This window comes from Bufo bufo, chromosome 6 (genome assembly GCF_905171765.1).
Source record: "Bufo bufo chromosome 6, aBufBuf1.1, whole genome shotgun sequence".
NCBI classification, from domain to species: Eukaryota; Metazoa; Chordata; class Amphibia; order Anura; family Bufonidae; genus Bufo; species Bufo bufo.
Window position 1 is genome coordinate 372,194,132 of NC_053394.1, and position 72,089 is coordinate 372,266,220.

Consider the following 72,089-nt stretch of genomic DNA (forward strand, 5'->3'; position numbering starts at 1 on the left):
GACCCCTGACCTGAGGGCGGGAAAAAAAGAGGGTGGGAAAATACTCGCCTCCTGTCATTATTAAAATTAAGATTATAAGTACACTAACGCTAGCATAATCTTCAATTTTACCACATGACAGGAGGCTTCCTATTTTGCATTTTTAACGCTGATTCAGAAGACACATAGCCGCACCCGAGCTCGGGCGGAAGTAGAATGTCCGGAAAGTAGATTCTCTTGACCAGTCCGCCGAGCGAAGGATGTCCGTAAGAGAAGCGCCCGCCAAGAAGGCCGACGAGGCAGCTGCCCCGTGTACCGAATGTGCCCCAAAAGTGGGGTCCACTCCCGCCAGAGATAGGATCCATCGTATCCATCTGGCGAGCGTGGTAGTCGAGACGGGAACGTGAGGTCTAACATAGGACACTAGTAGCTGTCCCGATGCAGAGACCCGAAGTGCGGACGTGATCTCTACGTACCGATGTAGAGTAGAAACGACACACAGTTGTGGTTCAGAGGCAAAGAAAGGATAAAAAACTGACGAAGAGTCAGATTTGGTACGTCGTGACACTCTAAAGGTAACTCCCTCCGGAGAAACAGAAAAAGCGTCGATGTCAAAAGCTCGTACATCTGAAACACGTCGGAAAGAGACCAGGCAAAGCAATAGAGTCAATTTGGCCGATAGTTGTCTGAGGGACAGCTTGTCATTTGTCGGCCAATCCCTTAGGAACTGCAGGACCAACTCTACGTCCCACAGGTAAGAGTATTTAGGTCCCGAGGGCCTCTGTAATCGTATACCCCTTAGTAGACGGCATACCAAAGGGTCCCTCCAACCGGGATCCCCGAGGAGGGGACGTGCGCCGCCGAAATCGCGGAACGAACTACATTGAGTGAACGATAGGAGCGACCCATAGAGAAAAGGTGCGAAAGAAAATTAAGGATGGCAGTCACAGGTGCAGTAAATGGATCGAAGTCCCGTTCACAGCACCAAGAGGACCAGGAATCCCAAGTTGATAGGTAACATCTTCTGGTTCCGGGTGCCCAGGAGTCCCATATGAGGTCTCTAGCTGTCTGCGATAAGTCGCTGGTCTGCCAGGCTCCCCTGAAAGAGTCCAAGCCACCAGGATGAGACGGTCCTCGAGTACCAGGGGATGGGGATTCCCTTTCGGATCTGTGAGGAGCATCGGATAAGATGGCAGGAGCAGTGGATCAGTGTAGGACAGCGCCAGGAGGTCCGGGAACCATGGTTGACTCTGCCATAGGGGAGTGATGAGCAGAAGAGAAACACGTTGATTCCTCAGGTAGTGAATTGTCCTCGCTATCATGGTGAATGGGGGAAAAGCGTACGCCCCTTCGGTTGGCCATTGTTGGAGAAACGCGTCCACTGCCATGCTCTCCGGGTCCGGAAGCCAGCTGAAATAGTCGTGTGTCTGTCTGTTGTTGCGGGAAGCAAACAGATCCAGTCGGAAGGGGCCCCTCCTGGTTGAGAGCCTTTGGAAGATCCGAGGATCCAGTCTCCAGTCGCTGTTGTCCCGCTAGTGACGTGAAAACCAGTCTGCTGTCAGGTTTGTTTCCCCGGGAGGTATTCCGCCTTGAGCGAGATATTGCGGGGAAGGCAGAAATCGAAGATCTCCTTCGTTATTTCGGATAGGAGTCGAGACCGGGCTCCGCCCAGGTGGTTGATGTAGCGAACAGCCGAGATGTTGTCCATCCGGAGAAGAATACAACAGTTCGATCTGTCCTTTGCCAGACTGCGGATTGCAAATGACCCCGCGAGGAGTTCCAAGCAATTGATGTGGAGAACGATCTCTTGAGAGGTCCAGGCGCCTCCTGTCGACTTGCCTTCGCCCGTCGCGCCCCAGCCCCAAAGGCTGGCGTCCGATTCCAGAACGATGTCGGGTGAGTTCCCAAAGATGGCCCGGCCGTTCCATGCCTCCATGCTGTCGAGCCACCATCTGAATTCCTCCCTGACCTCTTCCGTTATTGGGATCGTTTGATCGTAGGAAGGATTCCGGTGGAGAAAGGAGGTCTTCAGACGTTGCATCACCCTGTAGTGGAGCGGTCCTGGGAATATGGCCTGGATGGAAGCGGATAGTAGTCCTACAATCCGAGCCAGAATACGAAGTGGGATGGAGTGGCAGCGAATGACTCTGCGTAGCTCCTTTTTGATAGCCGCGATCTTTGACGCTGGCAAACTTAACGTGCTGGACTTGGAGTCTATCACGAAGCCCAAGAATTGCACCGTCTGAGTTGGGTATAACTCTGACTTCAGGAAGTTCCCCACGAAGCCTAGAGATGTCAGGAAGTCTACGGTAAAGCGTGTGTGTTGAGTCAGTCTGGATTTGTCGGAGCAAAACAGAAGCAGGTCGTCCAGGTAAATAATGCACCAAATTCCTTGTGCGCGTAGATGTGCGACCACTGGCTTCAGCAACTTGGTGAAACACCACGGGGCTGAACTGAGGCCGAATAGGAGGCATGTGAACTGCCAGGGAAGGTCTTGCCACAGGAATCTGAGGAAGCGTCGGCAGGCCATGTGGACAGGCACTGACAGGTACGCGTCCTTGAGGTCCAGTCTTGTGAACCAGTCTCCGTCTTGGAGAAGGTCCCTCAGGAGGTGAATGCCCTCCATTTTGAAGTGCCTGTACAGAACGAAAGCGTTGAGCCTCCTTAAATTTATGACTGGCCTGAAATCCCCGGTCTTCTTCTTTACCAGGAAGATATTGCTGAAAAACCCCCCCTGGTCGTGAGCGGGTTCTATTGCTCCTTTCGAGCGGAGCTCTTGCAACTTGTACTCGATGAGCTGGTCGTCTTCCGTGGAGCAGTTCAAAGGACGCGGCGGGACCGTCTGTTCCGGGAGGCCCACGAAGTCTATGACGTAGCCGTGCACCGTCTGAAGGATCCAAGCGTCTGTCGAGATAGCCGCCCAGTTCTGAAAATAAAGGGTAATACGACCTGCAGTAAGATTGGAAAGGGGTACCTGAGACAAATGACTTACCTGTGGGGCTGAAACGTGCTCTGCCACGGGTACGTGATCCACGACCTCTGTCGGCTCCTCTGGTGAAGGAGAAAGGCTGTCTGTAGCCCACTTCTGGGTAAAACGGTTGAGGTCTCTGTGACCGGGGGCCTGAAGGCCAGAAGCGGCTGGCTGCACGGCCCCTGTAGCGGCCAGCCCTGCCAAAAACACCCCTCTGGGGGTTGCCCCTGAAGACCCGTTTCATAGAGGTCTGTGCTTTGTTGAGTGACGTGAAAACATTCACGTGTCTGTTGAGTTCCTTCAAAAAAGCGTCACCGAAGAGTTTGCCCTGTGCCAGTGGCCCTAGTTCCTTGGTGCCCAATTCCACCAGCTTTCCGTCCAAATGGAGCAATGCTGCTTTCCTCCTCTCAGCGGAGAGGGATACGTTGGCGTTGCCCACAAAACAGAAGCATCGTTGTGCCCATTCTCGAATATCGTGCGCCCATTCACAAACCATATTGGCATCGAACTGGTCAGCTCGCGTGAGGGCGTCATCCGCCAAGTATAAGATGCGGGAAAGTGGGCCGATGGAGTCCAGCAATTTGCCCTGCCGAAACCCAGTGTGTGAACCGTCATCCGAGCCCCAAACGTCTTCAGGAGAGTCGGAGTCCGCGGCTTGCCACGAATCCACAATATTCATGGAGGGTGAAAGCTTATCCTCCTCGTCCGAGGAGTAGTGGTGTCTTGGAGAGGGGGCGGAGGGAGTGGGTTTGCTATGTTTGGGGGCCTTGCCCCTGTCTGGGTTGGTGGTCCCCTTATCGCCTTTCCAGTGGCGTTTAGGTGGTCGGATTTCGGCACGAGCCTGTGATTCTGAAGCCTCGGAATCGTAGTCCTAGTGTTGGACTCCCGTGGGGTTCTTCTGCTGATCGGCAGAGGCCGTCATAACCCTGGAGAGAGCCTTCTCCATCGAGGCCGCAATGGCCTGAAAATTTGCAGCGGTCTGATCCATGGTAGCTATGGCGTTTACCAATAATACACTTGGCACAGGGCAGGGTGGGCTAGGGGTCAGTCTGTATGGAGCTGGTACCAGCAGTACCTATAACCCCAGCAGGGTATAATTGGGCTTTACTCTCTGGGCTACACCCAGGTAAATAGTGGATGTGTAAAGCACACCACGGTAGCAGCAGGAAATCAGGGCCTCACCCCGAAGCACAGGGTAGTGAGCCCTATAGTGCTGGAATACAGACTCCGGTAGCTGGCCTGGCGACCCCCGCCTTGTCCACACTTGGGTAGGAGCCTGAGGAGCTGTAGAGGTAACCGGGTACTTGCCGTAGCCGAGCGCCGTACGAGCGGAGCACAGGGGTACCTAAGATGGCGGCCTCAGATCTTGCGATGCGAGAGCCAAGATGGCCGCCGAAGACGTCGGGAGGAAAAAACCCCGCGAGCGCCGGGCAGAACGAGTGGTGAGGTAGGGATTGGTAAATGGGGTGAGCGTTACCCCAGGGGAGAGAGGGGTGAGCGATCCGCCGAAGGTTTGGACGGCGGACCGGCCGGGAAAAACCGCCGACGCGCGGGAGAAGAAAACGAGTATGCAGGGATAGGGAAAACCTGCCGAACCAAAATAAAAATCACACAGGAAAAAAACCCCTCTAGTAACATAGAAAGCCAATACTATGCGATAACAAAGTAGCTGAAAACTTTAGATAAAACATATACTCAAATAAGTAGCAATAAATGGAAGAGCTGAAAACTCTGACCTGTCTGCTGATGGAGCAGTAAAGAAAGAGGAGGAGGAGTTTCACCGCTGTGCATTATATACCTCCTATTGCATTTTGATTGGTCATCGTTTTTCTCTTTTCTTTACTGCTATGTGGAGTTAGTAAAGAGAGTTATATGCAAAATAGGAAGCCTCCTGTCATGTGGTAAAATTATCCCATTATCTTATTGGCCTTGGCAGCAGCTGCCTGACACTGGTTTTCTGTTTATTAAAATTCCTAGATCCTTTTCCATGTCAGTGTTACACCATTTAGTATGTACTGGTGACTTGCATTATCCCTTCCCATGTGCATAACCTTACATTTGTCAGTGTTAAACCTCATCTGCCACTTATCTGCCCAAGCCTCCAACCTATCCAGATCCCTCTGTAGTAGTATACTGTCCTCTGTAGTATATATATATATACACAGTATACTGTCCTCTGTAGTATATATATAAATACACATTATACTGTCCTCTTCAGTGTTAATTACTTTACACAGTTTAGTGTCATCTGCAGAAAATTGATACTTTACTGTGCAAGCCTTCTACGAGATCATTAATAAATATATTGAAGAGAATAGGGCCCAATACTGACCCCTGAGGTACTCCACTAGTGACAGTGACCCAATCTGAGTGTGTACCGTTAATAACCACCCTCTGTTTTCTATCCCTCAGCCAGTTACTTACCCACTTACAGATGTTTTCTCCCGGTCCGAGCATTCTCATTTTATATACTAACCTTTTATGTGGTACAGTGTCGAATGCTTTGGAGAAGTCCAGATATACGACATCCTTTGATTCACCCCGGGCAAGTCTAGAACTTACCTCCTCATAGAAACTGATTAAATTCGTTTGCCATGACCGATCCCTCACGAAGCCATGCTGATTTGGCGTTATTTGCTTATTTCAGTTGAGATGCTCTAAGATAGCATCTCTCAGAAAACCTTCAAACAATTTACCCACAACAGATGTTAAACTTACCGGCCTATAGTTTCCAGGCTCTGTTTTTGGACCCTTTTTGAATATTGGCACCACATTTGCCATGCGCCAATCCTGTGGGACATTCCCTGTCAGTATAGAGTCCGCAAATATTAGAAATAAGGATCTGGCTATGACATTACTTAATTCCCTTAGGATACGGGGGTGTATGCCATCCTTTTACCATACTAAATAGTAAAACACTGGGTAACACTGACATGGAAAAGGACCTAGGAATTTTAATAAACAGCAAACTAAGCTGCAAAAAAACAGTGTCAGGCAGCTGCTGCCAAGGCCAATAAGATAATGAGTTGCATCAGAAGGGGCATAGATGCCCGTGATAAGAACATAGTCCTACCACTTTACAAATCGCTAGTCAGACCACACATGGAGTACTGTGTACAGTTCTGGGCTCCTGTGAACAAGGCAGACATAGCAGAGCTGGAGAGGGTCCAGAGGAGGGCAACTATAGTAATAACTGGAATGGGGCAACTACAGTACCCTGAAAGATTATCAAAATTAGGGTTATTCACTTTAGAAAAAAGACGACTGAGGGGAGATCTAATTACTATGTATAAATATATCAGGGGTCAGTACAGAGATCTATCCCATCATCTATTTATCCCCAGGACTGTGACTGTGACGAGGGGACATCCTCTGCGTCTGGAGGAAAGAAGGTTTGTACACAAACATAGAAGAGGATTCTTTATGGTAAGAGCAGTGAGACTATGGAACTCTCTGCCTGAGGAGGTGGTGATGGTGAGTACAATAAAGGAATTCAGGAGGGGCCTGGATGTGTTTCTGGAGTATAATAATATTACAGGCTATAGCTACTAGAGAGGGATCATTGATCCAGGAAGTTATTCTGATTGGAGTCAGGAAGGAATTTTTTATTCCCCTAAAATGAGGAAAATTGTTTTCTACCTCACAGGGTTGTTTTTTTTTCCTTCCTCTGAATCAACTTGCAGGATAACAGGCCGAACTGGATGGACAAATGTCTTTTTTCGGCCTTATGTACTATGTTACTATGTTATGTACATACACACACAGATATATACACATACATATATACACTCACCTAAAGAATTATTAGGAACACCATACTAATACGGTGTTAGACCCCCTTTTGCCTTCAGAACTGCCTCAATTCTATGTGGCATTGATTCAACAAGGTGCTGATAGCATTCTTTAGAAATGTTGGCCCATATTGATAGGATAGCATCTTGCAGTTGATGGAGATTTGAGGGATGCACAGCCAGGGCACGAAGCTCCCGTTCCACCACATCCCAAAGATGCTCTATTGGGTTGAGATCTGGTGACTGTGGGGGCCATTTTAGTACAGTGAACTCATTGTCATGTTCAAGAAACCAATTTGAAATGATTCGAGCTTTGTGAAATGGTGCATTATCCTGCTGGAAGTAGCCATCAGAGGATGGATACATGTTCTCATTCTGTTTACGCCAAATTCGGACTCTACCATTTGAATATCTCAACAGAAATCGAGACTCATCAGACCAGGCAACATTTTTCCAGTCTTCAACAGTCCAATTTTGGTGAGCTCGTGCAAATTGTAGCCTCTTTTTCCTATTTGTAGTGGAGATGAGTGGTACCCGGTGGGGTCTTCTGCTGTTGTAGCCCATCCGCCTCAAGGTTGTGCGTGTTGTGGCTTCACAAATGCTTTGCTGCATACCTCGGTTGTAACGAGTGGTTATTTCAGTCAACGTTGCTCTTCTATTAGCTTCAATCAGTCGGCCCATTCTCCTCTGACCTCTAGCATCCACAAGGCATTTATGCCCACAGGACTGGCGCATACTGGATGTTTTTCCCTTTTCACACCATTCTTTGTAAACCCTAGAAATGGTTGTGCGTGAAAATCCCAGTAACTGAGCAGATTGTGAAATACTCAGACCGGCCCGTCTGGCACCAACAACCATGTCACCCTCAAAATTGCTTAAATCACCTTTCTTTCCCATTCTGACATTCAGTTTGGAGTTCAGGAGATTGTCTTGACCAGGACCACACCTCTAAATGCATTGAAGCAACTGCCATGTGATTGGTTGACTAGATAATTGCATTAATGAGAAATAGAACAGGTGTTCCTAATAATTCTTTAGGTGAGTGTATATACACAAATACATAAACACACACAGATAAACACAGATAAACACACACATATACACACAGATAAACACATACACACAGGTAAACATATACACATACATATGCACATACACAGATAAACACACACTGTACATATATATATATATATATATATATATATATATATATACAGTCATGGCCAAAAGTTTTGAGAATTACATAAATATTGGAAATTGGAAAAGTTGCTGCTTAAGTTTTTATAATAGCAATTTGCTTATACTCCAGAATGTTATGAAGAGTGATCAGATGAATTGCATAGTCCTTCTTTGCCATGAAAATTAACTTAATCCCAAAAAAACCTTTCCACTGCATTTCATTGCTGTCATTAAAGGACCTGCTGAGATCATTTCAGTAATCGTCTTGTTAACTCAGGTGAGAATGCTGACGAGCACAAGGCTGGAGATCATTATGTCAGGCTGATTGGGTTAAAATGGCAGACTTGACATGTTAAAAGGAGGGTGATGCTTGAAATCATTGTTCTTCCATTGTTAACCATGGTGACCTGCAAAGAAACGCGTGCAGCCATCATTGCGTTGCATAAAAATGGCTTCACAGGCAAGGATATTGTGGCTACTAAGATTGCACCTCAATCAACAATTTATAGGATCATCAAGAACTTCAAGGAAAGAGGTTCAATTCTTGTTAAGAAGGCTTCAGGGCGTCCAAGAAAGTCCAGCAAGCGCCAGGATCGTCTCCTAAAGAGGATTCAGCTGCGGGATCGGAGTGCCACCAGTGCAGAGCTTGTTCAGGAATGGCAGCAGGCAGGTGTGAAGCCACTTCTCTCCAAAAAAAACATCACAGAAAGATTGATCTTCAGCAGAAAGTTTGGTGAATGGACTGCTGAGGACTGGGGCAAAGTCATATTCTCTGATGAAGCCTCTTTCCGATTGTTTGGGGCATCTGGAAAAAGGCTTGTCCGGAGAAGAAAAGGTGAGCGCTAGCATCAGTCCTGTGTCATTCCAACAGTAAAGCATCCTGAGACCATTCATGTGTGGGGTTGCTTCTCATCCAAGGGAGTGGGCTCACTCACAATTTTGCCCAATGCATTTTCCAGCACGATGGAGCACATGGAGCACCGTGCCATAAGGCAAAAGTGATAACTAAGCGGCTCGGGGACCAAAACGTTGACATTTTAGGTCCATGGCCTGGAAACTCTCCAGACCTTAATCCCATTGAGAACTTGTGGTCAATCCTCAAGAGGCGGGTGGACAAACAAAAACCCACTAATTCTGACAAACTCCAAGAAGTGATTATGAAAGAATGGGTTGCTATCAGTCAGGAATTGACCCAGAAGTTGATTGAGAGCATGCCCAGTCGAATTGCAGAGGTCCTGAAAAAGAAGGGCCAACACTGCAAATACTGACTCTTTGCATAAATGTCATGTAATTGTCGATAAAAGCCTTTGAAACGTATGAAGTGTTTGTAATTATATTTCACTACATCACAGAAACAACTGAAACAAAGATCTAAAAGCAGTTTAGCAGCAAACTTTGTGAAAACTAATATTTGTGTCATTCTCAAAACTTTTGGCCACGACTGTATATATATGTATATATGTGTATCTCCTCTTTCACCCCTCATATCATCAAAGGTCCTTTAGCCTACCATTACTGCATTCTAAAGGTCCTTTATACTAGTATGTACACTTTTTCTAGTAAATTTCAGGCCGGGCCCCTTCAGATACAGTCACACTAGGGGCCCGGCCTGGCCTGAATTGTATTAGAAAAGACACTGCTCCCGGGCCCCTTCTCCACTCGCCCCAAAGCAGCTGCTTCACCTGTAGCTACTCCGCTGGAACTGAGCATGTGCTTCCATCTCAGTGAGCAGGACAGAGCAATTAGATAAAAGAGCAAACAGCAGGTGGCGCTATACAGAGAGATTTCATTGAATAGCTCAGTGGCTATAGAAAGTTTTTAATTACATGCAATAAGAAAAGTATTCAGATCCAGGTGCTAGTTTCAAAATGGTAGAATATTATTTGTGGGACAACCTTAAAGCTGCGGCCCTCCGTTCTCCTGGAGAGCATAGGCGGGAGGCGCAGGCTGCGCCTGGTTTCTGGCAGTATCCTAGATAGTTCATGGTACATCGTCTTGTTTAGAGTAAAAGGTCATTTTGGCCTCGGGTCCATAGGACAAATTGCTCTACTGAAAAAAAAAAACTGATTCTTTACCAAGATATTCTTCTTAGGACTGACAAATCGAGCCAGTGAGTTATTGTTTGTTAATGTAAGCAGCGGTAAATATTTAGGCTGGCACCATCCCCTTCCCTTCTTCCATGCCAGCGGACTCTTGCCTGGGTACTTCAGAAGATATCGCTGGCCTCATGCCCTTGCTTCACTCCTGCACAAGCTGGTTCCTTCTAGAACTCATACACTGGGGTGAGAACTGAGGTGTATGTGGCATTTATAGCAAAGATGGCCCCCGTACACCTTCCTGCGGGCAGCATCACCCACTAAACACATGGACAAGGGGGTGCCCTTTTGGGGTGTCTATCATACGTAGACCAGACTTGGAGGTTGGCATTCGATTTGTCTGGAGGCACGCCACCTGTTATTGGTATAAACATGAGGATTAGGTGTTCGTGATTTGCTCAGACTACGGTGCGATGAAATGACAGGAGTCACCTTGTTCTTACAACACTGCAGACATGACTCAGTCACATACCTGGCCGAAAACCGAGATGGGCAAGGTTTAGAAGAGCTCGTATAAATGATGATGGAAAAGCGGGCATGGGTGTGCAAACCCAGCCAAGAACGAGTGTGATTCCATGGCATTTAAATATGGAGTCACCCCTTGTAATCATTCTGACTCACTTCTTAGCGCAGCCATCTTTGTACCTATGACACTGTCTAACCTGTTACATGTGCGCTTGGCAGCTGAAGGCATCTGTGTTGGTCCCATGTTCATATGTGCCCGCATTGCTGAGAAAAATGATGTTTTACTAAATGCAAATGCAGTAAGCCGGATTGGGACAGATGCACACTGGCGCAATATTAATAGTTTTTAGTTCGTGACGCCAATTGCAGCTTGCGCAGGTACTGTAACAGGGCCCTTTAAGATGTTATAACTCACGTACCAGGTGAGGAATGCCAGAGTGGTATAATGTCTCTAGTTTAGTAGGTATTGTGTCAACGGTGTCTCCTACCTTGGTACGGCTGGACTCCTGGATCCTGGCTCACATGCAATAAAGTGAGTGCGGTTAGTAGGAGTAATTGAGGAATGAATGAGATCCAGACAGGAAATATAATCCAACTTGTCTTTACTTAATGATTGGCAGCTTGAATCCATACGGGTACAGCAATAGTCTTGGGTCCCAGCAGGTATTGGCAATATGTGGCAGGAATCAATATGTATTCTGCTTCTATTCATATGCCTAGTAGATCTAGCAGGTATCTATCTTCTGCTCTGTCTTCTTCTGCTTGGTGTGGGCCTGAGTAGCTGAGGAGGTATTTGGTTTCTCCTGGACTCTGGATAAGTAACTCACAGTTCTGCTCGCAGGGAATAGCTTCCTGGAGATCTGTAGATCTGGAGGTGGCTGCTTGCTTGTCCACCAGCACTGAGGTTGATGGCTCAGTCTGGGAAGGATGATCCTTGGCCTCAGCCGAGGCTGGATCCTAGGTTGGGATCCCTGTTTCTGGGAGCTCCTACCAACACAGCCTTCCCCTAGCAGGGGGCTGGTACACACTACATCTAACTTCCTCTCCTCCCCATGAGGTAGGATGTGGGAACATTCCACTCCTCCTCAAAGAGGGGGGAGCTAGACTGGAATGTACTATTCCAGTCTAGATATACTAAACTGGCTATGGTCTGCTGAACATATTGCTGCCACCTGTTGGTGTACATGGAAATTACAGCAAATACATTATACAGGCCTGGAAAATATACATAATGGCAAATGCATTGTTAGATCACACAAGATGACAATACATATACACCTGACATGATGCAGCAGGGCGAAAGAGTTTAGTGACATACTCTGGGATGTTACACAAATGAGCCTCTAGGAGCAATGGGGGCGTTGCCATTACACCTAGAGGCTCAGCTCTCTCTGCAACTGCCACGCCCTCTGCACTTTGACAAGACGAGGGGTGATGACATTATCACTCCTGCCCTGTCAATTAAAGTGGAGAGGGCCTGGCAGTTGCAGAGAGAGTTGAGACTCTAGGTATAACATAAACTCCCCCGTTGCTCCTAGAGGCTCATTTGCATTTAGTAAAACATCATATTTCTCAGCAATGCGGGCACATATGAACATGGGACCAACACAGATGTCTTCAGCCGCCAAGCGCACATGTAACAGTTCAGCTAGTGTCAGACGTACAGATCTGCTGACAGATGCCCATTAGGGCTCATGCACACGACGGCGTGCTGGCCTTGTCCGTGCTGCGGACCACAAATTGCAGTCCGCAATGCATGGGCACCGACCGTGTGGCCGCCATGTGCGGACACGAACCCGAGGTCTGTGATCCTCATCCAATGGTTTGCAACACAAAAAAAAGTTGTGCATGCACTATTTATTGCGGTGTGGACCCCATTCAAGTGAATGGGTCTGCATCCATGATACGGTGTGTACACGGCCGGGGCCAATATATTGCGGACCTGCTGTTTGCAGGCCGCAATACGGATACGGCCGTGTGCATGAGCCCTTAAGCTGCAGACTGGATGTCAGGATTTTATTGAGTTGCATAGCAATGACTGACACAACCCACAGCCAGAGGGGGCCACACAGGACACCAGGATTTTAAGGGTAGGTTCACACATGCACTTTGCAGCGTTAATTACAGTACCAGCAAAGTGGATGTGATATTTAGCGTAATTTGACATGTGGTACAGATTTAAAATCGGCAACATGTCAGATCTCTGCTGCAAGTGTTAGGCCCCTTTCACACGGGCGAGTTTTCCGCGCAGGTGCAATGCGTGATGTGCACATGAGCGGTGATTCTCACGCATCACTTGGGCGTTGCGTGAAAATCGCAGCAAGCTCTATATTCTGCGTTTTTCACGCAACGCAGGCCCCTTAGAAGTGAATGGGACTGCGTGAAAATCGCAAGCATCCACAAGCAAGTGCGGATGCGGTGCGATTTTCACGCACGGTTGCTAGGAGACGATCGGGATGGAGACCCGATCATTATTATTTTCCCTTATAACATGGTTATAAGGGAAAATAATAGCATTCTGAATACAGAATGCATAGTACAATAGGGCTGGAGGGGTTAAAAAAAATAAAAAAAATTTTAACTCATCTTAATCCACTTGTTCGCGCAGCCGGTATCTCTTCTGTCTTCTTTCTTCAGGACCTGGGTAAAGGACCTGTGGTGACGTCACTACGCTCATCACATGGCCCGTTACATGATCCATCACCATGGTAAAAGATCATGTGACGGGCCATTATTTTATTTTATTTTTAACCCCTCCAGCCCTATTGCATTCAGAATGCTATTATTTTCCCTTATAACCATGTTATAAGGGAAAATAATACAATCTACACAACACCGATCCCAAGCCCGAACTTTTGTGAAGAAGTTCAGGTTTGGGTACCAAACATGCCGATTTTTTCGCACGCGCGTGCAAAACGCATTCCAATATTTTTTTTGCAGATCCATTGAAATAAATGGTTCCGCTTACGGTCCGCAAAAAAAAAAACCGGAAGGGACAAGGAAAGAAAATACTTTTATGTGCATGAGCCCTTAAAGGGAATCTGTCACCTACTTTTACCATTTTAAGCTGTCACCATCGCTATGTTCACTAAAGTACCTTATTTCCAGCAGTCTTCTTCTTACTTTATTTTGTTTTGTCCTTTTGATATAAAAGCCCTTTTTATGATATGCTAATGAGGCTCCAAGGTGCCCAGAGGGGCGTTTTTTTCCCTCTCCGGTGCCCAGTCAGGGCCCCCTGCAGTGCCCAAGAACGCCTCCTGATCCTGAAATTACCTCCCACAGCCCCAGCAAACGGTTCCGCCCCTCCCCACGTCATCGTCTACCTTCTAGAAATGCTCCGTCCTTCTTCCTGTCGGCGGCCAGAAAACTCGCGCAGGCGCAGTACCGCCTGCGGCCTGCGCGATCATCAACCTCCCCAGGGCAACAGCGCTCAGGTTACATCACTGGGCATGCGCCGAGCCCAGTGAGACTTTTGAGGCCGTTGCCCTGAGGAGCTTGATGATCGCGCAGGCGCAGGCCGCAGGCGGTACTGCGCCTGCGCGAGTTTTCTGGCCGCCGACAGGAAGAAGGACGGAGCATTTCTAGAAGGTAGACGATGACGTGGGGAGGGGGCGGAACCGTTTGCTGGGGCTGTGGGCAGTGTTCCCTCTAAGCTGCGCGGGTGGGCGGCCGCGCAGCAATTATTGTGGCCCCGCTCACAATTTTATAATGCCCGCTCACTCAGCTGTGCCGGCCCCCAGCTGATTCCCCTGTCTGTTTTGCTGGCTGACGCCGCCCGCCGCACGGTCAGTTCATTTACAATACCTGGCTGTGGGCTGCCGGTGGGCGGTGGCTAGTATTCAAATAGGGGGGCGGAGTTTTGGACCCGCCGGAGGCAGAGAGGGAGTGCGTGCTGTGCGGCGCAGGCTGAGTTGACGTCACGTCACGCTACGCTACGCTACGCTGCATCTGAGTACCCTGCGCGCCTGGCCGCCTGCTAGCTGGTGAGGTGAGGGCATATAAAAAAAGAAGTATGTACCCCCCCCCTGTCCCACAGTGCTACGAATCATCTGTTGTCCCCTGTATTACCCTGATACCCCTCAGTTATATAATATATCTGAGGGGTATCAGGGTAAATTATACAGGGGGTAATATAACTAGGGGTATCAGGGTACATGAGGGGTAATATAACTGAGGAGGGCTAGGCTACTATCAGACATTATACAGGGGTAATATAACTTATCTTACCCCTCACCCCTGTATTATGTCCCTGATAGCCCTCCTCACTTATATTACCCCTGTATAATGTACCCTGATAGATACCCCTTAGTTATATTACCCCTGTATAATGTACCCTGATAGATACCCCTTAGTTATATTACCCCTGTATAATGTACCCTGATACCCCTCAGTTATATAATATAACTGAGGGGTAACAGGTTAAATTATACAGGGCGGGGTAATATAACTAAGGGGTATTAGTGTACATTATTATACAGGGGTAATATAACTAAGGGGTATCAGGGGACATTACTATACAGGGGTAATATAACTTAGGAGGGCTATCAGGGGACATTATACAGAGGTAATATAACTTATATTACCCCTGTATAATGTCCTTGATAGCCCTCCTCAGTTATATTACCCCTGTATAGTGTACCCTGAGACCCCTTAGTTATATTACCCCCTGTATAATGTACCCTGATACCCCTCAGTTATATAATATAACTGAGGGGTATCAGGTTAAAATATACAGGGCGGGGTAATATAACTAAGGGGTATCAGTGTACATTATTATACAGGGGTAATATAACTAAGGGGTATCAGTGTACATTATTATACAGGGGTAATATAACTAAGGGGTATCAGTGTACATTATTATACAGGGGTAATATAACTAAGGGGCATCAGGGGACATTATTATACAGGGGTAATATAACTTATATTACCCCTGTATAGTGTACCCTGATACCCCTTAGTTATATTACCCCCTGTATAATTTACCTGATACCCCTCAGTTATATTACCCCTGTATAATGTCCCCCATAACAGTGTGTGTTATCCACAGATCTCCCATAACAATGTGTCATCCACAGATTCCCCAAATTATTTTAAAAACCTGCTGTTTCTCTAGATGACCTTATGTTTATGGTAGTGGTAATAGAGTCTCAATAGTCTATAAAAGCAGCTACACTGTTTTTACAGACCTTTGAGACTCTATTAACACTACTATTAACTATTAACATAAGGTCATCTAGATCTAGAGAAAAAGCAGGTTTTTAAAATTCTTATTTTTCCCATTTAGGTGTTAGAGCAATCTAATTAAAGTTATGTTTTAACACCTAAAGAGAAAGAAAAAATAAATAAAAACCTACGGTTTCTCTAGATGACCTTATGTTGATAGTAGTGTTAATAGAGATTCAATGCTTTGTAAAAATAGTGTAGCTGCTTTTATAGACCCTTGAGACTCTATTACCACTACTATCAACATAAGGTCATCTAGAGAAACAGCAGCTTTTTTTAATTATTTTTTCCCTTTAGGTATTAGAGCAATCAAATGAAAGTTATGTTTTAACATAAGGGTCAGAAACTGGGTTTTGTTTAGCCTCTTGGTTATTAGTTTTTCTATGTAAGTTCTCTGGAACAAAGATTTTTTTCCCCCGTATGGTTTATATATGGAGAGCAATGTCCAGTGATAACAGAGAGGACTATACTGTATATTGTACGGGATGGTGCAGGGGTTATACTGTATTGTATGGGATGGCGCAGAGGTTTGTATGCTCTTTGAAGTGACAATTATCTTAGGTTTTCCTATCGCCCACATTTGATGGCGCTGTGCCCAGCTCTGAGCCGACCCCGCTCAGCAGCTGCGAAGGCTTAGAGGGAACACTGGCTGTGGGAGGTAATTTCAGGATCAGGAGGCGTTCTTGGGCACTGCAGGGGGGCCTCACTGGGCACCGGAGAGGGAAAAAAACGCCCCTCTGGGCACCTTGGAGCCTCATTAGCATATCATAAAAAGGGCTTTTATATCAAAAGGACAAAACGAAATAAGGTAAGAAGAAGACGGCTGGAAATAAGGTACTTTAGTGAACATAGCGATGGTAACAGCTTAAAATGGTAAAAGCAGGTGACAGATTCCCTTTAATGAAAACCGCAAGTAATCAGGGCCCTCTAATGTAAAACTTGTTACAGGCCCCCACCTACCATGTGCCATTATAATATGGTCTCCTTACATGATTTAGGAGCCTTTGAGCCCTCTCAGGTACCCGGACCTGGGTGTAACTGGTTCCCCTCCACCACCTATAGCGACACCCCTGAAAGTAGTAAGGATATATTACAAAAATGTCAGATATTGTTGTTTTCAGAGCCGTTGTTAATCATGTTAGTTTTGAGAAAACATTGAAATAAAGTGGGTCTCATTTTTATACAGTAATGTAAAGTACAGTGTGGTGGGAGGTGGCGGTCTATTATAAGAGTACAGTAGCGGGTATGCTGGGATGTGATCATATCTTGACACACAGTGCCACCTGCTGGCACAGTTAAGATACTGCATCTGTACTTATGTATATAGTGCAAAGAAATGATTTGGAATTAGAACAGAACTCCAATACATCAATCATCTTAACGGAACTGCTAACAGCATTTACAGATCTGATTGACAGGAGCCCGGTGGACCATGGGAGTCAATGGACAGGAAATGTTAATGGACTTCTATAAGAGAGTACTGTGGGCTTGCGCTGTAACCAGTGCAGGGAAGGGGAGCTGTGATCATACACTACTGCGAATGGTGGATCCTGTGTTCTCTATTTGTAGGTGGTATTTGTCATTGCACTCCTGCCTGTAATGATAATGAGATGACTGCTGAGAAGTGATCCCCACAGAACAGCAAGTATCAGTCTATTTTGCAGTTGAGTGGCTAGTGTGAAAACGACAGGATTTCAGCATTCTCATTTAAATTACATGGATAATTAAAAGAAAAAGATCACAGAAAATTCTTTAAAAATATTTACACCTTTAGAGGCTTTTTTCTTTTACTTAAAGAGGACCTTTCATTACGATAAAAAATCTAAACTAAGTATGCTGACATGGAGAGCGGCGCCCAGGGATCTCCCTGCACTTACTATTATCCCTGGGCGCCGCTCCGTTCTCCCGGTATAGGCTCCGGTATCTTCATATGTTCAGCTCAACTGGGTGGAGCCTGCCGGCGTCTCCTTCTCCCAGGCTGTAGCGCTGGCCAATCGCAGCGCTCAGCTCATAGCCTGGTTGAGCCGAAAATCTGAAGATACCGGAGCCTATACCGGGAGAACGGAGCGGCGCCCAGGGATAATAGTAAGTGCAGGGAGATCCCTGGGCGCCGCTCTCCATGTCAGCATACTTAGTTTAGATTCTTTATTGTAATGAAAGGTCCTCTTTAAATGTATATCATTTTACTGACGCTCAGCTATTTGAAGAGGCCTCGGCACTCAGTTAGCGTTTAGGCCTTAGCCAGTGATGTAATCGTCGGTCCCATTCAGTCGGACTCTTGAGGGCATCAATATAAAAATTCACGGATAACCCCTTTAAGATGATTTTTGTATTTATTTATTTTTAAACTGTTTTGTTTGGCATCTGTAGCTTTCATGTATTACAGTACATGGCAGCTGTAGAATACTGCTCTGATGACTCCCCCTCCGTCCCCTCTCTCCTTTGGTTTGATGGAGACAGGCTGGAGAACAAGCCATCTCTACGACATATCAAAAGTTTTACGAAAACTCAGTAACCCTTTAAAAATCAATTTTGTAATAGGAAAAATGTTGCTTCATTTAGATTCTGTAGCTTCTAGGCTTCACAGTACATTGCAGGCTGCGGAATGCCATTCACAGTCAAATCTGATGGCTCGTTCTCCAGTCTGTTAACCCTTTAAGTAAAAATGTAATAAAATGCGTCCCTAGGTCATTTTCTGAAGACACGTTCCCAAGTGTTACAGGAAGATTTAGACTAGCGCATTCTTATTCATAGTCATAGGTGCATATCCATCAAGCAAACATGGTTGATAAAAAAATATTAGTGTTAGGGACCCGTCTGCGGAAGCCACCTTGACGCCTGGTAGATGGGCCCGACACAAGTTTGATCAAAAATGTGCGCAAAGAGCTTCCATGGATCCATTTATAGTAGGTATAAGGCTTTATTGTTTGTATGTGTGTGCAGCCATTACTTTTTTATCAACCACGTTCCCAAGTGTGTCAGAGAAAATGTAATATGTACATTCACCTCAGTACGTTTGAAAATAATTTACATCTTCGGCAAAACTAGTGTGACATTTCCAGGATGGTGCCTCAGAAATGACTTTCTAGTAGAATTCTCCACACGGCCGGAGGGGTTCAGATACTTTACAGAACTCCTGGCATCTTGAGGTGACAGATTGAGCGGTCATATGTAGGAAGAATAAAAGGTGGATTTCCCTAGTATTAGTGTCATCAGGTTGGGTTCAGGCAGTTGTATTTTAACGTCCAGATTGAAGACAAAAGACGTACAGTGCCTTGCAAAAGTATTCACCCCCTTGACTTTTTTCGTGTTTTGGTGCCTCACAACCTGGAATTAACATGGATTATTTGAGGCTTTGCATCATTTAGCTTACAGAACATGCCGACAACTTTGAAGATGTTTTTTTTTTATTGTGAAGCAAACAACAAATAGGACAAAATAACAGAAAAAGTCAATGTGCAGAACTATTCACCCCCCTAATGTCAATATTTTGTAGAGCCACCTTTTGCGGCAATCACAGCTCCAAGTCGCTCTGGATAAGTCTCTATGAGCAGTTGCCACATCCTACCACTGGGATTTTTGCCCGTTCCTCCTTGCAAAACGGATCCAGCTCCTTCAAGTTGGATGTTTGCGCTTGTGAACAGCAATCTTTAAGTCTGACCACAGATTTTCTATTGGATTGAGATCTGGGCTTTGACTAGGCCATTCCAACACATTTACATGTTTCCCCTTAAACCACTCAAGTGTTGCTTTATCAGTGTGTTTGGGGTCATTGTCCTGCTGGAAGGTGAACCTCCGTCCTAGCCTCAAATCACGCACAGAGTGGGACAGGTTTTGCTCAAGAATATCCCTGTATTTAGCACCATCCATATTTCCCCCAACTCTGACCAGTTTCCCAGTCCCGGCTGCTGAAAAACATCCCCCCACTATGATGCTGCCACCACCATGTCTCACTGTGGGGATGGTGTTCTTTGGGTGATGTGATGTGTTGGGTTTGCGCCAGACATAGTGTTTTCTTTGATGGCCGAAAAGTTAAATTTTAGTCTCATGAGGCCAGAGCACCTTCCTCCATACATTTTGGGAGTCTCCCACAGGCCTTTTCGCAAACTCACAACGTGCCTTTTTGTTTTTTGCTGAAAGTAATTGCTTTCTTCTGACCACTCTGCCATAAAGCCGAAATCTATGGAGCGTACGGATTATTGTCATCCTATGTACAGATACTCCAGTCTCTGCTGTGAAACTCTGCAGCTCCTCCAGGGTTACCTCAGGTCTCTGTGCTGCCTCTCTGATTAATGCCCTCCATGCTCGGTCCGTGAGTTTTGGTGGGCGGCCGTCTGTTGACAGGTTTTCTGTTGTGCAATGTTCTTTCCATTTGGTTATGATAGATTTGATGGTGCTCCTGGGTATCATCAAAGATTTGCATATTTTTTTTATAACCTAACCCTGACTTGTACTTCTCAACAACATTGTCCCTTACTTGTTTGGAGAGTTCCTTAGTCTTCATGGTAGTGTTTGGTTAGTGATGCCTCTTGTGTGTATATGTAATGACAGATTGTGTGACACTTAGATTGCACACAGGTGACATCATTTCACTAATGATGTGACTTCTGAAGGTAATTGGTTGCACCAGAGCTTTTTATGGGCTTCCTAACAAAGGAGGTGAATACATACGCACATGCCAATTTTCTGTTTTCTATTTCTAAACAATAGTTTTATTTATATATTTTTCTCATTTCACTTCACCAACTTAGAGTATTGTGTTCTGATCCATCACATAAAATCCCGCTCCACGTGTGAGCATGAATTCCCGTTATGGACACTGCTCGTTTTGCAGGAGCGCATAGCATTATACCGATTTATAATGCTGTTTCTCTGCATGACCTGTATCTACTGAATTATACTGATAGCATTATGTCAGTATAATTCTGTAGCAGTAAAGTAATGCAGAGACACACAGCATTATAAATCGGTAAAAGGTCTCATGCACACGACTATGTATTTTGCAGTGCGCAAAAAACACGGATGACGTCTGTGTGCATTCCGTATTTTACGGAACAGCTGGCCCCTAATAGAACAGTCCTATCCTTGTCCGTAATGCGGACAATAATAGGACATGTTCTGTTTTTGCGGAACGGAAATGCACACGGAGTAAGTCTCCATTCACACGTCCGTAGTGTGTTTTGCGGATTCACAAAACACAGACACCGGCAATGTGCGTTCTGAATTTTGTGGACCGCACATCGCAGGCACTAATAGAATATGCCTATTCTTGTCTGCAATTGCGGACAAGAATAGGACATGTTCTATTTTTTTCGGGAACGGAATGGCGGACCCGGAAGTGCAGGTCCGCAATTCTGTATCTGGGCAGCACATACAAATGAATGGGTCCGCAATTCCGTTCCGCAAAATGCGGAACAGAATTGCGGACGTGTGAATAGGCCTTACTTCCATTTTTTTGCGGACCCGTTGAAATGAATGGTTCCGCATACGGTCCACACAAAAAAACAGAACGGACACTAAAAGAAAATACTTTCGTGTGCATGAGCCCTAAGGCTTTTCCATGTCAGTGTCATATCAGTGAAAAAAAGCGTACGTGTTTCATCCGTGTGTCCGTTTTTACCATCCATGTGAAAATCAATTTCCATGGAATCTCCTATTAGTCTTCAGTGAAAAACGGACACAACACGGATGTGTTTCAGTGATTTTAACGGACCCATACACTTCTAAGGGCGTGCTTGGTCTGCATCACGGATCAAAGCATTGCATGTCCCCGTGATTTTTTTACCGACCCACGGTCAGTAAGAAAATACTGAAATGTAAAGACACATTTAAAATCAATGGGTACGTGGAAAATGCGGACAGCACACGTCAGTGAAAAACGGAAATGTGAAATAGTCCTAATGCAGTGTGCTCCTGCAAAACAAACAGTGTCCGTAACGGGGAATCACATTCACACACAGAGTGATTTCCGCACAGGACACGCCCGTCTGAAAGAGCCCTTAGGGCTCTTTCACACGAGCGGATCCCGTGCGGGTAATCCACTGCGTGAAAGAGAGCAAAGCCCCGTTCCGGACAGCAGAAACACAGAGCATTAACACGATTGATCCTCTCTGTGATCTCATTGCTACAAAATCACAGTGACAACTTTATCTCACTGTGATTTTATAGTAAAAAGATCAGAGAGACATGGAGCATTATCAATCATGTCAATGCTCTGTCTCAGCTGTCCGAAATGGGGCTTGGGTCTCTTTCACGCAGCGGATTACACGCACAGGATCCGCTCGTGTGAAAGAGCCCTTAGTGTTAGGAATGCTGCTCCATTCAAACTCTATGGGATTGGTAGAGGTAACAGAGCATTGTACTCGATTATCTCTGCCAGTCCCATAGATTTTGAATGGAGATGCAATGCACATGATCCGTTCAAATTGGGGAAAGGGACCCCTAGTCTCATGACTGGAGTGGTCCCAGTGATCAGACCACCACCGATCAGTCGCTAATCTTTGATCCTGTTTGTAGATGATAAATTTTAATCTTGGGCCAATCCCTGTAATGGGACTTAGTAGGTTCAGGACTATGATATATTTTAGAGCATGGGGTTATAGTTACCTTCTAACCCAAAATGAATTTTGCATTTTTTTTTAGCATATACCATATTAACCAAAATGAAAGAAAAAAAAAAAAAAAAACATTAAAAGAAAAAAAGCGTGTATACAGTCATAGTTTCCAATGTGAAGCTTTTCATAACATTTCTCTAAAAAATAAAATTCTTAAATTAGATGAAAAAAAGGACCTCGCATACAGTCATTTTCCATTGTGAAGTATTTCTTAATTTGTTTTCTACAAAATAAAATTATTAAAAAAGAAAAAAAAAATACCTCATATACAGTCATATTTTCCATTGTGAATTATTTTTTTTTCTACAATAGAATCCTTTAAAAAATATTTAAAAAAAACAGTATAAGGCCCTCTGCACACGAACGTGTGCCCCCCGTCGTCATGCTGCGGCCCGCAATGCACAAACACAGTCTGTAGGACAGCCACAGCGGATCGCTGACCCATTCACTTGAATGGGTCCGCGATCCGGCCGTTCCGCAAAAAGATAGAACATTTCCTATCTTTTTGCGGAACGGAAGTACGGGACGAAACCCCACGGAAGCACTCCGTACCATTCTGCATCTCCGGATTTGCGGACCCGTTCAAGTGAATGGGTCCGCATCAGTTATGCGGAATGCCCACGGAATGGCACCCGTGTATTGCGGATCCGCAATATGGCAACGGGAAGCACACGTTTGTGTGCAGGGGGCCTTAATCAATAGGCCTGACAGAAGATGTGCAGGTTGGGGGACACCTGGGAAATAGTGACCATAAAGTAATAACCTTCCAATTATCATTCAAAAGAGTGTTTCTACAGGGAGGAACAAAAATACCAAACTTCAAAAAAGCAAAATTTAGCAAACTAAGAGAGGCCATAGGCCTAACTAACTGGGACAAAGTCCTCACAAATAAAAATACAGCCACAAAATGGGATATCTTTAAAAGCATCCTAAAATCTCATTGTGAGAGGTACATACCGTATGGTAATAAAAGGTTAAAGAACAAGAAAAAAACAATGTGGATAAATAGAAAGCAATAAATGACAAAAAGAAAGCATATAAATCACTAAAACAGGAGGGTAGCACGGAAGCACTGAAAAACTATAAGGAAAAAAATAGAACATGTAAAAAACAAATAAAAGCGGCCAAACTAGAGACCGAGAGATTAATTGCTAGAGAGAGTAAAACTAACCCTAAAATGTTCTTCAATTATATAAATGTTAAAAAGTATAAATCTGAAGGTGTCGGCCCTTTAAAGAGTAATGAGGGGGGGATTCGCAGAGAACGATGAGGAGAAAGCAAAGCTGTTAAATATTTTTCTCTCCAATGTATTCACTGAGGAAAATAAACTGTCAGATGAAATGCTGAATGTAAAAATAAATTCCCCATTAAAAGTGTCCTGTCTGACCCAGGAAGAAGTACAACAGCGACTTAAAAAGATTAAAATAGACAAATCGCCTGGACCGGATGGCATACACCCCCGTATCCTAAGGGAATTAAGTAATGTCATAGCCAGACCCTTATTTCTGATATTTGCAGACTCTATACTGACAGGGAATGTCCCACAGGATTGGCGCATGGCAAATGTGGTGCCAATATTCAAAAAGGGTCCAAAAACAGAGCCTGGAAACTATAGGCCGGTAAGTTTAACATCTGTTGTGGGTAAACTGTATGAAGGTTTTCTGAGAGATGCTATCTTAGAGCATCTCAACTGAAATAAGCAAATAACGCCATATCAGCATGGCTTCGTGAGGGATCGGTCATGTCAGACTAATTTAATCAGTTTCTATGAGGAGATAAGTTCTAGACTTGACAGCGGCGAATCAATGGATGTCGTATATCTGGACTTCTCCAAAGCATTTGACACTGTACCACATAAAAGGTTAGTATATAAAATGAGAATGCTCGGACTGGGAGAAAACATCTTTATGTGGGTAAGTAACTGGCTGAGTGATAGAAAACAGAGGGTGGTTATTAGTGGTACACACTCAGATTGGGTCGCTGTCACTAGTGGGGTACCTCAGGGGTCAGTATTGGGCCCTATTCTCTTCAATATATTTATTAATGATCTTGTAGAAGGCTTGCATAGTAAAGTATCAATTTTCGCAGATGACACTAAACTGTGTAAAGTAATTAACACTGAAGAGGACAGTATACTACTACAGAGGGATCTGGATAGATTGGAGGCTTGGGCAGATAAGTGGCAGATGAGGTTTAACACTAACAAATGTAAAGTTATGCACATGGGAAGGAATAATGCAAGTCACCCGTACATACTAAATGGTAAAACACTCGGTAACACTGACGTGGAAAAGGATCTAGGAATTTTAATAAACAGCAAACTAAGCAGTAAAAACCAGTGTCAGGCAGCTGCTGCCAAGGCCAATAAGATAATGGGTTGCATCAGAAGGGGCATAGATGCCTGTGATGAGAACATAGTCCTACCACTTTACAAATCGCTAGTCAGACCACACATGGAGTACTGTGTACAGTTCTGGGCTCCTGTGAACAAGGCAGACATAGCAGAGCTGGAGAGGGTCCAGAGGAGGGCAACTAAAGTAATAACTGGAATGGGGCAACTACAGTACCCTGAAAGATAATCAAAATTAGGGTTATTCACTTTAGAAAAAAGATGACTCAGGGGAGATCTAATAACTTTGTATAAATATATCAGGGGTCAGTACAGAGATCTCTCCCATCATCTATTTATCCCCAGGACTGTGACTGTGACGAGGGGACATCCTCTGCGTCTGGAGGAAAGAAGGTTTGTACACAAACATAGAAGAGGATTCTTTACGGTAAGAGAAGTGAGACTATGGAACTCTCTGCCTGAGGAGGTGGTGATGGTGAGTACAATAAAGGAATTCAAGAGGGGCCTGGATGTATTTCTGGAGTGTAATAATATTACAGGCTATAGCAGTGTTTCCCAACCAGTGTGCCTCCAGCTGTTGCAAAACTACAACTCCCAGCATGCCCGGACAGCCTTTGGCTGTGCGGGCATGCTGGGAGTTGTAGTTTTGCAACAGCTGGAGGCACACTGGTTGGGAAACACTGGGCTATAGCTACTAGAGAGGGGTCTTTGATCCAGGGAGTTATTCTGATTTTTTATTCCCCTAAAGTGAGGAAAATTGGCTTCTACCTCACAGGGTTTTTTTTTTGCCTTCCTCTGGATCAACTTGCAGGATAACAGGCCGAACTGGATGGACAGATGTCTTTTTTCGGCCTTATGTACTATGTTACTATGTTCTAGTTTCCAATTTTTCGACAAAACAAACAAAAAAAAAAAATAGACTCCTCGTATACAGTCATTTTCCAATGTGAAGTATTTCTTAAATTTTTTACAAAACAAAATTTTTAAAATTAAGAAAAAAAAAGTGAACAAAAACAGACACTTTGTTATCATTATAAGTATCACGCTACTCACCGCTAGTAATAAAACTATTCATTTTATTCATCAGTTTACAGTAAAATACATTAGACTCATTTAAATAACACTATTGTTTTGATCCTTGGCACATTAACCATATTTTTACCGAATCACAAGTGCTTCCTATTAAAATTCATCATTCCCAAGAATTACAAGACATAAAATTACTAATGAGACAGTTAAACAGCCAAGGTAGGTATCCGGAGAACCCGATCAGCAGGTCAGGACGACATCACATGCGCTACGAATCACGACGCGTTATTGGCTAGCGTAATACTGAATTAATCCAGGGAGACATAGCACACATCTGCTTCCAATGCTTCACTTCCTGCAGACAGGCACAAGAAGGAACTGATGGTTGGCCGCTGCGGCTTCATGCCACTTTGACACCACTAGTAACCAGTCGGCTATGGCTCAGGTCAACCTTGTTTCACATAGAAGGGTTACGGGAAAGTTCTTTTGGTAGCGGTATCTAGCAAGGAGTCATGTATGCCCCATGTTAATTAGAAGATCTACAGTTATGATCATAATCTAAGGTCTAGTTGGTTGGAGAAGTCTTCTCCTCTACACGGACAGTCTCCGTTCCATTCTCCAGGATCGACTTCACTGAAGCAGATCCCGTCTGTCCACAAATAATACGGGGGACACTGATAGTCCATATGTCCTGCTCAATAGTGGCCGCAGGATGGATCGTAAGAAGGATCAGCCATGACCCCCACAACCAATACTATGCCGGAACACGGATGCCAAAATATTTCCGCAGCTGCTCCAGGAACACGAAGGTCAGGACGGTGTGAGGGACGAGTCTGATGCCAGCTGGAACAAGACCCTGAGAACCAAGAAGAGTAAGATTGTTAGAACGATGGAAAAAAGCATCAAGACCATTTAACCCCAACCCAGTTTTATGACCCCAGTTTTCAGGTGCAATTACCTTATAAAAGGCCAGAGGTCCCAGTTTTGCAGTCTCCACTGTGCAGTGTACAACCCCCTAGAGGACAAAGGAGGTAAAACCAAGAGGTTACAACGCAACGCATGGAGCGGCCGCCTGTACGGAGACACGGATCTTACCTTGTACTCCCCCTTGGAATTCATAAGTCGTGTTTTCAGGACATCCAGGGGCTGACAAAGGAATGTAGCACACCCGCCCTGCATGGGACAAAAGGCTGATTAGCTTCCTGGCATATAACTGCATAATTGTTCCACGGATTCTACAGGGTGGGGGCTGGGACTGCATACCACAGAAGTGAGGTCCAGTCGCCTCTCCTGACTTGTCCGTTTTAGTAACTACTTGCATCCTCCGTGTAATAACAATTCTGGGGCATCTATTCTTTTGACTCTGTGATGTGACATTCCTTTATTATTCCTGCTAGAAGTTATGAATGAATTACTGGAAGTTTGCAATGAAGGTCCAGATGGGTGTTACCAGCTGGGGGGGGGGGGGTCCCTGCACAGTCTGACCACAGCCGTTCAGTGCTGCCAATGTCAGACTGTGTAAGGACATCTCCAACTGGTAACACCCAGCTGGACCCAGCTACCTGCCGTAAGGGACTGGTTATACATATCAGCTGGTGTGTCTCCTATTAAAGGGTCTTCCAGGAGTTAAATATTGATGGCTTATCCTTAGGTGGGGACCCATGGGACCCCACTGATCCCCACCTTGATATTAATGGGGTATTACCAGAAGAAGCAATTATCACCAACTTCATACTAGATCCAGGGGTGCACCTCGCCTTTCTGCTGCCCGAGGCGAAAACTGAAACGGCGCTTCTTAACCTAACCCATTTGCCACAATGAAAGCGCTCATTCCCCAAGGCCATTCTGCTGCCCCCTCTTGTCCCTACCTGGTGCTGCCTGAGGTGATCGCCTCACCTGGCCTCATTGGTGGTGCACCCCTGGGGTCCCGATCAGCAGAACGCAGGGACCACAGTGAGCCAGGCTGGACTACTTTCATTAGTGTCATAGACTTTGTATGGAGCAGATGGGCGCATGCTCAGGGAAAATGGTGCACCGTGGTCCCCTCTTCTGCTGACTGGTGGGGCTCCCAGAGATCGACGGAGCATTTATTACCTATCCAGTGGATAGGTGATAATTGCTTATAACCGGAATACCCCTTTAAATCCCGGGAAACCCCTTTACATAGACAGTTTGCTGTCTCTGATAGAACTGGATCATTCCTTGACTCATGGTGGACATATACACTTTGGGTACCACTAATATGCCAACGGCCCTGCTACCAAGTTATAACATTTGCTTTACTGCCCGTCCTGGACATCAGATACAGGATTCTGCGCTGCTATACCCCAGAAATCAAGGTGTTTTAAAATGGAGAAAAAAAAAAATACTTACTGCGATGGAGCTGGCCAAAAAGTGTGTGAAAATGTTGTCAGACAGGTACCCCGTGTTCAGCACCAACTGCTTGGCTTGATCATAGCAGGCCAGCTGCAAGACACAAAGGAGAGGAGGACGACGACTAAGACATAGGACAAGGAGTATGGGAGCAAAAACTAAAAGGGACTGAAGAAGAGCTGGATAGATGTTAACCCCTTCCACCCCACATAACAGCGCTCACACTGGGCACTGTGTCCCCAAACGCAGAAACCACCACTTCTGTATTCGGGTAATTACTAGGGAACCCTGTGACATCATTAAAGGGGTTTTCTGAGATTTAAATACTGATGACCTATTCCGCTGTTCAAGAAGACATCGGTGCTCGCAGTAGCGCTATGGCCTTCTCTCAGCTTTTCCTAGGCTGAGTAACGTCACGTTCATCGGTCACGTGGACTAGACGCAGCTCAGCTCCATTGAAGTGAATGGGGCAGAGAGTGATACCAAGCACGGCGCTGTGCTTGGTAGGCAGAGAGAAGGTTGCAGCGCCTTCTGCTGATCGGCAGGGGTCCCAGGTGTTGGACCCCCACCAATCAGATTCTGATGGCCTATCCCAAAGATAACATTTCGGAAAACCCTGGGGACACTTATGGCATATCGACAGGATCAGCCAAAAATGTCACATAGGAGTGGATCCCAAAGGTAGAAACCAAACCTATCTCAAAGTGAAGGGAGAGGAAGCCGTGCATCTTCCAAATCACTGCTATGGGACAAAGTCAAGTGTTGGCTCAGCTATTTTCGGAAGTCCTATAGTAGTGAATTGAGAGCATGCTGCGCATGCGCAGTGTGTTGTCCGTTCACTTCAGGGCCCTGTTCAGGAGGTAGGAGTGGGTCTGAGAGGTGGAACCTGCACCTATCTGACATTTATGGCTCGTCCTGTCAATATGCCATAAGTGTCCCAGATAAGCCCTTTAATGAAGTCACGGGGTGGGACATGATGCAGAATGTGTCTTCTTTGTATACCGACCACTAATGCATTTATATGTTTTTTTTCAGAATTTCGGTCACTTTTGAGATCGTCTTTCCTCCAGTCTTCCATCAGACAATGGCTGCATCATGGGGAGTCATCGCTGCAGCAGGGAGTGGGAAACGGCAGGAAACTGGACAGCCTCGGTGGGGGATCAATGAGGGGAGTATTTACACCAGGCTGAGCGGCTTTGAACATTTTTTTTCCATGGACAACCCCTGTAAGTTTTGCTCCAAAGACCAACTTTTTTCACCATTTACTCAGGCTGGACAACGTTCCCTATTACTATGAACCTGCCATTTTACCCCTCTGACCATCAATCAGTCTGCGCTTGTAGGGGTTTCCATATCCAGCGCGGTGAGACGCTGGAGTCGTTTCCATTTGACTGGTTCCTGGAGAAAGGGAGGGATTGGGCATGTCCTCCCTGCCTGCTCCCAGTGGCCACATCCAGCACAGCAGAATCCCTGTGTTACAGCGCTATCTAGTGGCAGATAAGATAGAGTGCACGTCGGGCCAGGAAAGGTTTGTTTAGTAGCTGAACTGCACAATCAGTGAAATCTTATCAGGACTGTAGCTGCATTATGGCAATAACCAGACATTTCTTGTCTGTGAAACCGGCCATAAACATGAGTTAACTCTCGGCAAATAGCTCCTGTGGACGACAGCCATCTATCCCACTACCCGTCGGCTGAGCATGCATGGCTGCAGAGGTCGCGCTATATTTTTTCTGGAAGAGTAAAAATACTCCTCTTACCATTTTTAGCCGATGAGGAGTACGAAAGTTACAGTAATTTAAATAGTTAATACGAAGGCCTACATAACATTAAGGGGTTGCTATTTATGCACGGAAACCATTACTAGTACTCTAGAACTGTCTTCCATGCATATATGGCAAATTTAGACAATTTGAAATTTAGCTGAGGTCACTGTTGGGCTGAGGGGTCGGCACCACTGAGGTCACTGTTGGGCTGAGGGGTCGGCACCACTGAGGTCACTGTTGGGCTGAGGGGTCGGCACCACTGAGGTCACTGTTGGGCTGAGGGGTCGGCACCACTGAGGTCACTGTTGGGCTGAGGGGTCGGCACCACTGAGGTCACTGTTGGGCTGAGGGGTCGGCACCACTGAGGTCACTGTTGGGCTGAGGGGTCGGCACCACTGAGGTCACTGTTGGGCTGAGGGGTCGGCACCACTGAGGTCACTGTTGGGCTGAGGGGTCGGCACCACTGAGGTCACTGTTGGGCTGAGGGGTCGGCACCACTGAGGTCACTGTTGGGCTGAGGGGTCGGCACCACTGAGGTCACTGTTGGGCTGAGGGGTCGGCACCACTGAGGTCACTGTTGGGCTGAGGGGTCGGCACCACTGAGGTCACTGTTGGGCTGAGGGGTCGGCACCACTGAGGTCACTGTTGGGCTGAGGGGTCGGCACCACTGAGGTCACTGTTGGGCTGAGGGGTCGGCACCACTGAGGTCACTGTTGGGCTGAGGGGTCGGCACCACTGAGGTCACTGTTGGGCTGAGGGGTCGGCACCACTGAGGTCACTGTTGGGCTGAGGGGTCGGCACCACTGAGGTCACTGTTGGGCTGAGGGGTCGGCACCACTGAGGTCACTGTTGGGCTGAGGGGTCGGCACCACTGAGGTCACTGTTGGGCTGAGGGGTCGGCACCACTGAGGTCACTGTTGGGCTGAGGGGTCGGCACCACTGAGGTCACTGTTGGGCTGAGGGGTCGGCACCACTGAGGTCACTGTTGGGCTGAGGGGTCGGCACCACTGAGGTCACTGTTGGGCTGAGGGGTCGGCACCACTGAGGTCACTGTTGGGCTGAGGGGTCGGCACCACTGAGGTCACTATTGCAGTGATTTTATGAGGTTTAAAGGGTTTGTCCTAAGATCGATATTTATCACCTGTCGTTAAAGAGGACCCCTCACCTCTCCTCATTTGTCTGTTTCGGAAACTACTTGCACCCCCCCCCCCCCCCCCCCATATAATAACAATCCTGGAGCATCTATTCTTATAACCTTATGTTGCACCAATCCTCTTATTTCTGCTATTCGTTATGAATGACTTCCTAGCAGTTGTCCAGATGGGGTGTCACTGCACAGCCTGATATTATTCAACCAGTGCTGTCAACTGGTAACCCCCCGCTGGACCTTTATTGCAGACTACTAACAATTTTTTCATAAGTTCTAGTAGGAATAATAGAGGAATGGTACAATATAGAGTCACAAGAATTGACTCTTCAGAATTGTTATTGCATGGGAAATGCAAGTTTTTACTAAAACAGACATGTCCCCTTCAAGTGCATGATCGCTGGGGGCCCCACCTTGGTTACCATGTTCTAGTGCTCTCTGGGACAATCCCTTAAATTTTTGCTGCTGTTTCTGTGCCGCCGGTCACTGGGGTTTGCCATCCATCACATGGGCCAGTCATGTTACCCCCAGGCAGAACAGTACCAGCCATATTAGGCCCTGAAGGCCCATCAAGTAACCATGGGGCAGCAGCCCTCCTAATGTGCAGGCAGCGTGCTGAGGACGGGAGTACAGTACAGCTGTTACCCATAGCAACTGGAGACGGCCTGTTCTGTAATTAGAGGAAGCAGCCAAAGTCTGTTCTTAAGTCATAACCCCATCAGCCACATTACCCCCAGAACAGTGCCAATCTGCCAGACTGTGACTTAGGAACAGACTGGGGCTGCTTCCTCTAATTACAGAACAGGCCGTCTCCGGTTGCTATGGGTAACAGCTGTACTGTACTCCCGTCCTCATGACGCACGCTCCCTGCACATTAGGAGCTGTACACTACAGATAAGCGCGGGAAACTGAAACGTTGTTGGTGACACAACACTCACCATGCTGCCGGCCGTCACTTATGGGTAACCTGTGCGAACAGTTACTACTAGCAGGGCTGGTCCCTGACAGGGCGCACACAGCCGGATTAGCCTCATACAGCGTGTGAGGCTGAACAAGTTAAAACAAGGCGCTGCAGCAAGGCCACTTACCCCGCCAGTGACAATCGCGTGCACCTCTTTCCTAGTTACTTCAGAGCAGTGTGCCATAAGCTCCGGCAGCCACTCAAACTGACCAATCACAAAGCTCCTCACTGTAAGGAGCTTGGACATTGGTTGTTTCAGGCAGCAGCAGCAGCATCGGTGCGCTGCCCGTGCCGTTCACAGCGCTCACTGCGCTGATGAATGGCAGAGAAAAGTCTAAGGTGTATCGGTACGCCTTAGACTTTTTCTAGGGAGTAAAATGGCCTGAACAGGCGTCTATGACGCTTGTACAGGCATCATTGCGACCTCTGCATGGCTGTCTCTCCCGCTCCCCACTGAGGCTGAGCATGCATGTGTTGTGAATAGTAGAGGGAAGAAAGCCTCTACTGGTGGCTTATCTCCTCAAGAATACAAGGATGTTTAAAATCCAACAGCCTAGGCCGGTCCCATAGAAGTGAATGGAGCAGTGGACTGACAAGAGCACTAAAGCTCTACTCAGAGAGGGAAATCAGGGACCCCCGAGGCTCCCAGCCAGGGTCGGACTGGGATTCCTTGGGCCCACCAGAGTTAATTATTCTCGTGGCCCAACCCTCATATCATCAATAAAAGTTCAATAGGTTTTGAGCTATAGAAATAAACCCTAGTAGTGGCAGATTATTGGCTCCAAATTTTAGTTTTCTCCCGGACCTTTTAGGGCCCACTAGCCTGGGACCATCTTAGGTTCCTCTGGAACCTGGGTGTGCCAGTCCGACGTTGCACCCTGATATATATCAGATCGATGAAGGCGTCTGCAGAGTAACGCCTAAGTAAGAAGAAACGCTGGGCAAATAAGGCGACTGCCCTGAGTGCAGACCAAACCCACTGTGTGTAGTCATCCATTACTACGTTACCTTAACCAGCCTATCAAAACTCGACCTTGTGGCCAGATTAATATGATTTTAGTGAGATAAAGAATCACTTGAACAGTACATACAAAAATCGTATCAAGCAGTAGCGCACACAGGGGAGTAGGGGTTAATGATTACCAGAGGGTGGTGATGTCCTTACTTTCACCCTAGCAGCCCTGGCAGACACAACCGCCCTGACAAGGGCGAGCCAGTACTGCAACCGACTCCTATTACACCCTGCTAAATCCCTTAAAAAGGGTATTCCAGCCCTACACTCCATTGTAACTTGGCCCCAGACAGTGTTGTACCCCAAGTAAAAAATAAATTAAAAAAAACGCACTCCCCGCTGCTCCGGTGCGCACTCCTTCCGATCCCTGGTGTGTAAACTTCTGAACGGGGTCACGTGCGCTAATACAGCCATTCACAGGCCACAGAAGTAAAGTGTCCCCAAGCAGCAAGTCATTGGTGGGTCACATCACCGGTGAACATGACCCCATCTGGATGTTCTCATGCTGGGCACCAGCAGTGTGGACTGGAGCCTCATTGCTGGAACAGAGCAGCAAGGAGTGCACTATTTACTTTAGATATGATACTGTCCAGCCAAATTAAAATGGCGTTTGGGGATGGCATACCCCTTTAATGACAGCGTCCTACTACGTTTCCCCAGGTTCATCACTATGATATGACAAAATCCTGAAAGATCTGCTACTGGTGCATCAGATATCAACAGTTGACCCAATAATCCAAGAAGGAATGATCACCAGCTCACTCCGACTAGCTGGCAGGGCGATCTGATGAAAATCCTCCCCTAAGAGCTCATTCACACAACCGTATAGTCACCGTGCCCGTGCTGCGGACCGCAAATAGCAGTCTGTAATGTACAGGCACCGGCCGTGTGAATCCTGTATTGCGGTGCGGACCCACTGACTTGACTGGGTCCGCGATCCGCAAAATATAGGAAATGTCCCATCTTTAGCGGCAGTGATGGCCAGTTCGCAGTGTTCGCCAGCGAAGACATGCGGGCTGCCATCTTGACTCACAAGTCCGGCGATGCACAAGTAAGCCCTGCTGGCACTGTACAGCTCCGAGGATCTGCTGCATGAAAATCCGTGACCGCAAATCTGCATAGAAATGGAATTGGGGCACGAAGTATGAGAGACCCAGGAGACCAGGACCCATATGGTATACCAGGACACTGAATGACCAGAAGATACACACCGCATACCAGGGTAAAGGGTGTCCAGACCCAGGGGTAACAGGTGTCAAGGCAAAGGGCGAAAAAGAGTAACGCCTATGAAACAGTACATACAGGTGCCTGCAGTCTGATAGAGGAGTGCAAGGTAAATCTCATTTTGCAAAGGAGAATTCAGTTCTGTGAGGGTCTGGCTGCCGAGACCCCCACACTGGGTAATAATCCTCAGCTGGGTCCCGTTCAGTTTGGGGTCATTCAGATGACCGTACCGGCCTGTGTGCATTCCGCATTTTGCGGACCGCACATGGCCGGCACTATGATAGAAAAAGCCCAGGACCAGAATAGGACATGCTCTATCTTTTTTGAGGGGCCGTGGAACGGAACTACGGATGCGGACAGCACACTGTCATTGAAATGAATGAGTCCGCACCAGTGATGCAAAATTGCAGAACAGATGCGGACCCATTAATATGGTCGTCTGAAGGAACCCTTGGAATCAGCTTTTTTCCTCACTTCCAGGGTTAGCAACGTCCAGGCTATAGACTATTCAAGAGCCCATGAAACAGGAAAGAGCTGATCAGAGCCGAGGGGCACAGGGCTGAGCGACTGTCTTCTGCTCCATTAGAGGACACCTAACCTTACATTAAAAAGTACTGTACACAGACATTAGGAGGCCTCACCTGTCCGACCGTTACTAGGGCTCCTCTGCTGGACGCCATGGTTCCCCCTGAGAAAAGCTTCCTGAACCCCTCTAAATAAAGAATAACAAAGTGTCATCCACAGCGCGGGGGGCATTCTGTGCCCACCATGAATACAGCAAGTCCAATAGTAATTACCTTCTCGGATGACTCGGTACATGCCGTCTAGTGCATGGGCGTAACTGGTGAAACAAGAAGAAACAGGAGGGTGAGGATCCAAGTCATAGACGGCACATACAAAGCAAATCACACTGGGAGCATGTGCCTAGAGGGGGTTGAATCATAAAAACAACGCTTAAAGGGGTTGTCTGACTTCAAATGGCATTTATCATGTAGAGAAGGTTACTACAAGGCACTTACTAATGTATCGTGATTGTCCATATTGCCTCCTTTGCTGGCTGGATTCATTTTTCCATCACATTATATGCTGCTCGTATCCATGGTTACAACCACCCTGTAATCTCTCAGCGGTGGTCCTGCTGGCACACTATAGAAAAAGAGCGCCGGCCGGGACCATTGGAGCACGCATAGTCAGGCATACACATGCGCAGCAGCCTCCGGTCACAGCCACCGCTGCAGCAATTGATACCCCCGGATATAAGCAGTGTATAATGTGATGGCAAAATTAATCAAGCCAGCAAAGGAGGCAATATGGCGATGGTCAGCACTCTTTTGGCCTCTCTGGGGTAATTATGGCTAAATTTGGCACGTGCTGGAGATTTCCCGCGCATACGGTGAACGTGTTCAACAACGTGGTGTGAACGTCGCCTGAGGGGTCTCACCAGTCCATTTATCTGTCTAAAAGACACTTGAAGACCCATTGATTTGAATGGGATTCACTTCGCACACAACAGTCTGCATAGTGTCTACTGTCATCTGCTGTGGAGCAGGACGTCACTTGCAACAGACAGGATTACACGGCGGTCGTGGTTTCTTTACATTAAAGTTAAAGGGACAACATGACGGGCAGATGGAAAGGACAGGTCGTCCATTTTTGTTCCCAGCTTTTATATCTCTACATTGAAACTATTGGGACAACAGATATCCGAAGGCAGGCCGAGCGAGGTGGCCACGGTCTGCAGCTGCCCAACCTTTCTGGAACTGCATCTTACTTGCGTCTGAGATGTGCCGGGAGCTTCATATCATTCTGCATCCTAAGGGTGAAGACAAACAGAAGGAAATGAATGGATAAAATAAAAATATATAGGAAATTTACTTCAACATATTCTACCGAAGACGCAAACACAAAGCTCTGTGAGGTACTGGCCACTTCTCTCATGTAAGGGGAGAAATCCTTCCCGAATCCTGGGATTAGTAATCTAATGCAGATAACTTGTGTTCTTTCTTTACAGAAAGACATGCAAACCCCTTAACAAGTCAACCACTAGGACATCATGTGACAGACAGTCCCATCGTCTCACTGCTCTTACAGTAAAGAAGCCTTTCCTCTAGAGATCCGACTGAATATATTTAAAGAGGTTGTCCGACCCCTTTTAAACTGATGACCTAGCCTCAAGATAGGCCATCAATATCCGATCGGTGGGTCCGACACCCTGCAGTGAGAAGTGAACATCAGCTACGAAGGAGCGCGAGGACAGACCGACCCGCTACAGTGGAGAAGCTCAGATCCAAGATGAACCATGGGCGACCAGATGTGGGTCTAATACAACACTTCAGTGAACTCTACTACGTATGGGGCTCCAAAGAAGACGGATGGACACTGCTCCTCTGCTAATGAAGATGCATAGGCAGAAAAGGCTTGTTTTCGCACCAGTATTGGATTGGACCTCTGCTGATCGGCAAAGGTTTGCCTTCTCCGATGAGTCACATTTTCTGCTTCATGGAACGGATGGACGTTGGCGTGTCAGGTGAGAAACATCGGAGAACAAAAACTCTGCAGCCACTGCTGGAAGAATACAAGCTGGTGGGGGCAGCGTCATGGTGTGGGGAAGGTTTTCGTGGCATTCTCTCGACCTGCTCATCCCAGTGGAAGGCACTCTCCACCGATTTGGGTATGAATCCATGCTTGCAGATCATGTACACCCATACATGCTGATTGTCTTATCTGTGGCGGATGGGATTTTCCAGCAAGACAATTCCAATTGTCACATGGTTAGAGATGTCCGACATTGGATTGGAGGAGCATGACCAAGACTTCCATGTACTACCCTGACCCCCTAATTCCCCAGATTTGAACCCAACTGAACATCTGTGGAACCACCTCGATGGTCGTGTTTAGTGTATGGATCCTCCTCCAGCAGCTGTGGGACGCACTGCAGTCATCATGGCTCCAGACACCCGTGACAACCTACCAGGACCTTATAGAGTCACTCCCAGCCCGTCTAGCTGCTGTCCGGGCTGAACACGGCGGTTACTCTGGATATTAGCTGCTGGTCAGAATAATGTGATTCAACTGTCTAGATACACGTGACACCTCTGTGATAATTAAAGGGGAGGAGGGCGACACTAACCTGACATTAACCATATCTGCTGGGGTCCCCACAAATCCTCCTGTAAAACCTAAAACACAAAATAAGAAAATGTGATAAGAAAGTAGCGACGTTCCACACACCACGTTCCCTCCTGCGATCCCGAGACAAGACATCTGCTAAAGGTGACACTGAACATACAGAAGGCAGACGGGTCCCATAGGCCGGAAGCACAAAACGAGATCACAATTAATGGGAAGGTCCTGGGAGCAGAAGGCATCTCGGCCATATTAATGGGGGGAAGGGGGGCATTCTAGGGATCGACCGATTATCGGTTTTACCGATATTCAGGATTTTGACCGTTATCGGCATCTATTTTGCCGATATTCCGATAACGTATTGGGAACACAGATCGCGCTGCTCTCAGCGCTCTCCGTGTTCCCTCCGCAGCACAGGGGAGAAGGAAGCAGTGTCTCCCTCCCCCTGTGATGCTGCTGCCGCTGCCGCCAATGAGAGGAGAGAAGACAAGAGGAGGGGAGGGGCTTTGGCCACTGCGCCACCAATGAACATAAATCTCTCATTCATTCATATACAGGAGGTGGGAGCTGGCTGCAGAATCACATAGCCGGCTCCCGGCCTCTATGAGCAATAGCTGCGATCTGCGGTAGTTAACCCCCTCAGGTGCCGCAGATCGCAGCTACTTGTCAGAGGTCGGGAGCCGGCTATGTGATTCTGCAGCCAGCTCCCACCTCCTGTATATGAATAAATGAGAGATTTTTGTTCATTGGTGGCGCAGTGCGCCCCCCCAAGCCCCCCAGTATTAATTATTGGTGGCGCAGTGCGCCCCCCACCCCAGTATTAAAAACATTGGTGGCGCAGTGCGCCGCCCCCGCCCAAGCCCCCCCCCGTTTTAATCATTGGTGGCAGTGGCCACAGGGTCCCCTCTCCCCTCCTCCTCCGATCGGAGCCCCAGCAGTGTAAGCCTGGGGCTCCGATCAGTTATCATGGCAGCCAGGACGCTATTGAAGCCCTGGCTGCCATGGTAAGCTCCATGCTGCTGTGTGCACAAAGCACAGAGCAGCAGGGACAGTGTGAGATCCTATTCACCCTGATAGAGATCTATCAGGGTGAATAGGACAAGGGTTCTAGTCCCTAAGGGGGCTAAAAGTTAGTAAAAAAAAAAAAAACACCACCAAAATATTAAAGGGACACTGACAGGCCGTTAGAGCATATAAAGTGACATATATTCTTCTATTGGTCTTAATATGATAAATTAAACTATACCATTATCACCCCTCACTGCCTTTCCGTTACTTATAAAAAGTGTTTTTATCAAAATGCAAATTACCTTACTTTGCGCCCAAGGGGCTGTCCCTCATTCAGTGCTGTGCCCAGCCGTGCCCCAACTGCCGTCTCCTAGTGCCGCCCAGCTCATTAGTATTCACTGCACTGGGCGGCTTTTTTTTCTCCCGACGCAGCGAAATCCTGCGCATGCCCAGTACTATCTTCTACTGGAGCTAGAGGGTGCCGGGGACCTTATCTGGCGCAGGCACGGAGCAACAAGATGAGGCTGATGCCAGGAAGATAGTACTGGGCATGCGCGGGATTTCGCCGCGTCGGGAGAAAATAAAGCCGCCCAGTGCAGTGAATACTAATGAGCTGGGCGGCACTAGGAGACGGCAGTTAAGGCACGGCTGGGCACAGCACTGAATGAGGGACAGCCCCTTGGGCGCAAAGTAAGGTAATTTGCATTTTGATAAAAACACTTTTTATAAGTAACGGAAAGGCAGTGAGGGGTGATAATGGTATAGTTTAATTTATCATATTAAGACCAATAGAAGAATATATGTCACTTTATATGCTCTAACGGCCTGTCAGTGTCCCTTTAAGTATAAATAAAAAAGAAAGATTTACAAAAAAAAAAAATACACATTAACAATAAAAAATATAAATTTTCAGCAGATTTGTGTAGGATTTATTATTTTTTTCTTTTTTAATGAAATTTCACAGAATAATCGGTATAAATTATCGGCTATCGGCCTGAAAGTTCACAAATTATCGGTATCGGCCCTAAAAAATCAATATCGGTCGATTCCTAGGGCATTCATTATCTAATACGGTCGGAATCTGTGCAGGATATTTCTAGGTCTCAGAGACGCTCCTGACCCCGTACAAACAATTTATTTATATTTTTTACTAAGATATTCATTGCCTTTTATGGCAGTGTTGTGGGCATGCTCTGTGACCTGTGCAGTGGTCACTGTGTCGGGAGGGGAAGGACATGAACTGTGACATCATCTATTGTGAACGGTGGATCCTGTGTTATCCTAATATAGGTTGCCTTTCATAGTAATCGTGCCTGTGATGATAATGAGATGAGAGAAATTATCTGAACAGAAAGCGTCAGCCTGTTATGAGGCTTAGTGGCCAGAGTAAAAATTGCAGTATTTTCGGATTTTTTTTTTTTTTAAATACAGACAGTGATGGCGGATATTGAAATTAACATCAACAAAAATTCTATAACCTCTTAGTGACTGCCGTAAAAAGGTGTATGGGTGGTCACAAAGGGGCCGTAGGCTAGACCGTCTCCTTTCTATGCCAGCCTAGGCAAATAGCTGCATGGGTCTCCTCTGCAGCGGAGAGCAGGGGCTTGGATCTCACATGAGAGTCGGGCTCCTGCACCAACGGCCTGGAGCAGCAGAAGCACTGTTCAGAGCCATTTAACCCCCTAGATCAATAGCAACCACAGCATTTAAGTAGTCTGTCTCCCACTGGCACCCCGTGAATGAGATTGGGTCTCAGGCCTGCTTGCAGTGTATGCCTAGCAGCCTGCGCCTCTCTGGCGTGGCCTATCAGTATAGCACTGACAGTATAATACATTGTACTGCAAAGATCACCTGTTAAATTCCCTTTGTGGGACTAGTAAATAGTAAAAAAAAAATAAAAAAAAGTTTTCAATAAAAAAAAAAAAAATACAATTAAAAAGAATATTTTTTTCCATTGAAAAAAAAAAGCTCTTTTTAGGAATATAGCTTTTTCATACACTAGCATGTTATTAACTTTTAAGAGGAATTCCTCAAGTGTCGGAGGACTCGCCTGTATCCAGTGTAAGGCTATCAGTTCCCAACGCGACCTTTATAGCCTCGTCCGTCCCTACCTTCGAGACATAACCCAATACACATATTTTGGGGTCTCTATCTACTATTATGGAAAGTACTTGCTGTATAATCTCTAATATACACACCCAATACTCGTCTGATCTCTGCCAGTGCCACATCATGTGAAGCAGATCAGCCGGTTCCAATAAGCATTTTGAGTTACATTTTTGAAAGAATTACTCTACAGATATCAGTACTCTGTAGATGAGATACGACAGTGGTATCTTAACAGAATAATGATGGGACAGCTTCCACCTTTCCCGCTAAGGCTATATTTACAACCCAAGCCGCTGTGATGGATCTGTCATACGATGGACACCAACAAGGCCCGACAGAATCCAAAGGCTGATAATGGGGTTTGTTGGGTTCAGTCATGGCCTCCGTCATGTAGATGGGGAGGTAGAGCTGAGGGATAGGTTCTACAAATATGACAAACCCACCAGCTTATGGAGGAAGCCAAGATCTTCTCCATGGACAGACTGAGGAGAACACCTCAGTCCATCAGGAAATCAGTGTAACAAAGCTAATCCTCAGTATTGTGCGTCACTGACCCCGACACAGAAGATTGAAGGATAACGCGGAGAACATCGCACACACCCATGTGATAATCTGCCGTACGCCCACAGGGCTCCTGCAGGGAAATGCTATTCCTGCAAGTCAGCGCTTGCAATTCCCTTTACAAACAGGAACCTCTGATCCACCGTCACCTTAAAGGGGTTCACGCCTCACTTTTTGTTCATTCAAAAGGTATCATTATTGTCAATTTGCTGTCTGTTAAAGGGAAGGTGCCATCAGCAAAAAAAAAAAAAATATTTTCTGATTACCTGTTCTTCTTAGTAGTCATCTTATTATAATCACAGGCAGGATAACAATATCAGATATCACCTATATACAGGTTATGCCTCATTCACATGTTAGTGATTTCTATCAGTAATTGAGCCAAAACTAGCTGCGGCTCTAAACACAGAACAGGTTGCAGACCTTTCCCTTATACCTTATGTCCGTGGAGGCTCCAATCCTGCTTTTGGCTCACCATCGCTAATGGAAATCACTGACCAAAACACTGATGTGTGAATAACGCTTAAAGCAGGACTCACCATTCACAATAGCTGATGGTTACTGCTTATCTACGCCTCCTCCCCGCACAATGACCTCTGCACAGGTCACAGAGCATGCCCACAAAACTCCCCCAAAACAAGTCAATCTCCAGACTGATTATAAATGCTGTTAACACACAGAAAACCAACAGAGGTTAATAGATGTCCATGGAAAAAGCGCATCTGTAGTCGCTACTTTTTCCTGCTTGGGCGGTGTTCACAGATCACCGTGACCACCCACCTCCCCTCCATAGTAAAATAGTAGATGGTACCAGGGTTGCACCGGGTATCGAATTAATCATACCCAATCAATACTTTTGTACCAGTATCGATTCGATACTAGGATTTGCCTTTTACCGATACTAGGCTGCTCTACTGCACATCCTAGTATCACAGAACATGAGCGCGCTGCTCTCAGCGAGCCATGTTCCCTCAGCAGCACAGGGGAAAAAGAAGCAGTCTCCCCCCCCCCCCCCCCCCCCCCGTGCCGCTGCCAGTGCGCCACCAATGAAGATAATTAACGTTTAATACAGACACAGGAGGCGGGTGCCGGTGGCAGAATCACATAGCTGGCACCCAACCTCTATGACCGGGAGCTGCGATCAGTGGCAGTTAACCCCTCAGGTGCCGCACCCACCTACTGTATTAAACGTTAATTATCTTTATTGGTTGCGCAGTGCACCCCCCCTCCCAGTATTAGGCCCTTTTCACACGGGCGTGACGGATTGGCTCAGGATGCGTTCAGGGTGCGTTCAGTGAAACACGCACTATTTTGCAAACAAGTTCAGTCAGTTTTGTCTGCGATTGCGTTTAGTTGTTCAGTTTTTTCCGCGCGGGTGCAATGCGTTTTGATGCGTTTTTCACGCGCGTGATAAAAAACTGAAGAAGGTTTACAAACAACATCTCTTAGCAACCATCAGTGAAAAACGCATTGCACCCGCACTTGCTTGCGGATGCAATGCGTTTTTCACGCAGCCCCATTCACTTCTATGGGGCCAGCGTTGCGTGAAAAACGCAGAATATAGAACATGCTGCGATTTTAACGCAACGCAGAACTGATGCGTGAAAAACAACGCTCATGTACACAGACCCATTGAAATGAATGGGTCAGGATTCAGTGCGGGTGCTATGCGTTCACGTCACGCATTGCACCCGCGCGGAAAACTCGCTCGTGTGAAAGGGACCTTAAAGTCATTGGTTGTGCAGTGCGCCTCCCCCCCCCCCCCCCCTTCCCCCCCAGTATTATAATTAGGGATGAGGGAATCGACTTTGGAAGAAACGTCCGAAGTCGATTTGCATTAGAATTTATTCCAATAATGTACGGAGCTGGAGCTCCATACAGTGTTAAAATGTATTGGCTCCGATGAGCCGAAGTTATTGCTTCGCAAAGTCTTGCGAGAGACATTTCCCGAATTCTGGTTCGGTTCCAAGGTACCACTTGGAACCCAACCAGAGTTTGGGAAATGTATTTTTACAGTACAAATTAAACTTTGGCTCATCGGAGGCAATACATTCTAATACTGTACGGAGCTCCTGCTCCATACAGTATTGGAACAAAGTTTTATGCAAATAGATTTGCTCATCCCTAATTATAATCATTGGTGACAGTGGCCACAGGGTCCCCTCCCCTCCTCACCATTGGTGGTGCAGTGGCAGTTGTGATTGGAGCCCCAGCAGTGAAATAGCGGGGCTCCGATTGGTTACCATGGCAGACAGGACGCTACTGAAGCCCAGGGCAGCAGTGACAGTGTGAGGTCCTATTCAACCTAATAGAGCTCTATCAGGGTGAATTGGACAAGGGATTAAAAGATCCCAGGTTCTAAGCCCTAAGGGGGGGGGGGGAATACACTGAACAAAAAAATAAATGCAACACTTTTGTTTTTTCTCCCATTTTGCATGAGCTTAGAATTTTCTAGATACACAAAAGACCCATTACTCTCAAATATTGTTCACAAATCTGTCTAAATCTGTGTTAGTGAGCACATAATCCATCCCACCTCACAGGTGTGGCATATCATGGTGCTGATTAGACAGCATGAATATTGCACAGGTGTGCCTTAGACTTTCCACAATAAAAGTCCACTCTGAAATGTGCAGTTTGATCACACAGCACAATGCCACAGATGTCACAACGTTTGAGGGAGCGTGCAATTGTCATGCTGACTGCAGGAATGTCTACCAGAGCTGTTGCCCGTGCAATGAATGTTCATTTCTCTACCATAAGCCATCTCCAAAGGCGTTTCAGAGAATTTGGCAGTACATCCAACCGGCCTCACAACCGCAGTCCACGTGTAACCACACCAGTCCAGGACCTCCACATCCAGCACGTTCACCTCCATGATCGTCTGAGACCGGCCACCCAGACAGCTGCAGCAACAATTGGTTTGCATAACCCAAAAATTTCTGCACTAACTGTCAGAAACCGTCTCAGGGAAGCTCATCTGCATGCTCGTCATCCTCATCGGGGTCTGGACCTGACTGCAGTTCGTCGTCGTAACCGACTTGAGTGGTCAAGTGCTCACATTCGATGGCGGCTGACACGTTGGAGAGGCGTTCTGTTCACGGATGGGTCCCGGTGTTCAGGGCAGATGGCAGGCAGCGTGTGTGGCATTGTGTGGGTGAGCGGTTTGCTGACGTCAACGTTGAGGATCGAGTGGCCCATGGTGGCGGTGGGGTTATGGTATATGCTGGCGTATGTTATGGACAACAAACACAGGTGCATTTTATTGATGGCATTTTGAATGCACAGAGATAGCGTGATGTGATCCTGAGGCCCATTGTTGTGCCATTCATCCACAACCATCACCTCATGTTGCAGCATGATCATGCACGGCCCCATATTGCAAGGATCAGTACACAATTCCTGGAAGCTGAAAACATCCCAGTTCTTGCATGGCAAGCACACTCACCGGACATGTCACCCATTGAGCATGTTTGGGACGCTCTGGATCGGTGTATACGACAGTGTGTTCCAGTTCCTGCCAATATTCTGCACAGCTATTAAACAGGAGTGGACCAACATCCCACAGGCCGCAATCAACAACCTGATCAACTCTATGCGACGGAGATATGTTGCACTGAGTGAGGCAAATGGTGGCCGCACCAGATACTGACTGGTTTTCTGTGCACATTTCAGAGTGGCCTTTTATTGTGGGCAGTCTAAGGCACACCTGTGCAATATTCATGCTGTCTAATCAGCACCTTGATATGCCACACCTGTGAGGTGGGATGAATTATCTCAGCAAAGGAGAAGTGCCCACTAACACAGATTTAGGCAGCATGAACACGGCCCTTGTGCTGCCGTTCCGTGCATTGGGGACCGCAATGCACGGGCAACATCCGTGCAGTGGGCCGCACCACAAATAAATGTCATTTATTTGCGGTGCGGAACAATGGAAAGAAACACCACGGAAGCACCGTAGTGCTTCCAGTGTTCTGTTCCGTGACTCTGTTCCACAACTCTGGAATTGCGGACCCATTCAAGTGAATAAGTCCACATCCGTGATGCGGGGTGCACACGTCCGAAAAGTCCAAACTATTAAAATATTTAAAAAACTCCTATGCGGAGTACATAAAATACATAAAAAAAACTGTGCGATTCGCCATTTTTTTTGTCACCTTGTCCCCCCAAAAAATAGAATTGGACTGTTTGATTATGGGCCGGACGTTCCATAAAATGCGGAATGCACGCAGCTTTTTTGGCTTTTTATTTTTGCGTGGTATCGAATAGTATCAAGCATCGCAATACTTATTTATGGTATCAAAATTTTAAAAAAATTTGGGCATCGTGACAAACCTAGGTGGTACAGGATTATTACATACAACTAGCAACGGTAGACCGTTACAGCAGATGCCGGTGACCTGGCACGTATCTGCATGGACTTACCCCCGAACGCCCCCAGCATCACCTTCTGGTAGAACGGGAGGGGGCCCTTGTTATCCTGCGCCAGGCGGTCTCTCACAGTCTCATAGATGGCAAAACGGGTGAGGGAGTAAGTGATCTGTAGGGGTAGAGACAAGCGGTGATCATTCGCATGCACCAGCAGCTGGAGCATTAAAGGCGTTGTGCCAAGTTTAGAAGTTATCCTCTATCCGCAGCTAGGTGATCGCTGGGGGTCTGACCGGCAAGACCCCCACCGATCCCGAGAACGGGAGTCCCGCTCCCCCATCCTGACAGAACGGCAGGTCGCACATGCGGACTCCTGCTCCATTCATTCTCTGAGATAGCGGCGCTCCCATAGAGAATGAATGGAGCAGCAGTGCACGACCTGCCGCTCCATCAGGATGGCGGAACGGGCCCCCCATTCTCAGGATCTGGGGGTTCAGTGGTCAGACACCCAGTGATCACCTAGTGCTGTGGATAACTATTACATAGTAAATGGGCAATCATCGGGTTTATTAATCAACAGTAACTGAACTGTGGTAACCAGCGTCAGGCAGCAGCTGCCAAGGCAAATAGGATCATGGGATACATCAAAGCGGGCATAGACGCACACGACGGGATAATAGTTCCACCACCTGACATGTCTGTTTTAGTAGCTATTTGACCTCTCCATACAATAATTCTGAGGCATCTGTTCACGAAACTGTATGCTGTACCATTCCTCTTTTACTCCTACTAGAAGTTTATGTATGACGTGCCAGCCGTCTGCAATAAAAATCCAACTGGGTGTTCTCCCTACACAATCTGGCACAGGCAGAACTAAATGGACAGTGGTAGATTGTGTTGTGAGGTAAACTGGTAGAGATGGACCTTTAGTGCCTACTGCTGGTAACTCATTCATAAACTTCTAGTAGGAGTAATAGAGGAATGACACTAAATACTGCTGGCTATTCATTCATGAACTTCTAGGAATGACACAACATGGCTATATAAAAAGATGCTGCAGAATTGTTACTACATGGGGAGTGCAAGCAGTTACTGAAACAAAGAAGTCAGCAGAGGCGACAGGTCCTCTTTAAAGATGCTTGCTGTCAATGAATGCAAAAATTCTGGTTCACACCCACAGGTTGAAAACATGTCCTGATAGTGTCTGGGTCCAGAGAGCTCCGATACACGTCAGTGAGCTTTCCTGCATGAACGGGATATGCCATGACTTGATGATAAGTGGTGATCAGACCACGGTGCAGAGAACTACAGCGCGGCGCCACGCAAGAGGGCCTGCGCAGCATCTGGTCAGGATCTAAAGGCATCACACTCCTTAATCTTAATTATCAGGAGGGTCCCACATGTGTACATCAATTTAGCCATGAAGGATTCCATTTACTGATAGCAAGCAGAGATCTGGATAACGGTAACTAGTACTAAAGGAGACTTGTTCACTAGGGTTCGGGGCCTGGAGCGATCAGTTTATTACTCGGGGGGACCACATTTTACAAACGGGTGGTCTCTGACAACTGCCTGAAGTGTGTCATGTGATCAGTAGAACCCTCCCCTCCCCCCCACCCTGGTGGGAGCTGCTCACCTGTCTGAACAGCGACGCGCTCAGGCCGTTGTACAGGGCGAAGAAGCCATCGTTCTTGATGACAGTGATGGCCATGCCCGTCATCCTCATCTTCACCTCCTGCTGAGTCTGCAGATGGACCTAGATACCAAGACAATGGCGGCAGTCACATGACAGGTGCAAAAAAAAACACAACCGGCGACTACCTCCTTACGGCTAACGCTACTTTCACACTGGCATTTAGGCTTTCCATTTGTGAGGTCCGTTCAGGGCTGTCACCAGCGGTCCAAAACGGATCCGTTTTTGCCCTAATGGATTCTGAATGGAAAAGGATCCGATCAGAATGCATCAGTTTGCCTCTGTACTGTCTCCGTTCTGCTTCGGAGGCGGACACCAAAACACTGCTTGTCCGTCTGACGAAATGGAGCCAAACGGATCCGTCCTCGCACACAATGTAAGTCAATGGGGACGGATCCGTTTTCTATGACACAATCTGGCACAATAGAAAACGGATCCGTCCTCCATTGACTTTCAACGGAGTTCATGCCGGATGCGTCTTGGCTATGTTAAAGATAATACAAACGGATCCGTTCTGAACGGATGCAGACGGTTGTATTATCTGAACGGATCCGTCTGTGCAGAGCCATGACGGATCCGCACCAAACGCGAGTGTGAAAGAAGCCTTAGAAAACAACTCAAAAGTCACTGCAGCGCGGCATCTTCTCTGATTGGCACGAACCTGCCATACCAGTCCTATCACCTCAGGGCGCGACGCTGACACGTACATGCAGGATGTAAGCTACGCACAGCTCTGCATCTCTATACTGTACTGCATACACACCTCTGCTACTCGTTGTGGGGACTCGCTCTGGCAGACAGGATTAGCGGACGCAGTATAGAGGCAACAACAAGTTCTTTGGGTCAAACAGTTCCGTGTTTTATTCACACTTTAGGCAAGTGACCAAACAAGCAGTGATAAACAAAAAGTCACCTTGCGGTGTTGGTGGTAATTCACACCATGCGGCAATTCTGCCTCAGAGTCCGTGCTGACAGCAGCACCAACCCGTTTTCACGCCGAACAGGCAGCAAGCCTTCCTCCAGACACCAGGCTCCCAGATCCCAACACAGAGACCCGGCTTCTGAGCCCAGCTGCCTATTAAAGGGTACTTTCACACTTGCGGCAGAGGATTCCGGCAGGCAGTTCTGTCGCCAGAACTGCCTGCCGGATCCGTCACAACGTATGCCAACTGATGGCATTTGTCAGAGGGATCAGGATCCTGATCCGTATGACAAATGCATTGAAATGCCGGATCCGTCTCTCCGGTGTCATCTGGAAAAACAGATCCGGCATTTATTTATTTTCACATTTTTTTCCAGTCTGAGCATGCGCAGACCGCAATGCCGGATCCGTTTTGCCAGAACACTCAGGGCCGGATCCGGCATTAATGCATTTCAATGGGAAAAAGTGTTCCGGAGTTTTGGACGGAGATAAAACTGTAGCATGCTGCGGTATTATCACCGTCCTGAAAAGGCAATGACTGAACTGAAGACATCCTGATGCGTCCTGGACGGATTGCTCTCCATCCAGAATGCATGGGGATAAAACTGATCAGTTCTTTTCCAGTATAGAGCCCCTAGGACGGAACTCAGCGCCGGAAAAGAATAACGCTAGTGTGAAAGTACCCCAAGGACAGCCATGTGCTGCCAAAATCCGGACCGGCATTTGACCTCACCTGGCTGTAAATCAGCCCAGCAGCACATGTGGGAGGAAAATACCTGTTTTCCCAGACCAAACCTCTCATTGTGTCACACCGTATACACACCTCTGCTACCTGTATACACACACAGCACTGCATCTCTATACTGCATACACACACCTCTACTACTCATATACACACACAGCACTGCATCTCTATACTGCATACACACCTCTACTACTCATATACACACATAGCACTGCATCTCTATACTGCATACACATCTGTATACTGCATACACATCTCTACTACTCGTATACACACACAGCTCTGCCTCTGTATACTGCATACACACCTCTACTACTCGTATACACACATAGCACTGCATCTCTATACTGCATACACATCTCTATACTGCATACACACACCTCTACTACCCGTATACACACATAGCACTGCATCTCTATACTGCATACACATCTGTATACTGCATACACATCTCTACTACTCGTATACACACACAGCACTGCATCTCTATACTGCATACACATCTGTATACTGCATACACACCTCTACTACTCGTATACACACATAGCACTGCATCTCTATACTGCATACACACATAGCACTGCATCTCTATACTGCATACACATCTGTATACTGCATACACATCTCTACTACTCGTATACACACACAGCACTGCATCTCTATACTGCATACACATCTGTATACTGCATACACATCTCTACTACTCGTATACACACACAGCACTGCATCTCTATACTGCATACACATCTGTATACTGCATACACATCTTTACTACTCGTATACACACATAGCACTGCATCTCTATACTGCATACACATCTGTATACTGCATACACATCTCTACTACTCGTATACACACACAGCACTGCATACACATCTGTATACTGCATACACATCTCTACTACTCGTATACACACACAGCACTGCATCTCTATACTGCATACACATCTGTATACTGCATACACATCTCTACTACTCATATACACACATAGCACTGCATCTCTATACTGCATACACACACCTCTACTACCCGTATACACACACATAGCACTGCATCTCTATACTGCATACACATCTGTATACTGCATACACATCTCTACTACTCATATACACACATAGCACTGCATCTCTATACTGCATACACATCTGTATACTGCATACACACACCTCTACTACCCGTATACACACATAGCACTGCATCTCTATACTGCATACACATCTGTATACTGCATACACATCTCTACTACTCGTATACACACACAGCACTGCATCTCTATACTGCATACACATCTGTATACTGCATACACATCTCTACTACTCGTATACACACACATAGCACTGCATCTCTATACTGCATACACATCTGTATACTGCATACACACCTCTACTACTCGTATACACACATAGCACTGCATCTCTATACTGCATACACACACAGCACTGCATCTCTATACTGCATACACATCTGTATACTGCATACACATCTCTACTACTCGTATACACACACAGCACTGCATCTCTATACTGCATACACATCTGTATACTGCATACACATCTCTACTACTCGTATACACACATAGCACTGCATCTCTATACTGCATACACATCTGTATACTGCATACACATCTCTACTACTCGTATACACACACAGCACTGCATCTCTATACTGCATACACATCTGTATACTGCATACACATCTCTACTACTCGTATACACACATAGCACTGCATCTCTATACTGCATACACATCTGTATACTGCATACACATCTCTACTACTCATATACACACATAGCACTGCATCTCTATACTGCATACACACACCTCTACTACCCGTATACACACACATAGCACTGCATCTCTATACTGCATACACATCTGTATACTGCATACACACACCTCTACTACCCGTATACACACATAGCACTGCATCTCTATACTGCATACACATCTCTACTACTCGTATAGACACACATCCCTGCTACCCGAATACAGCTCTGCATCTGTATACTGCATACACACCTCTACTACCCGTATACACACATAGCTCTGCCTCTGTATACTGCATACACATCCCTACTACCCGTATACATACACAGCTCTGCATCTGTATACTGAATACACATCTCTACTACCCATATACACACATAGCACTGCCTCTGTATACTGCATACACACCTCTACTACCTGTATACACACACAGCTCTGCATATGTATACTGCATACACATTTCTGCTACCCATATACACACACAAATGACTGGTCCAGACACATACTACAGTACATGACATCAGCCCCGGTACGTCATGTCCATCGTGCCTCTCCATGTAGAGATGTAGCAGAGCTGAATGTGTTACAAAAGTAAAGATAACAGTTTTACCTAAAGTCTTATAAAACCACAGATAACACTGTATGCTGCACTCAGCTCTGCTACATCTGCACAGATCACACAACCCTGCTCCCAGGAACACTTTGACCCTGAATAGATGCAATGCATATACAAATAATCATTACAGACAGGTGCGCACACACACGCATACATAGCTGCTGTGTACACCAGTAACTCGCTGAGCGGCACAGATCTCACGGAGGTTATATCCTGCCTGTACAAATACATAATGACACGGCTTAATAAGCATCCGATCACGTGACGTGTACTAATGACTATAGTGTGACCTGCACACCACTACCAGACGGCAGGCGTGACCATCCACATACTACAAGGGAGACACATGCAGGGTCATACATGTAGTGTACACCGACACGCAGGCAGCAGCCAGACATATGTATAAGGCCTCATGCACACAACAGTATGTATTTTGCGGTATGCGGCTGACATCCGTGTGCATTCCGTATTTTGTGGAACGGAACAGCTGACCCCTAAGGGTCCATTCACACGTCCGTGGTGTATTGCGGATCCGCAATACACCCGGCCGGCACCGCCATAGAACTGCCTAGTGCCAAATGCGGACAAGAATAGGACATGTTCTATTTTTTTCCGGAGCCATGGACCGGAAGATCGGCAGCGCGCTCCGGAAATGCGGATGCGGACAGCACAGTGTGCTGTCCGCATCCATTTCTGCCTAAAAGAGAATGAAAAGGTCCGCACCCGATCCGCAATTTGCGGAACGGATGTGGACTCATTATTACGGACGTGTGAATGGAGCCTAATAGAACAGTCCAATCCTTGTCCGTAATGCAGACAATAGGACATGTTCTGTTTTTTTGCGGAACGGACATACGGAAACGGAATGCACATGGAACGGACATACGGAAACGGAATGCACACGGAGTAACTTCAGGTTTTTTAATTTTACGGACACATTGACATGAATGGTTCCGCATACAGTCCGCAAAAAAAATAACAGAACGGACACGGGAAGAAAATACTTTGTGTGCATGACCCCTAGCCTCATCTGCCGTAATATATATGTAGAGCCGTGTAATACATGTATACATGTAGTAGGTCAGTCATGTATATGGAAAACAGGTGTCATATGTGTAGTATGTCATAATATCTAGGTAATAGACATGCATTCATAAAACTGTAATATATATATGCAAAGCAGCGTCATACATGTAGTATGTATATGTCCGCTGTGTCCATGTATTACCAGCACTGTCTGTCATACATGTAGTATGTATATGTCCATGTATTAATAGCACTGTCTGTCATACATGTAGTATGTATATGTCCATGTATTACCAGCACTGTCTGTCATACATGTAGTATGTATATGTCCATGTATTACCAGCACTGTCTGTCATACATATAGTATGTATATGTCCATGTATTACCAGCACTGTCTGTCATACATATAGTATGTATATGTCCATGTATTACCAGCACTGTCTGTCATACATGTAGTATGTATATGTCCATGTATTACCAGCACTGTCTGTCATACATGTAGTATGTATATGTCCATGTATTAATAGCACTGTCTGTCATACATGTAGTATGTATATGTCCATGTATTACCAGCACTGTCTGTCATACATATAGTATGTATATGTCCATGTATTACCAGCACTGTCTGTCATACATATAGTATGTATATGTCCATGTATTACCAGCACTGTCTGTCATACATGTAGTATGTATATGTCCATGTATTACCAGCACTGTCTGTCATACATGTAGTATGTATATGTCCATGTATTACCAGCACTGTCTGTCATACATGTAGAATGTATATGTCCATGTATTAATAGCACTGTCTGTCATACATGTAGTATGTATATGCCCATGTATTACCAGCACTGTCTGTCATACATGTAGTATGTATATGCCCATGTATTACCAGCACTGTCTGTCATACATGTAGTATGTATATGTCCATGTATTACCAGCACTGTCTGTCATACATGTAGTATGTATATGTCCATGTATTACCAGCACTGTCTGTCATACATGTAGTATGTATATGTCCATGTATTACCAGCACTGTCTGTCATACATGTAGTATGTATATGTCCGCTGTGTCCATGTATTACCAGCACTGTGTCATACATGTAGTATGTATATGTCCATGTATTAATAGCACTGTCTGTCATACATGTAGTATGTATATGTCCATGTATAAATAGCACTGTCTGTCATACATGTAGTATGTATATGTCCATGTATTACCAGCACTGTCTGTCATACATGTAGTATGTATATGTCCATGTATTAATAGCACTGTCTGTCATACATGTAGTATGTATATGTCCGCTGTGTCCATGTATTAATAGCACTGTCATACATGTAGTATGTATATGTCCATGTATTACCAGCACTGTCTGTCATACATGTAGTATGTATATGTCCATGTATTACCAGCACTGTCTGTCATACATGTAGTATGTATATGTCCATGTATTAATAGCACTGTCTGTCATACATGTAGTATGTATATGTCCATGTATTAATAGCACTGTCTGTCATACATGTAGTATGTATATGTCCATGTATTACCAGCACTGTCTGTCATACATGTAGTATGTATATGTCCATGTATTACCAGCACTGTCTGTCATACATGTAGTATGTATATGTCCATGTATTAATAGCACTGTCTGTCATACATGTAGTATGTATATGTCCATGTATTAATAGCACTGTCTGTCATACATGTAGTATGTATATGTCCATGTATTACCAGCACTGTCTGTCATACATATAGTATGTATATGTCCATGTATTACCAGCACTGTCTGTCATACATGTAGAATGTATATGTCCATGTATTAATAGCACTGTCTGTCATACATGTAGTATGTATATGTCCATGTATTAATAGCACTGTCTGTCATACATGTAGTATGTATATGTCCATGTATTAATAGCACTGTCTGTCATACATGTAGTATGTATATGTCCATGTATTACCAGCACTGTCTGTCATACATGTAGTATGTATATGTCCATGTATTACCAGCACTGTCTGTCATACATGTAGAATGTATATGTCCATGTATTAATAGCACTGTCTGTCATACATGTAGTATGTATATGCCCATGTATTACCAGCACTGTCTGTCATACATGTAGTATGTATATGCCCATGTATTACCAGCACTGTCTGTCATACATGTAGTATGTATATGTCCATGTATTACCAGCACTGTCTGTCATACATGTAGTATGTATATGTCCATGTATTACCAGCACTGTCTGTCATACATGTAGTATGTATATGTCCATGTATTACCAGCACTGTCTGTCATACATGTAGTATGTATATGTCCGCTGTGTCCATGTATTACCAGCACTGTGTCATACATGTAGTATGTATATGTCCATGTATTAATAGCACTGTCTGTCATACATGTAGTATGTATATGTCCATGTATAAATAGCACTGTCTGTCATACATGTAGTATGTATATGTCCATGTATTACCAGCACTGTCTGTCATACATGTAGTATGTATATGTCCATGTATTAATAGCACTGTCTGTCATACATGTAGTATGTATATGTCCGCTGTGTCCATGTATTAATAGCACTGTCTGTCATACATGTAGTATGTATATGTCCGCTGTGTCCATGTATTAATAGCACTGTCTGTCATACATGTAGTATGTATATGTCCATGTATTACCAGCACTGTCTGTCATACATGTAGTATGTATATGTCCATGTATTAATAGCACTGTCTGTCATACATGTAGTATGTATATGTCCGCTGTGTCCATGTATTAATAGCACTGTCATACATGTAGTATGTATATGTCCACAGTGTCCATGTATTAATAGCAGTCACAGATATGCAGCTGTCATACATGTAGTATGTATATGTCTGCTGTGTCCATGTATTACCAGCACTGTCTGTCATACATGTAGTATGTATATGTCCGCTGTGTCCATCTATTACCAGCACTGTCTGTCATACATGTAGTATGTATATGTCCGCAGTGTCCATGTATTACCAGCACTGTCTGTCATACATGTAGTATGTATATGTCCGCAGTGTCCATGTATTACCAGCACTGTCTGTCACACATGTATGAGAAGCCATCTGCCAGGCCCATGCACAGCGCTCACCTTCAGCAGGTCCAGCGGGTGGGTGCAGCACGCCGCCCCGCAGGAGGCCAGGCCCCCGAAATACCAACGGGACACCCTGCGCTCCGCCATCCCTCAGCCTTCTCCCCCAGATCCGGCCGCGCCGGAGAGTCCAAGGGCCAGGGGCGGGGCCTGCCCTGCCGCGCCGGAGCCAATCGGATAGAGAGGAGTGCGGCGCCCCGCCCCATTGCTTCCAAACCACGAGACTTGTTAAATCGGCGCTGCCTGGAGGTGGGGCCCACCGGGGAGAGCACGTGGTGTGTGCGGGGCTCTGGGGTTGAAGTCGGGAAAGGTCACCTGGTGCGGGGGCATCTGCTTCTGCGGGAGGTGCGCGCCGTCCATGTGTAATATGAAGGGTTTTGGAACCGCGCTGCTCTGGACCAAGTCTCCCGATAAACGTGGATGGCAGAGGATGAGCCCCTTTCTCCCAACACCCAAAGGATCCAATCTTCAAAAGATCTCCTCCTCTAAGGGTTTAAATGGGATAGGCAGAATAGTGAAGCACCCTTTGCAATTTTTTCTTAAAAGGTTTTATTATACTCACAAGAGTTGGTAGACAAAAAGCATATAATACAAGATATCAGAACGTCAGGTTCCTGCCCTTGTATTATATGCTTTTTGTCTACCAACTCTTGTGAGTATAATAAAACCTTTTAAGAAAAAATTGCAAAGGGTGCTTCACTATTCTGCCTATCCCATTTAAACCCTTAGAGGAGGAGATCTTTTGAAGATTGGATCCTTTGGGTGTTGGGAGAAAGGGGCTCATCCTCTGCCATCCACGTTTATCGGGAGACTTGGTCCAGAGCAGCGCGGTTCCAAAACCCTTCATATTGTATTCACCAGTGTGTATGACCTACCACACTACTCCGGGACCAGCAGCAGCGCAAGTAATTTGTCGGTGTTGGGACACAGGACTGACTTTTCATTTTGCTTTCGTCCATGTGTAATGTCTGCAGGGTGCCCTATGTGAATCTACAACTCCCAGCATTCCTGTGCAGGGGTAGTAGTTTCTGCAGCTGGAAAAACACGGGTTATCCTGTGAGCAAACATTGCAGGCCTCATACACTGCAAGAGTGCAATAAGGCATGTTCACATGTGGCAGGTTTAGAGGACCTACTAAAAGGAATGCCCATAGAGAATAATGGAAATGTAATATTTCAATTAGAGACAAAACCATTTGACAGATCTAATAATTATCTAGCAGGTTTACTCTCCAAGTTCAGTGGGATTATTTAATGTTCAGATTAAGTGGAATTATCACTGTTTTCTGCAGAATGACACAAAGGAATGCCCATAGACTATAATGGGAAGTAAACTATGAGCTCATTTGCAGGTAAATCTGTGTTATATAGGACATTAACCTTTACCGCAAGTGTTCCCTGGGTAGATTAGCACATTGTAAAATGAAAATTACCTTGGATTATAACAGTTTTCTATGTAATGCCTATAGACTATAATGGGAAGTAAAACGTGACGGTGCCTGAACCATTCAACATATCAAATAAATCTGTAGCAGGCTTATTTACTCTTCAAATTCAGTGGGATTATTTAAAATTGAGATTAAGTGGGATTATCATTGGTTTCTATGATATGAGAAGGGGAATGACACAATTGAATCCTAAGGGAATTAAGTAATGTCATAGCCAGACCCTTATTTCTGATATTTGCGGACTCTATACTGACAGGGAATGTCCCACAGGATTGGCGCATGGCAAATGTGGGGCCAATATTCAAAAAGGATCCAAAAACAGAGCCTGGAAACTATAGGCCGGTAAGTTTAACATCTGTTGTGGGTAAACTGTATGAAGGTTTTCTGAGAGATGCTATCTTAGAGCATCTCAATGGAAATAAGCAAATAACGCCAAATCAGCATGGCTTCGTGAGGGATCGGTCATGCCAAACTAATTTAATCAGTTTCTATGAGGAGGTAAGTTCTAGACTTGACAGCGGCGAATCAATGGATGTCGTATATCTGGACTTCTCCAAAGCATTTGACACTGTACCACATAAAAGGTTAGTATATAAAATGAGAATGCTCGGACTGGGAGAAAACATCTGTATGTGGGTAAGTAACTGGCTGAGGGATAGAAAACAGAGGGTGGTTATTAACGGTACACACTCAGAATGGGTCACTGTCACTAGTGGGGTACCTCAGGGGTCAGTATTGGGCCCTATTCTCTTCAATATATTTATTAATGATCTTGTAGAAGGCTTGCATAGTAAAGTATCAATTTTCGCAGATGATACTAAACTGTGTAAAGTAATTTACACTGAAGAGGACAGTATACTACTACAGAGGGATCTGGATAGACTGCAGGCTTGGGCAGATAAGTGGCAGATGAGGTTTAACACTGACAAATGTAAGGTTATGCACATGGGAAGGAATAATGCAAGTCACCCGTACATACTAAATGGTAAAACACTCGGTAACACTGACGTGGAAAAGGATCTAGGAATATTAATAAACAGAAAACCAGAGTCAGGCAGCTGCTGCCAAGGCCAATAAGATAATGGGTTGCATCAGAAGGGGCATAGATGCCCGTGATAAGAACATAGTCCTAACACTTTACAAATCACTAGTCAGACCACACATGGAGTACTGTGTACAGTTCTGGGCTCCTGTAAACAAGGCAGACATAGCAGAGCTGGAGAGGGTCCAGAGGAGGGCAACTATAGTAATAACTGGAATGGGGCAACTACAGTACCCTGAAAGATTATCAACATTAGGGTTATTCACGTTAGAAAAAAGACGACTGAGGGGAGATCTAATTACTATGTATAAATATATCAGGGGTCAGTACAGAGATCTCTCCCATCATCTATTTATCCCCAGGACTGTGACTGTGACGAGGGGACATCCTCTGCGTCTGGAGGAAAGAAGGTTTGTACACAAACATAGAAAAGGATTCTTTACGGTAAGAGCAGTGAGACTATGGAACTCTCTGCCTGAGGAGGTGGTGATGGTGAGTACAATAAAGGAATTCAAGAGGGGCCTGGATGTATTTCTGGAGTGTAATAATATTACAGGCTATAGCTACTAGTGATGGGTCTTTGATCCAGGGAGTTATTCTGATTGGAGTCGGGAAGGAATTTTTTATTCCCCTAAAGTGGGGGAAATTGGCTTCTACCTCACAGGGTTTTTTGTTCTTTTCCTTCCTCTGGATCAACTTGCAGGATGACAGGCCGAACTGGATGGACAAATGTCTTTTTTTGGCCTTATGTACTATGTTACTATGGAATGCCCATAGGCTATAATGGGAAGTAAAACGTGACTTGGTGCCTGAACCATTCAACATATCAAATAAATCTGTAGCAGGCTTAGACGAGTTTTCCCGCCGGGTGCAATGCGTGAGTTGAACACATTGCACCCGCACTGAATCCGGACCCATTCATTTCTATGGGGCTGTTCACATGAGCGGTGATTTTCACGCATCACTTATGCGTTGCGTGAAAATCGCAGCAAGCTCTATTTTGTGCGTTTTTACATGCAACGCAGGCCCCATAGAAGTGAATGGGACTGTGTGAAATTCGCAAGCATCCGCAAGCAAGTGCGGATGCGGTGCGATTTTCACACACTGTTGCTAGGAGACGATCGGGATGGAGACCCGATCATTATTATTTTACCTTATAACATGGTTATAAGGGAAAATAATAGCATTCTTAATACAGAATGCATAGTACAATAGCGCTGGAGGGGTTAAAAAAAATAATTAATCTCACCTTAATCCACTTGCTCGCGCAGCCGGCATCTCTTCTGTCTCCTTCTTTGCTGATTGCAGGAAAAGGACCTGTGGTGACGTCACTCCGGTCATCACATGGTCCGTCACATGATCTTTTACCATGGTGATGGATCATGTGATGACCGGAGTGACGTCACCACAGGTCCTTTTCCTGCAATCAGCAAAGAAGGAGACAGAAGAGAAGCCGGGCTGCGCGATCAAGTGGATTAAGGTGAGTTTATTTATTATAATTTTTTTTTTAACCCCTCCAGCCCTATTTTACTATGCATTCTGTATTCAGAATGCTATTATTTTCCCTTATAACTATGTTATAGGGGAAAATAATACAATCTACAGAACACCGATCCCAAGCCCGAACTTCTGTGAAGAAGTTCAGGTTTGGGTACCAAACATGCGTGATTTTTCTCACGCGAGCGCAAAACGCATTACAATGTTTTGCACTCGCGCGGAAAAATCGTGCATGTTCCCGCAATGCACCCGGACCTTTTCCCACAACGCCCGTGTGAAAGAGGCCTTACTCAGTTGGGGCGGGACGCATTTGGAATTTCCGAACTGAATTTCTCCGTTTGGAAATTCCGTAGTGTGCATGGACCCGTAGTTGCCCCCATGTATCCTCCACCCCAAAATCCGAGCCCATTCCTAGTCCTGGGCCTATAGTTGGTGAGGGGGAGGAAAGCTGTTGTGTCTTTAGTTCAAAAGTTAAATTTCCATTATTCTCTAGGGTTATTCCACTTCCCATTATACCCTTTGAATCCCCTTTAATCTCCACTTTATTATTTGCCACTGAACTTGGAGATTATGTCTGCTAAAGATTTATTTGATATGTTGAATCGTTCACATTCCAAATCACATTTTACTTCCCATTATACTGTATTGGCATACTGTCATTCACATGTTATTCCATAGAAAACAGCTTTAATCCCAGATAGTTTTAAATTTACAATGTGCTACTCTACTCAGGGAACACTTGCGGTAAGGCTGGGTTCACACTTGAGCGTTTTACAGCGCGTTCAAACGCGCTGTAAAACGCTCAACACATGAAAACCAATGCTTCCCTATGGCCCTGGTTCTCACTTGAGCGTTTTACAGCGCGTTTGAACGCGCTGAAAAACGCCCTACGCTCAAACAAGTTCTTGATCTTCTTTGGGGCGTTTTACAGCGCGTTTGTGGCCATAGGACATTGCAGTCAATCATACAAACGCGCGTCAAACGCGCGTTTACTATTGCAAAAAACGCACATAAAAACGCGCGTCAAAAACGCGCGTTAAACGCGCATATCAAATACACTCAGGTCTGAACCCAGCCTAAAGGTTAATTTCCTACATAACACAGATTTACCTGCAAATGAGCTCATAGTTTACTTCCCTTTATAGTCTATGGGCATTCCATTGTGTCATTCCCCTTGTCATTTCATAGAAACTAATGATAATCCCACTTAATCTCAATTTTAATAATCCCAATGAATTTGAAGAGCAAGCCTGCTAAAGATTTACTTGATATGTTAAATGGTTCAGACACCAAGTCACGTTTTACTACCCATTATAGTCTATGGGCATTCTTTTATGTCACTCACCTTTGCTTTCATTAGAAAACAGTTATAATCCAAGGTAATTTTCATTTTAAAATATGCTACTCTACCCAGGGAATACTTGCGGCAAAGGTTAATGTCCTACATAACACAGATTTACCTGCAAATGAGCTCATAGTTTACTTCCCATTATAGTCTATAGGCATTCCATTGTGTCATTCCTCTTATCATTTCATAGAAACCAATGATAATCCCACTTAATCTCAATTATAAATAATCCCACTGAACTTGAAGAGTAAGCCTGCTACAGATTTATTTGAGATGTTGAATGGTTCAGGCACCAAGTCACGTTTTACTTCCCAATTATAGTCTATGGGCATTCCATCACCTTTGCATTCTATAGAAAACTGTTAAAATCCAAGGTAATTTTCATTTTACAATATGCTACTCTACCCAGGGAACACTTGCGGTAAAGGTTAATGTTCTACATAACACAGATTTACCTGCAAATGAGCTCATAGTTTACTTTCCATTATAGTCTATGGGCATTCCTTTGTGTCATTTACCCTCATCATTCTGCAGAAAACAGTGATAATTCCACTTAATCTGAACATTAAATAATCCCACTGAACTTGGAGAGTAAACCTGCTAAATAATTATTAGATATGTCAAATGGTTTTGTCAAATATTACATTTCCATTCTTCTCTATGGGCATTCCACTTTCCTGTTAAAGTCTATGGGCATTCCTTTCTGTCATTCCTTTTAGTAGGTCCCAGATTTAGGGCTCGTGCACACAACCATATGTATTTTGCGGTCCACAAAACATGGATCCACAAAAAAAATGGATCCGCCAGACCTTGTCCGCAAAACAGACGAGAATAGGACATGTTCTATTTGCGTAGATACGGATGTGGAATGCACACGGAGTAATTTCCGTTTTTTGTGGCCCGATTCGAATGAATGGTTCCACATACGAGCCGCAATAAAAACGTAACAGAAACGGACTCGAAATACGTTTGTGTGCATGAGCCCTTATATTGCAGACATTTTTATAAATCAGTTCCATACATGTGAATAGGGGTATTTCTGCGGTACGTGTATGGATTTCTGCATGCTCAGTTCACATAAATGGCGCAGTCATTTCTGTAACATCTGCGGTGTGTGAATCTAGTCTTATGTAACGTTTAAAGGGGTTGTCCACGGTTTCCAGCTCCGTGGGTCCTGCGCTGTCTTCACAGCTTTTCCAGTTTCTGTGTAAAAACTTCTGACATGGACCGGGTCACGTGCTCCGCTGCAGCCAGTGAGTGGCCTCAGTGGTGTGGTGACCCAGCAGACACGTCACCACTGAGGCCAGGCATTGGCTGCAGCAGGGCACATCACCCCGTCCACGCAGGAAGTTTTTTCCAGCTCACTGACGGCTCGATCTGTAGCCCTTGTCCCACGTGCCGTTCTAATAGGTGTCATCATGATTCACCTGAAATGAGTGTTTACGAGCTGTCAGGAGTGAAGGGACAAGGGCCACAGATGGAGCCCTCAGAGCAGCTCTATGATGGATTTCACAGGGAAGCAGAAGGAACAGTCCGCATATGCAGTGAAACTGAAGTCTGTGGAAGACTACATTTTTATAAAGCGCAATCAGAAAAATCATTTTTAGCCCAAAACAAGTAGAATACAATGATAAAAAAAAAATGTCCCCAAAGTGGTCCATAGACTTTAAATGGAACCTGTCACCTCTACTGCGCTACCTCCATGGAGGGCGGCCTGGTATAGTGACAGACCTGCTGAATGTGTGCGTGTCAGTGCTGCGAGAGAGATGAGTCCATAGCAGCCATAGCATTTGCTATGGGGCCCAGTCAGGTGCTGTAACTTATGGCGGCTCTTTGCTCTAATGTTAGTTTTCTGGTATATGGCGCCTTTATATTTATCTTTAATTATTGCTACTTGAGTGCCCAATCTTATTTTGCAATGGGACCCTATGAATTATAGTTACACCCAAACCGATGAGACTTGTGGCCCCGCTCTCCTCCACCTCCTGCCCACGACTGGCAGGTTTCTTTCATGTTACGCATAGGAAAGCGGTCAGTCATAGGCAGGAGGAGACCATGGGGGCCACGAGTCTCTTCTGACTCATCTCTCTCGCGCAGCACTGGCGCGCTCTGCGTGGTTCCCCCTATCAGTACTATAGGAGTATTGAATACTAGCCCCGCTGAATTCACAGCCAATCACAGAGACTACGACATGAAAGCTGCACTGTGATTGGTTGCTAGGGGCAACAACGACAGTTTGTCTCCCATTTTCATTCATCTCGCCCTGTGTCCGGCTCATATGGGCTATAGCATGGCATACAGTACTCGTCAACTGTCTCGAATTTGTTGGAACTGTCCCTGATTTTATAGAGACAGTCCTGGCAAATTTGTGTCTGAAAAATGAGCGAGGCTAATAAAAAACTGGGGCGGGCTTATATGGCGCGATTTTGCCAAATGTTGGTAAGTATGCACGGGATGTGTATTTTTTAGAGATTTCTGCGACTCTCCCCTTCATCTGAATATATCTTAAAGAAATCTATGGAGCACATGTATGGACACATGTCACGGTGTAGCCCCTCGCTTAAAGGGGTTGTGCAAGATTGGCGAGGTTTGGCAAAGCCCTCCACTTGGCTGGACCTGTAATGGGAAGCTTACTCACCTGCCTCCCCGCGCCGGCTCCCCGCTCCTTCTCCTCCAGGCTTGTGATTCTCCGTTGGGCCCCCTTGCTGTAAACATCCGGTTTGACATTACCTCAGCCGATCCCCTTGCATCATGTGACCGTTTGTCATGACGTAAGAGGATTTGGCAGCGGCCAGCGATTGGCTGCAGGAGGCGTCAAACTGGATGTTTACAGCGAGTGAGCCCTGCAGAGCATCGCCAGCGGGGAGCCGGCGCTGGAAAGCAGGTAGGTAAGATTCCCCTATTGACAATCACTCCCTACACGACAATAATTAGATGTGATGTCACAATATGTTGCGCGACACGTGTGCCCGTGCAGCCCCAAGACTTAGGCTACTTTCACCGTTGCGTTGTTGTTTTCCGGTATTGAGATCCGGCAGAGGAACTCAGTACCGGAAAAAAAACGTTTCCGTTTGGTCCTCATGCATTCTGAATGGAAAGAGATAGGTTCAGGATGTCTTCCGTTCCGGCAGCTTTCCTTTTTTTTGACCGCACACCAAACCACTGCATGCTGCGGTTTTGTGTCCGGTCATAGAAACAGAAAAAAACGGATCCGTCATGAGAACACTGTAAGTCAATGGTGACGGATCCGTTTTTTTACGATCCATTTTTTCCCTTTTGATTTCACACAACCGCATCCTAAGGTCTCATGCACACGAACGTATTTTCTTTCCGTGTCCGTTCTGTTTTATTTTGCCAACCGTATACAGAACCACTCACTTCAATGGGTTCGCCAAAAAAAAACCGGAAGTGTGCATTCCATTTCCGCATGTCCGTATTTCCGTTCCGCAAAAAAAATAGAACATGTCCTATTATTGTCCGCATTACGGACAAGGATAGGACTGTTCTATTAGGGGCCAGTTGTTCTGTTCCGCAAAATACGGAATGCACACGGATGTCATCCGTATTTTTGGCGGACCGCAAAATACCTACGGTCGTGTGCATGAGCCCTAACAAAAAGGATGCATCCTGATCTGCAAAATCAAAACGGATCCGTTTAATTCCGGTATTGAGATCCTCCCGGATCTCAATGCCGGAATTAACAACGCAAGTGTGAAAGTAACCTTACATGTCAGTGGGGCACATCACGCATGTCATCTGCTGTGTAAGCTGGATTTGTTCTACAGCCACCTACCTCTGGCCTACATTATACTGGGGCTTGTTTACTACCTACGTGCCTGACCTGGAGGTCACAGAACATACTGTCCTCCCAGCTCATGTTTTTTACTTATAGATATTTTCCAGTACAGCCGGCTATATGCTCACCTGCCTGATACTTATACCCCTTTGAAGGAAGGGGAACATGCCGAAACCACAATATGGTCCCCATAAGGGTGGACGGAAATAATGCTGTAAAACATGACTGATATGTCCATTTGTAATTTAGATTGTGAGCCTCAATGTGAACAGGTACCGATGTGAGAGACGGCGTCCTCTGTACAGTGCCGCCATATGTGTCAGCGCTATATAAATGACATAATATTGGGGTAGATTTACTAGGGCAAATGATACAATTCTGGTGCAAACTGTGCGCCTCACTTGCTGGTTAGGTGGAGGCCTAAAATGAACTAAGTTTATTTATGACGCGAGGTAGGAGGGGAAAAGGGGTTAATACGTCTGGGAAGTGCTGATAAATTTGGGGCATCTTCTGCCTGTCTCTCTAGGTCCATACTGCCTGTATTTGAGACAATCTTAATAAATCTGTGCCATTGTCCCTATGTTGAAGAAGAAGAGAAAAAAAAAGAAGGGGGATTAAACGCAGTAAAAAGGGAAGGAGGGAAAGTATTCTCTGGAGCGCCAAGAGGACTATTTAGAGGTGACGGAATGTTAGGGATGGGATGTAGGTGGTTTGGTGGATATTCACCGAGGCAGCACCCTAAAGCAGTGTACGTCAGTGCACTGCGAGATAATATGAAGATAAAATTTAAAAAAGCTTTTATCCATTTATGCAATAAAAAAACTCTCCATTTGGAACCCTGACTACCATCATTTGGGACGTGGAGGAAAGTTTATACTACCTGACAAGCGATCTCGGCGGGGGAGGAGCAGGTATAGGTGTATTTTGCTTATCCAAATCTCCCTCCCTGGTGAAGTAAGTCGCCTTCCGTTTCTTTCTCATATAATTCTTTTAACATTATTTATTACTATCTATATTATTTATTATCTTTTAAATACCCGTACAGTGATACATGTGTCGCCATATATCGATACTGTGAAAAAGAACCAATATAACAAAATATAAAGAGACACAGTGATATACAGGCTTACCATATACTGAGACTGCGAAATAGAACCGCTAACTATATAGACACAGTGATATATATGCCCTTGCAATATTTCGATACTGTGAAGCAGAAGCACAAATCCAACTAGCAAAGTAGTAACCCTCCATAGACTTGCTACACCGCCCTCATCTGATTTTTCTTCACCTTGGCGCCCCTGTGCCACTGCCCACCATCCTTGGGCAAGCCCCACAGCACTTTTTTTTTAATTTTATCCCCATTGTCCCTATAACTGCCCCATAAAAGTGGCACCCCCCATACCAGAACCTACAGGACCACAATGAGGGTGGCAGGAATAGTGCCCATGCCAGACAACACCAAAGTGTCCCATGGCCAGTCCACCTGTATCAGATCCAGAGACAGTGTCCCCATAACAGAGCCAATCAAAGTGTCCTATGACCACCCGTACTCCTTATAAAAGAGCCAATCAAAGTGTCCTATGACCACCCGTACTCCTTATAAAAGAGCCAATCAAAGTGTCCTATGACCTTCTGTATCAGATCTGGGAACAGTGTCCCCACAGCAAAGCCAACCAAAGTGTTCTATGGCCACCCGTACTCCTCATAAAAGAGCCAATCAAAGTGTCCTATGACCTTCTGTATCAGATCTGGGAAAGCCAACCAAAGTGTCCCATGGCGACCTGTATCAAGTCCAGACACTGTCCCCATAAAAGAGCCAATCAAAGTGTCCTATGAACGACTAATCATTTGACATGGGGACAGAAAGAGAAGTGCTGAATGCACACTAATGTCACAGGTCGGAGTGCCTCATCTATCACCCAAGTCTCTGCTCATTTTTGGTTATTTCTAAGGATTTTCCGGCCTGATTCTTGTGTCTTGGATAATCACTCAGATCCCAGGCTGACAATCTAGACTGCACTCAGTCTCTTGGCTTCTCCCTCACGTCTGCTGTACACGTGTATAGAATACCTCGGCCAAGGTCACAGATCTCCCAAGACGATCCCTACATCATGTGCGCTCTCCGCCCCTCCCGTCAGTGGTATTTTTACCGTCCAGTTTACCTAATTAGTGTTACCGTAATTCATGGGTAGAAGTTTCTGGAATTGCTGTGGTCAGGGATGCAGAAAGTAATCCCCTGATCTCATTTGCTATGCCTATATCTATTTTTTGCATTTTATCTATTATTCCCTGTTATCAGCCGGTTAAGTCCAAAAACATCAATGAATATTAGCTGCCTGTTTATCGAGGATCCATACCATAGTGGGCCCCAAAGGTCCATGAAAAAAAAATACTACAGTCATTGGCTGCAGCCATACCGCCCAACTTTTTGGATGGTCAAAGAGGGACACTTATGGTTCATGGTGTGAAAGATCCATTCTTTCTGCATATCTATGCACGTCTATATTAAGGAGCAAAGAGGGACTTGGGTCAAAATTAGGGACTGTCCCTCCAAAACACTTAGGAGGTCTGGCTGCAGAGGCGCACATGACCCGGTCGTGGCAGATGTTGACAGGCAGGAACCAGAGGTGCAGTGTAGACCGCCCCGAAGCCATAGAGTGAAACGGAATGGGGGGAGGCAGGGGGATAAAAAATAATAATAAAAACTCTTGGAAACCCCTTTAACTTCAGCCATCGCTGGGGGTCTAAGCGCCCAGACCACTCCGATCCAAACTCCAGACGTGGCACCATAACGTCTGAAAAGGTTAATGATACAACAGGTAACCTGTAATTATTCATTCCTTTTTTTAATTTCTGTAAATAATCGGACAAAAAGTCGCACTAGCGGACAAACTGCGCTGATAAGATTGAAGGAATTTTTGTCTTCAGATGCCTATAAAGGGTTAAACAAGTGGACTCCCAGAGCACCCTCTACGGTTCCCAGGAGTATGGGGGGCAGTGTATCGACCATAGGCTCCAGCCTGAATGGATGTGATGAGAGTCCCTGTTAGTTCTTTCATCACTGCTGAGGGTGCGTTGACCAATATATTAGAATTTTGGCTAACAGGAGAGCAGAGCTGCCTCCTTAATGTGCTGCCTCCAGATAGGGCGGCCTCTGCTGTTGACAGATCCGCTTTAACCCTGTATAGGTATCCTAACAATGCCCTCCTTTCAAGTGCCAGCTGCTCATATCATTCAGACACATGGATGTAAATGTATCTGGAAGTCGTAATGCTGGAGATGTATGCTACACGTCAGCTGCGGTCCTGGACATAGCCACTGTGACTGTGCCCCCCGCTTGCCATGTAGGAGTGGGCAGCGCTGAAATGCCACCCAAGTGTTGGAACATTGCCGCCACATTGCCTTCTTCGCTCTCAGGAATTGTTCTGTAAAGGAGGAACACCACAAGGCTTCTCACACACTTACACAATGTCCTCAGAGTAAGGGTTTAAGTACACCGCTGTAGCCATTTTTGGATACCCTCCATGTGCGCTCCGCATTTTCCTCTGTAGAACTGTCCTATCCTTGTCCGCAAAATGGACAATAATAGGACACGGGGAACAGACATAAGGTTGCGGACAGTACACAGTGCGCTATCCGCATATTTTGCGGCCCCATTGAAGGGAAGGGTCCGCATACGATCTGCAAAAACCATAAGGTCAGCTGTTTATTGCTACCTCTCTTAAAGGGGTTGTGTCATCTCAGACCTTGGTGGCATATGCTATCAATGTCAGATAGGTGCGGTCCCACCTCTGGGACCCGCTTCTATCCCCAGGACAGGACCCCACCGCACATACACGGCGTGCTCTCCTTTCACTTCTATGGGATTTCCAAAAATAGCCGAGTGCTGGTATGGCTGGTTTGGCTCTTTTCAGCAGTGGTAAATGGTTCACCTCAACTGGAAGAGTGCTGCAGTTACCAGCTCCACCCATTATATAACTGAGGGCGCTGTCTATCTCTGGAGCCAACCAGGAGCATAGCTATAGTTGGTGCGGAGGTAGCAGTCGCTAGTGCCGCATAAGAAGACACCAGTATTAGGGTCCATTCACACGTCCGTTGTTTCTTTCCTGATCTGTTCCGTTTTTTTGCGGAACAGATCTGGACCCATTCATTTTAAATGGGTCCTGAAAAAAAACGGACAGCTCAATGTATGATTTTTTTTCAGGACCCATTGAAAATGAATGGGTCCAGATTTGTTCCGCAAAAAACGGAACAGATCAGGAAAGAAACAACGGACGTGTGAATAGACCCTTATAGAAAGTGCATGCTGGTCAAGTTACACCTCTGAGAAGGGGTTAGGTCAAGAATTTGGCATGGTTTAAATTTTTGCCTCAGGCAGCACTAAGGCTGTGCGTTTCCCTGGCCTCCAAAAACAGAAGGGGGGCCCATGCTGACCTCTTGCACCAGGGCCCATGAGCATTTAGCTATGCCGCTGGGGCTATTTGGGAACAGCGGATCGTTGGGACTGCGGGGGTATCAGACCCATGTTGATAAGTTGTTGATCAGAGGGGGTCCAATAGTGAAATCTTGGAATACCCCTTTAAGACAAAAAAAAGAACGTGTGCGCCCCGTTGCCGTATTGCGGACAGCAATAAACGCGTGCCATTCCATGGGCATTCCGCATCACGGATGCGGACCCATTCACTTCAATGGGTCCGCAAATCCGGAGATGCGGAACGGAAGCACGGAACGGAACCCTGCGGAAGCACTACGGAGTGCTTCCGTGGGGTTTCGTCCCGTACTTCCTTTACGCAAAAAGATAGAACATGTCCTATCTTTTTGCGGAACGGCCGGATCGCGGACCCATTAAAGCGAATGGGTCCGCGATCCGCTGCGGCTGCCCCACGGACTGTGCTCGTGCATTGCGGGCCGCAGCACGACCACGGGGCGCACGCGTTCGTGTGCAAGAGGCCTTAGGGTGCTTTCACACATTGCAGATTTTGTTGCAGAAATTTCAGCTCCGTCCAAATGAGGTTGTTTTGTACATGGATTTCTGCAAGCGCCATTCAGATGAACAGGATAGTCCTAGACATTTCTGCAACAAAATCTGTGCAGGTCAGCGTGCAGAAGATCCGCGCAGATTTCCGTGCATTTCTTCACCCAAACCACACCAAAATCTGCAATTTCTAACATTGGTTTTTGGTGTAAAATTGATGCGGCCTTGCCGCAGATCTCACCTTTATTAGAAAAGGGCGAAATCCGCAGCTAAAGCTGCAAACATAATTGACAAGCTGCGGATTTGTAAAACATCTGCAAAGTGTACATGTGATTTGTGTAATCTCCTAAACTTTGCTGGTGATGTACTACACTGCCGTTTTCCCCGCGCGGGAATGTGAGCAGAAAAAACGTGCAGATTCAACGACGTGCAGTTACCCTTAGGCCTAATGCACACGACCGTTTTTGCGGACTCATTCATTTCAATGGGGCCGCAAAAGATGCGGACAGCATCGCAAAAAAAATATAACATGTCCTATTCTTGTCCGTTTTGCGGACAAGAATAGGCATTTCTACAATGGGCCGCCCGTTCCGTTCCGCAAATTGCGGAAGGCACACGGGCGGCTTCCGTTTTTTGCGGGTTTGCGGACCGCAAAAAACGGCGCGGTCGTGTGCATGAGGCCTAAGGCTGTCTGTGCACGATGAGGATTACATGCGGTTTTTAATGTGCACTTTGCTTTTTTTCAGCGGAAATTCACCCTTTTCAGTGAAGGGCTGAGATCTGTGGCAAAACTGCATTCAATTCTCATTAAAAATCACAAGTAACAAGTGCGTTTTTTTGTGCAGATCTGGTGCAGAAAAAGCCGTTTTAAAGCCGCACTTGTGTGCAGGTACCTTAAAAGGGTTTTCCAGGATTTTTGATCAGTGGGGGTCTGACACCCACGCCGATCCGCTGTTTTGAGAAGGCACCCCTGTGAGCATTGTATAGCGGCTGTGCTTGGTATCACTCTCAGGTCCATTCACTGAGGATGTGAAAAGACCGCGCTGTTACTACAAGCACAGCTGCCTTCTCTAACAGCTGATCGTCGGTGGTCCTGGGTGTCGGACCCCCACCGATCATATACTGAAGACATATCTAGAGAATAGCTCATCAGTTATAATGTCTCAGAAAACCCCTTTAAGGCTACCTGCACACATTGCGGATTACACACAGTTTTTCTGTGAGGATTCTCGTGCGGAAACCCCGCGGCAAAGTGTATGAGATCAGACTAATCAAATGTGCACTTTGCTTTTTCGTTCCGTGCGGAAACTGAGCTTGAATTTAGAAATCCGCAGCGTGTCAATTGTTCGTTGTGGATTTCACCCTTTTCAATGGAAGGGCGAGAAGGTTAAACCCATAACAAAAACCCCAGATTTGGTGTGAAAACGCACCCAGAAATTTGCCCGGGATTTCTTGAAGTTCACCCGCACACGTGTAGGTAGCCCGGGACGTGACCGTCAGGACGTGAGGCACTGGCCGCCAGGTTGTTGTTGTCCTTTTAATCTCACCATGTTATTTACAGGATTTTTTTTGCTACCAGAAAAACTGGTTCCTGTGAGAAAACAGTAAATTATGCATTTCCCGGGGCTATTAACCTCTTATCCAAGCCCCCCGGCAGTAAGGTTTATGTTTTTTTGACTCGAGTTTACATAATCTTTGACATCGTGCAGAAGGTTATTCTAAACCCACTTCACGCCATGCAGAGAAATATAAATGGGGTTTTCCAGGAGTTAAAGGAGTTGTGCAGCGCAAAAGACATTGATGACCTATCCTCAGGAAAGGTCATCAATATCAGATCGGTGGGGGTCTGACAGCCAGAAGCTCTGCTTCCGCTTCAAAATTACCTGTACGCCGTCTCCTTCCCTTCACTTGAATGGGACAAGCAGTTGTAATTACACTGCTCGTCCCCTTCAAACAGTTCAATGGAGGGGCTGCCGGGTGTCGGACTCCCGCCGATCTAAAACTGATGACCTATCCTGAGGAGAGGTCATCAATGTCTTTGCTCTGCACCACCCCTTTAAATATTGTCATTGATAGGCCATCAAGTTTAGTCCTATTCAAGTGAATAGACTTGAGCTGCAATACCATGCACGGCCACTGTACAATGGATGGCACTGTGCTTGGTATAGTATGAGGAGGCTGCAGCACTTGTTCAAGCGATGCAGCCCCTGCAATAGAGGCTTCCCCTAGGGCCCTCTATATAACATGACCCAGGTATAGGAATGCCGAGTGATATAGTGTGGCCTGAAATGTCTCTTTATGTGTGGTGCTCCTACCTGACTTTGGCTCCGAAGCAATAAATAGGGAGAATAATTGAGGGATAAAAGAATAACTTGAGTCCAGACCTTGAGATGAAGGTCAATGGCAGCTTTACTTTGCATAAACGTTCTCCAGAATGGTTTACAGGCTTTGTCTTGGTTCCAGCAGGCTTTAGCATGAAACTGGCAGGCAAACTCCACTCTGCTTTATCTGTTTCTCTCTGACTCTGCTGTACTGACAGGCTGGCTGTCTAACTCAGCTTCTTTTGTATGCTGCACTTCACTTTGTAGTCTGACTCTAGGTTATGCCAGGGAACTTTCCTCCTGGCTCCTGAGGCTTCGAGCTTTGGCCTCCATGGCCAGCAGAGCTTAGGGTGCTCTGTCTGGCGTGGGCATGTCCAGCTGAGACGTACCCCTGCACGCCCTTCCCCTAGCTGGGGGTA

The 72,089-nt window shown here is 46.0% G+C and overlaps 1 protein-coding gene and 2 long non-coding RNA genes across 3 annotated transcripts; 2 read left to right on the plus strand and 1 right to left on the minus strand.

Moving 5' to 3' along the window:
- Positions 1–20,293: 20,293 nt before the first annotated feature.
- LOC121004236 lies at positions 20,294–29,777 on the plus strand. The gene is made up of 4 exons (XR_005779679.1): positions 20,294–20,304; positions 25,059–25,065; positions 25,215–25,218; positions 29,643–29,777. It is a non-coding gene; the product is annotated as an uncharacterized LOC121004236 (long non-coding RNA).
- SLC25A10 (solute carrier family 25 member 10) lies at positions 25,718–55,381 on the minus strand. Its single transcript, XM_040436397.1, has 11 exons — positions 55,242–55,381; positions 46,989–47,108; positions 45,410–45,524; positions 37,311–37,359; positions 35,952–35,993; positions 34,978–35,021; positions 34,822–34,892; positions 28,071–28,163; positions 26,793–26,870; positions 26,656–26,712; positions 25,718–26,553 (listed from the first exon to the last, which is right to left on the minus strand). The coding sequence occupies exons 1-11, from the start codon at positions 55,329–55,331 to the stop codon at positions 26,452–26,454; spliced, it is 861 nt and encodes a 286-aa protein (XP_040292331.1). The 5' UTR covers positions 55,332–55,381; the 3' UTR covers positions 25,718–26,451.
- On the plus strand, positions 36,002–37,372 carry LOC121004235. Its single transcript, XR_005779678.1, has 2 exons — positions 36,002–36,176; positions 36,217–37,372. It is a non-coding gene; the product is annotated as an uncharacterized LOC121004235 (long non-coding RNA).
- Positions 55,382–72,089: the final 16,708 nt, after the last annotated feature.

Excerpts from the sequence above, each read along its gene's own strand:
- SLC25A10 (XM_040436397.1), bottom strand. The coding sequence starts at position 55,331 with ATGGCGGAGCGCAGGGTGTCCCGTTGGTATTTCGGGGGCCTGGCCTCC. Across the intron at positions 34,893-34,977 it reads GTACCGAGTCATCCGAGAAG|AGGGGTTCAGGAAGCTTTTC; the intron begins GTAATTACTATT and ends TTCTTTATTTAG. Across the intron at positions 26,871-28,070 it reads TTTTGGCCAGCTCCATCGCA|GGCGGGTGTGCTACATTCCT; the intron begins GTAAGTATTTTT and ends TGTCCCATGCAG.